This window comes from Peromyscus californicus, unplaced genomic scaffold (assembly GCF_007827085.1).
Source record: "Peromyscus californicus insignis strain IS unplaced genomic scaffold, ASM782708v3 Scaffold_6__1_contigs__length_162567912, whole genome shotgun sequence".
In the NCBI taxonomy this organism is placed as follows: Eukaryota; Metazoa; Chordata; class Mammalia; order Rodentia; family Cricetidae; genus Peromyscus; species Peromyscus californicus.
In genome coordinates, this window is record NW_026294584.1 from 133,268,599 (window position 1) to 133,340,687 (window position 72,089).

At 40.6% G+C, this 72,089-nt stretch overlaps 2 protein-coding genes across 7 annotated transcripts in view; both read right to left on the reverse strand.

Moving 5' to 3' along the window:
- Window positions 1–10,649: 10,649 nt before the first annotated feature.
- Znf248 (zinc finger protein 248) lies at window positions 10,650–45,114 on the reverse strand. Of its 4 annotated transcripts, XM_052719309.1 has the most exons (5): window positions 44,652–45,114; window positions 43,767–43,809; window positions 20,895–21,021; window positions 20,528–20,617; window positions 10,650–14,833 (listed from the first exon to the last, which is right to left on the reverse strand). In XM_052719309.1, exons 2-5 carry the CDS (start codon window positions 43,779–43,781, stop codon window positions 13,332–13,334), a joined length of 1,734 nt encoding a protein of 577 aa, XP_052575269.1. In that variant the 5' UTR covers window positions 43,782–43,809; window positions 44,652–45,114; the 3' UTR covers window positions 10,650–13,331. The 4 variants fall into 4 exon arrangements, with proteins under 4 accessions (XP_052575269.1, XP_052575270.1, XP_052575272.1 ...); XM_052719310.1 differs by lacking the exon at window positions 20,528–20,617; XM_052719312.1 differs by lacking the exons at window positions 20,528–20,617; window positions 20,895–21,021.
- Window positions 45,115–52,875: 7,761 nt separating this feature from the next.
- The window catches only part of Znf25 (zinc finger protein 25), a 22,690-nt gene continuing 3,476 nt past the window's right edge, over window positions 52,876–72,089 (reverse strand). For 2 of the 3 annotated variants that reach the window (XM_052720504.1, XM_052720502.1), the window contains 4 exons: window positions 58,914–59,040; window positions 58,576–58,671; window positions 56,498–56,552; window positions 52,876–56,032 (listed from right to left, as the gene is read on the reverse strand). In XM_052720504.1, the coding sequence (XP_052576464.1) occupies window positions 54,970–56,032; window positions 56,498–56,552; window positions 58,576–58,671; window positions 58,914–58,947 (1,248 nt within the window). In that variant the 5' untranslated portion in view covers window positions 58,948–59,040 and the 3' untranslated portion in view covers window positions 52,876–54,969. Of the gene's footprint in view, window positions 56,033–56,497; window positions 56,553–58,575; window positions 58,672–58,913; window positions 59,041–69,776; window positions 69,853–72,089 lie in introns of all 3 variants that reach the window. The other variant, XM_052720503.1, reaches the window with a different exon arrangement.

Below are 72,089 nucleotides of genomic sequence, written 5' to 3' on the forward strand. Positions count from 1 at the left end.
TGCCTTCTCCCAGGAATGCTGCTCCTAAGCTTACCCAGGAAAGTCCTGAACATACTATTCCCCCCCCCCCCCCCCCCCCCCCCCCCCCCCGCTTTTAGGGAGATATCCTTATCTACTTGAAGGTCTTCCTTATGCCTTAGAGGTTATGACACATAAAGCCAGAGGTCTCTTCATGAGGCTATTAGATATTCTTGAAACATCTGTACTTGTACTTACATAGGAACAAGAGAATCAAAACAAAGTAAAATTAAAAAGGTCAACAAGATCCAGTGGGCTAGAGGAGTTGGCCACAGTTCAGATTACAAGGCTCTTCCCACTGTACACTCAGACAATTACGTAGCATACAACTCTGCCCTACATAGAGACATACTGATTAGCAAAGTGTGGAGTGGAAAGATGATGAAAGTACAAGATGTTAGAACCTACCTCCCTCAGAAGTTAGCTCAATGTGGAGCCACTACAATGTCACATGGCCAAGGAACAACAGAATGCCAGGATTAGACATATAGACAAATTCTATAAGGATATAAATGTGAACATTGATTGTATTATGTCAGAATTTGAATAATAACTGCAGTGGCTTTGGCCTGAGGATTTTTCCTGGGCACTCTGACCACTAAGAGTTAATAATACACTGTTTGGGACATGGCAAAATGCCCAGGGTGGTTGAAGATTTTTGTTTTGGTCTAGTGTCCTTGAAGCAACCAAAGCAACCAGCCTGAGCACAGGCTGTCATATGCCTCTAGATTCTCAAAAATTGGGTTATGGGGTTAATGAGTAAGAATGATAACTCTGTTTATTAATGATGTTAAAACTTGAGGGAAAATGATTGGAAATGATAACTCTGTTCTGTCATAGTTTATTAATGATGACTAAAAGATGAGCAAAAGAACGTGAAACACATGTCCAAAACCAAAAATTATATGATCTATGTTTTGGAACATCATGAATGTATCCCTGGTAACTAAATTATGTATAAATAAACACTCTGGCTGCTAGTCAGTCAGGCTGCAAGATTCTCCCGACCACCATGGCCTGGCTCACTTTCTTCCCTGCTGACTCCTTACAGCCTCTATAGGACCCATCCACGGCCAGGGATAGCTCCCTGCAATATAGTTATCAATGTACATCTAAAAAGATTGTCAGTGTAAACAGTTGTTTGTATGACAACAGCCTAATGAAGCACTTTAAGCTTTAAATTTTAGAAGGCATACTCTGAAAGATTATAGACACATAAAGCAACCATCCCCATAGCTACTGAAGTGGTTATTTTTGAAACAATTTAGAATCTTTAAAGATTTTAGGCTTCTTAGGACACTTTAAAGTTAATATCAATGGCCATAATTGGACTTATCTGGTGTCATATATGTGACTTGTCTATTTAACCAGAGATAACTGTTAATTGTTGTGGGATAATCTTTTTGTACACTGTGAAGATTTGTTATTTGGATAAAAAAGCTGAACAGCCAATAGCTAAGCAGGATTTTCAGAGCAGAGAGGATGCTGGGAAGAAGAAGGGTAGGGCTACAAGAGTCACCAGGAGATGCAGAGGGAGCAAGACGTGATAGAGGACAGGTAAGACTACAAGCCACATGGCACACATAGATTGATAGAAATGGCTTAACATTAGTTGTAAGAGCTAGTAAGTAACAAGCTTAAGCTATTTCCTGAGCTTTCATAATTAATAAGAAGTCTCCCTGTGGTTATTTGGGAGCTAGCTGGTGAGACAGAAAAATCTGCCTACAGTTAACTGAAAAAAATTTTATTGAGGATTACCTGGAACACAATCCCCAAGTCAGAGGCCACATCTTTCATCCTCTAGCACCCTAACTCCTAGCACCTTTGGGCATCTGCCTTGTAAAAAATAAAGTTCTGGAGTTCCATGTCTTATCCATTGGGCTCTGTAGAGCCATTTGTGATAAAGAAATAATCATGCTAAAATGTCTTTAGTGTGTCTAACTGTGAAAAAATGTGCTTACTATTTTAGTGCCTTTAGGGGAAGTCCTAACTGACCAGTCATCCTAGTTACCTTTCACTGTCAACCTGACACAGCCTAGAGTCATATGATCACCCAAGACATGAGTCTCAATCAGGGACTTGCCCAGATCTGATTGGCCTGTAGGCATGATTATGAGGTGTGGGGAGAGTATTGCTTGTTAACTGATTTAGGATAGCCAGGACCACTATGGGCAGCACCATTCCCTGGGCAAGTGGTCCTGTGTTATATAAGAAAACAAGGTAAGCATAAGTGTAGTGAGTGAGCCAGCAAGTACCATATCTCCGTGGTGTCTACTTCAAGTTCCTGCTTGAGTCCCTGCCCCGACTTCCTCTCATGATGGACTGTGGTCTGAAGTGTAAGCCAAAAAAAAATTCTATACTCCCCTAAATTGGTTATGGTCAGTGTTTCGTCACAGCAGAATGAAATGTGAACACTGGTCTTTTGCAAATTTATAATAGTTTTAAAGACATCAATAATGCGAAATCAATCTGCCCATGATACTCCTGAAAATAACTAATTAAAACCTCTATCCAGACAGTGATTCATGCCTTTAATCCCAGCACTGGGGAGGTAGAGGCAGACAGATCTCTGAGTTCAAGACCAGGCTGGTCTACATAGTGAGTTCCAGGACAGCCAGAGCTACACAAAGAAATCCTCAAAATGTCTCAAAAAACCCAAAACAAAAACAAAAACGAATGAAAGAAAGAAAGAAAGAAAGAAAAGAAAAGAAAAAGGAAACCAAACAACACCAAAACCCTCTGGACACTTTATCTATTTTTCCATTTTGCAGATCCCTTTAAAAGTCATTGTGCACTAAAACTGTGACTTATCCATATTCTTTCCAGGGCTTTTTATCATGAATGGGCTTTGGATGTTGTCAAAGGCTGTTTTGGTATCCATTGAGATGATCATGTTATTTCTGTCTTTGGGACCATTTATATGAGGAATTACATTCATCAATTTCTGTATACTGAACCATCTCAGCATCTCTGAAATTGTTCCTAGTGAATGATCTGGCTTTGGGAGGTAGTTTCGTGTTTGTATAACTTTTGGCGATTTCATATTTGTATACAATGTACTCTGATTGTGTGCACCATCCATGATCTTCTGTTGTCCCCCTCCCACTCCTGCTGACTCCCTTCTTCTTCACAACTCCTCCTCTTCCCTTTATGGTGTTTTTGTGAAGGACTTACAAAAGTGGTCACAGCTCCCATGCATTTATCCTTCTCTTTGGTCCATAGTACTCCTTCTGTATCGTCTATAGTAATAGCTGCTGATTATATGACTAGAGCAGTGGAGGGAGGTTCATCCCAAGCTGGCAGCCAAACTTGGCAGTTTCCTCCTCATGTACTCTGGCTTTGGAAGTATGCAGAGTGCAGCACTGACATGGTTGTGGATTTTTCCTCTAGAGAGCCACTCGGGCAAGGCAATGTACGGCAGGCAGAGTTAAGAGTCCCTGCAGGGGGCACCGAGAGACCACCACATGAAGGAGGTAAAGCTGGATCATGGTGGAGACTCCAAGATATTGGGCATGTCAAAGCCATGAGACATCTGCCAAGAAGAACTGTATACAGGGAAGGCAGCCAGCCCAAGAGAGAGATATCATGTTGAAAGCAACAAGGCAAGAGTAGTGAGCTGTCCAAATCCTTTAAAACTGAAGTCACAGATGTTGGGTTTTTTTGTGGCACTCTTACCCTTCGAGGAAACGACACGAAACATGACAGAATCCACTAACAAGAGTTTTATTAAGATAAGGGAGAGGGACAGATGTGCACAGGCCTGTGGAAAGACACGTGAGTGAAGTTGGGCCAGGAATCATGGCCCCGGCTTATAAAGGCTGGGTGGCACCTGCACACACAGGCCCATGTGGCTATTCCACGCATGTGCGCAGATCACATGGTTGCACTGCGCGCTTTACGCAACCATGCAAAGCCACGGGGTCCTGGTCATGCGAGACGTTTTGACCCAGAAATGACTAGGCAAAAGTTACTAGGTCCCGCCGGGCATGCGTGACCATGCCCAACCATGGGGGCGTGTTGTGAATCCATACCAGCAGATACTGGACACACAGAGCTATAGATAGGATTTGGGGTTTGCCCTACTTGTTTCGGTTTTGCTTTGGTCCAGTATTTCCTCCCGATGCTCCCCATTCCTCACTTCTGGAAGGGAATGTACATTCTGTGTTATTATGGGGTGGAAGATGTTTCCATCACTTGGCAACAAACCAAGAAAATTATGAGGAAATGTCCTACTTGTCTTTTGTATAACCAAACTCCACTACCTGCAGAAAGTAACCCAAAGGGTACTGGAAGAAACGAAATTTGACAAATGGTTGTGTTTCATTTTGCAGAGTTTGGAAAATTTAAATATGTACACCATCCCATACATACATATTCAGGATTTCAATGGGCAACTGCTTTGAGTTCTGAAAAGGCTGATTCTATAATTACACATTTATTAGAAGTTATGGCCATCATGGGGATACCTGTACAAATTAAGACTGACAATGCTCCAGCCTATGTGTCCAGTAAAATGAAACATTTTTTGCATATTACATCATAAAAATATATTACAGGTATACCACACAATCCTACAGGGCAAGTAAGTATAGAAAGATCTAATCACACTTTAAAAGATATGCTAAATAAACAGAAAGGGGTAATAAAGACCCCCAGAGATAAATTGCACAATGCTTTATTAATTTGAAAAATTTTAAATGCTAATGAGAAAGAAATGACAGCTGCGAAGAGATAATGGATAATAGAAAAAACTGCTGAATTAAATCAACCTATATACTTTAAAGATGTGCTGACCTCAGAATGGAAACCAGGATATGTGTTACATTGTGGAATAGGTTTTGCTTTTGTTTCCACAGAAGAAAAAATATATACCACCAAAACTGATAAAAATTAGATTTGAACACGAGAGACCTCTTGATTAGATAGTTCATCAAACAGTGTGACCATTCAATCTAAACTGCCTTATAAGACTAACAAATGCTTTTCATTTGATCAGATATAACCTGTCAGAAAGGAAACTCCCCAAAGTTAGGGTTGGGGCCAGGTTTTGTTTTTGTCTTTCCAGGAGAATAAAGGCATCCAACTAAGGAATCTAAAGAGCACTGGACAAATGAGACATCTGAAGAAAAAGGACAAATCATCAACACAAAAAAAGTCCCAAGAAAAAGAGTTAATTGGCCTAATGGTATAGCACATTTCCAACAAGATAAAATTCATAAATCTTCCCAAGTGTTTGTTTCTGTTGTGCTGTACAGAGAAGCCAAATGGTCTTTTTGTAGTCCCAGTTCAGTTAAAAATTAAAGCTGGCTTTGGAGTTGGAGTGTGGCTCTCTCCTTCCCTGATCCAAGCATGCTTGTTATAGGAAAATCCAAAATCTCTGTCTCATGTCAGAGGAACCACTTGATATGGGACAGAAGAAAAACCAAAATTAAGGGACTATTCTCTTACCACCAATCTCATAATTCTTTGGTTTTATTTTGACTCTAAAAATTTTCTTAAGATTTTATTCCAGAATGCAGAGTTGGTCAGCATACATGTCAATAAATATAATAAATCAAATAAATAGACTTACAGAATCACATGATCATCTCAGTAGATGCAAAAAAAAAGCCTTTGATAAAATCCAACATGCCTCATGATAAAAGTCATAGACAATAGGACTAGAGTGAACATACTTCAACCTAATAAAGGACATATATGAGAAATCCACAGCCAAAATCATCGTAAGTGGAGGGATGTAAAACAATCTCATTAGAATCAGGAGTGAGGCAGGGCTGTCCTCTGTCCCTTCTTTTTAATATTAGGCTTGAAGCACTAACTGGGTGAAAAAGAAAAGAAAAGGAAACTAAGGGAATACAAACAGGAAAAAGGAAATAAATTTCTCCCTATTTACAGATGATATGATTTACAGAAGAGTTTCCAAAAATCCAACCAGGAAACTTCTAGAAATGGTCAACAATAATAGCCTCTCCCCAAAAAGAAAGAAAAAGAAAAGAAATAAATTCACTCCTCCATCTTTCCTGGCTCCCCATCATATATTGTTTTGTCATAGTGGCCTTGGGAGCTGCTGTGTGTCAAGCTGTAGACCCTTTTGTCCAAACAGCTTTCTTTGCAAAGTTCATTGCAATGATTTGTTGACCTGGTTCAAGGCCTCTGGCTTCTGCTACACCACCAGTACTGGGCCCTCACTGAAACTTCTCTCAGGTATCCTGCTGTTGCCCCAGTCACAACGCTCCTGTGGCTATGGTTCCTCAGGACTCCTCCCTTCAGGTGATCCACCAGGTCATAGATGGGGTAGATGCTGGGGTGGGCCAATTCAAAGCCCTGGACAAGGGCCTGGGTGGTAGCTGAGTTGGTCAGTTAGGGCCTCCACCAGGACTGCCCCCCCTCAGGCAATGGTCAGGGCCAGCTCTCCTTTGTCCATGCTACAGGAGCCAACTTTCTCTTTTCGGTGGCCTGTGGCAGGGAGGGGGCAGTTCTCCCAGGGTTGTCAAAGGTTGGGGCCAGCTTTCCTGTGCCCATGAAACTGGGACCAGTTCTGGAAGAGGGGTTGCTCTCCTGATGAGGCGGCCAGTGAGGGGCAGGACAAGTTCTTTAGTGCCCAGGTCACCAGGGCCAGCTCTCCCATGGCCCCCAGTGGTAACACAGTCATGGGCATCAACACAGAGCAGGTTATGGTAGGACCACAGACCCAGACATCACCATGGCCCTGGGTGGCTGCACAGGTCACTCAGATCGGTATGGACCCGGGCAACTGTGTGGACCTCAGACACCAACATGGCCTCAGGTGGCAGCCTAGACCTCAGGCATCTGCATGGCCTTTGGAAGTAACATGGGTCAGGGACATCAACACAGACCCCAGCTTGAGTAGGGCCATGGAACCAGACATGATCCTGGGTGGCATTACAGACCCAGACATCATATGCCCAGGTGGCAGAGTAATCCACTGCCTTCAGTTCCCCTTCTCTCCACAGTGCACAAACCACTAAGCTTCTCCTTCTCTCCAACTTCTCTACCACACATCTGTTCATCGTGGTGGCACCTGACCACCCAGGTGGGCACGTAGCTGTCTTCCTGCCCACCTGGGGCCAAGGGGCACCGGGAAGGCCTCTCTGTTTGCAAATATTTTATTGAAGATTTTTGAATTCATATTCTTCAGGGATATTGGCCTTAGGTTGTTTTTTTTTATTATTATTATTATTATTATTATTATTATTATTATTATTATTATTATTTGGTTTTATCTTTTCCTAGAATGGGTATTAGAGTAATACTGGCTTCATAAAAGGAATTTTTGGATGCTCCTTCTATTTCTGCTTTTTTGGATAATATAGTTATGTATTAGCTATGGATCTTCCAAGAAAGTCTGGTAGCGTTCTACTGTAAAGACATGTAGGCCTGGGATTCTTTTAGTCATAGACCTTCCATTACTGTTTCGGTCTCCTTGTGTTACAGGTCTGTTGAGATTGTTGATCATTTCTTGGTTTACCTTTGATGGTTTATCCATTTCTTTTAGATGTTACAACTTAATGGAGAACAAGTTTTTCTAGTATTTTCTTTTTCTTTTTGCATTTTCTTATAATACAATGAATTTCTCTGGAGTCTGTTGTAATGTTTCCCTATTTGTTTCTGATTGTCAATTTGGGTCTTTCTTTCTTTTTTTTCTTTTTGGTTTTTTGAGACAGGGTTTCTCTGTGTAGCTTTGTGCTTTTCCTGGATCTCGATCTGTAGACCAGACTGGCCTCGAACTCACAAAGATCTGTAGCATGAATCTTAAAGAGTCTTATTAATAAAATCAAACCTGGAGCAAGGTATTGGGGTGAATGCTGGAAGGTCAGAGAAGCACAACAAGCCACAGCTACCTCACCTTGCCAATTCCTCAGCCAATTCTGTTTCCTCAGACTGGAAACCTCTGAGTCCTCATCCAGAATGAACTGCTGCTCAAAAGCCTAGAAGCTTAACCAGCCAAAAGCTTCTAGTTTCTGGTCCTCATACCTTATATATCTTTCTGCTTTCTGCCATCACTCCCTGGGATTAAAGGCGTGTGTCATCATGCCTGGCTGTTTCCAATGTGGCCTTGAACTCACAGAGATCCAGAGGGATTTCTGCCTCTGGAATGCTAGGATTAAAGGCGTGTCCTACCACTGCCTATCCTCTATGTTTAATATTGTGGCTGTTCTCTTCTCTGACCCCAGATAAGTTTATTAGCATGCACAATATTTTGGGGAACACAATACCACTACAAAGATCTGCCTGGCTCTGCCTCCTGAGTGCTGGGATTAAAGGCGTGTGCCACCACCGCCCTAATATTAATTTATTTAATTTGTATGGATGTTTTGTCTGCATCTGTGTTAGTGCAGCAAGTGTTTGCCTGGTACCCTCACAGGCCAGGAGAGGGACGTTAAGTCCCCTGAGACTGGAGTTACAGATGGTTGCGAGCTGCCATGTGGGTGCTGGGAATCAAACCAGGTCCCCTGGAAGAGCAGCCCGTGCTCTTAACCACTGAGCCACACCTCCAGCACCCTATCTCTTTCTTTTTGTTAGGGCCAAAGTTCTATTGACTCTGTTTATTTTACTTAAGAACTAGCTCTTAGAATTGTTAATTCTTTATATTGGGGGGCAGGTTGAGACAGGGTTTCTCTATGTAGAATTGGCTGTCCTGGAACTTACTCTGTAGACCAAGCTGGCCTCGAACTCACAGAGATCTGCCTGCCTCTGCCTCCTGAGTGCTGGAATTAAAGGTGTGTGCCACCACCACCCAGCAATTCTTTGTATTTTTTGTTTCTATTTCATTAATTTCTGCATTAAAAAAACATAAGGTCTCACTATGTAACTCTAACTGGCCTAGAATCCTCAATGTGTACCAGGCTTTCCTCGAACTCACAGAGATCCGCCTGCCTCTGCCTTCCAAGTGCTAGGGTTATAGGTGTGTGCCACCATGCCTGCCTCTGCGCTGATTTCATTATTGGTCTTGCTGTCTACTAAATTTGGGTTTGATTTGTTCTTGTTTTTCAATTTTTTTGAGTGCATCATTAAGTCATTTATATTTGTTCTTTTTCTGGCTTATTTTTCTTTTCTTTTTTTTTATTTTTCTAGACAAGGTTTCTCTGTGTAGCCTTGACTGTTCTTGAACTTGTTCTGTAGACCAGGATGGCCTTGAACTCACAGAGATTCACTTGCCTCTGCCTCCCAAATACTGGGATTAAAGGCGTGCACCACCACCTCCTGGCTTTCTGTTTCTTAATCTAGGCACTTGGAGCTATGAATTTCCCTTGCAGGAGGTTTTCAATGTGTCCCAGAGGTTTTGTTGCATTTTGTTCCTATTTTCATTTAGTCCCAGGAATTGTTATTTCTTCATTTCTTTTTCAGCCCATTCACCGTTCAATAAAGAGTTGTTTAATCTCCATTGGGGTTTTTTACTTACTAGAGATTTGTCTGCTGTCTATTTTAAGTGTTACTGCATTATGGACATATAGGATGCATAGTTATTTCAAATTTTCTGAATTTGTTAACCTGTTTTGTCTTATAGCAGGTGTGCCTATCTTTTGATGTGTTTGAAGCAGACATTATGTTAAAATGCTTTATTTACAATGTATCTCTGTGACGTTCCTTGTCATATGTTGTGTGAAGTAAGCCTCTTTGCATTTTCCCCTAAAAAATCGGTGATGTGTCTGCACTGTTTAGCTGATTGACCCTTTGTCTTGTTGGTTAGCTATGGATGGTATTATCATCATGTCCTCAGATACAATGTGGTGTTGCTATTGTCTTGCTGTGTTCCATGCAACTTTTCAACATTTTGGTCCTTGTTTTTCTATTGCTGTGATAAAAAACTATGACAAGAAGCAACTTGGGAAGGAAAGGATTTATTTGGCTGACATATCCCAATTATAGTCTAAGGGAAGTCAGATCAGGAAGTTGAGGCAGGAACTAAAGCAGAGGCCATGGAGGAGTGTTGCTTACTGGCTTGCTCCCCATGGCTTGCTCAGCGTGCTTTCTTATATACCCCAGGGCCACACCAGGGTTGGCATCACTCACAATGAGCTGGGCCTCCCACATCAATCATTAACCAAGAAAGCGTCAGTTTGATGGAGGCATTTTCTCAGTTAAAGTTCCCTCTTCCCAGATGACTCTTGCTTTTATCAAGTTGAACAACCCCCTCCCCGACCCAAATAATTAGCACATTAGTTATAGACTTTATCCCTGTGATCACAGAGTAGGCCTTTATCCCAACTGGAAGTATTAGAGTATTCATTTGTTCCAAAGTAAGCCAGTTAGATCTCATCATAGAGGGCTTTGAGTGGTTTTAATAGATCAAGTTTATGTTGTTTCTTCCCAGAGTTGTGTCAAGAAAATCCCTTTGTACTTCAGTCTATTCAAAGTCAGCTCTTCACACACACAGTACATTTGCAAAGGATATGGTGATTTTAAATGCCACAAAGAAAAATGAAAATAGGAAAAGTTATCAGAAGGATGGTTTGATCTTGGGGGAAAGAAATGGACCTCAGTGAAAATGGCTTCACTGAAGGATGAGGAAAAGTGGGTAACCTCAACCCATTAGTAGTAGGTGATTTCAAAAGGAATTTATTCATATCAAATTTTACTCATATGAAAGCACAACACAAAGAAAAATAATTGTTTCAATTAGTACAATAGCTTTATTTCCAATGCTGAGAGTTTAGGAATTTACAGAAATGAAAACCAATAAGCTGCTCATTCTACATTTTTGCTACCTAGACTCTCCCTCCACTCTTCTCTGGGCTCACCTGCAGTTGCATCTGGCTGAGTTCTTCAAAATAAGGTACTAGCAATTTGGTGCCATAATTTTTGTAGTAACAGTATCTCCTCAATGACATTAGCTTGAACCGGGATATGCTAATTCAGTTTACATTCTTGTCAGAATGAAAATGGCTACCTGTAGGCACTAGTCTAGGTGTGTTTCAATATCCCTTGTTCCTGGACCACATTACTAGAGTTAGTCTACCATTAATATCTTTTTTATTTGAGGCATTCTATTTTCCACCAAAAAGACCTGTGGCTTTAAAAAGCATCCATCCGTGCATCAAATGATGAAAAGAGATTTTCCCAAAAACCACTGTACGGAATGTTAGCACTTGGAAAAGTGACCTCAGTTATTAGCTGGAATGCCTTCAACTCTAAGTATCAGACAGACCTAATAATAAACAAGTAACAGGTACTGTTGAAAATCATACAAAGTCCCAGAAGAAAGTAGTGTAGAGGGCTAAACAGCTCAGCGACATCATATCGGGTCAGCTTTTTACGGTGTGTGCACTGCCATCCTTGGGTCACTGCCCTTCCAGACCAGACTATATGCCAGCGTCATATACAGCTGTAAATAAATGCATCCAAAAGGTATGATCTCTTTTCATGTCTCTTATACCGTCTCATTTTATGACTTCATCACCGAGATCTATTCCAGTATTACATAGCATTCTCTAACTTCAACAAAATTGTCAAAATGGAGTTGTCATGATTAGCTCTGACTAATCTGGATTTATTCCCCAAACCATCTGGGGAGGAGGAAAAAGAAATAAAACTCAGCTCAGCAAAGAAGGTGAGTAGCAGCTCTTAAACTACTGATCAATGTGTTTCCAGGAGGTATTGGGAATAGAACAAAGGAGGTAGAGACACTATACAGAAGTCTATAGTTCTAAATACAAGTATATAGTTACTGAATTACACAGAACTATGGGTACATGCCTCAATAGTTACACACTGAATATATCAAGGGTATAAAATGAGCATTTTATTATACACTATCATATTTTTTAGAGTGCAGCATTACCATTGACAACTCATGTTAAGTCATGTAAATACCATTTTTAATTAACAGCATTTATACAATCGACACAGAGGTAGCTAAGAAAAACCCTTAGAAATATGTATGATTTCTTCACCAATTGGGTAGTTTGGTAATAATGGCCATACTTATTTATGGTCCAGAATAGTGAAAAGTATGTGATAATGTTTTTTTTTGTGTGTGTGTGTATGTGTGTGTGTGTGTGTGTGTGTGTGTGTGTGTGTGTGAGAGAGAGAGAGAGAGAGAGAGAGAGAGACAGAGACAGAGAGAGAGAGAGAGAGAGAGAGAGAGAGAGAGAGAGAGAGAGAGAATGACATTTGAAATACATACTGACCAATCTATCAAGAAAATGGAAATATTTAGAACTGGACAATTCTGAGGTAATTAAAAGGCTCAATAAACCATCTTGTGGTTTCTTTACTATAGAGGCAGTTTGGTAATGATGGACATAGCCACTTATTTGTTTTAGGAAATGGAAAGATGGCTGGCTTATACTTTAAATCTGCCTTAGAGTTTATATACACACAGCTTCTCTGAGAAGGTCAATGCCCTGACACACGCTCTGCCAGTTTCCCCAGTGTAAATGTTCTAAGGCCAAGCTACCACCATGAGAGTGGGATGGATGTGGTGGAGTCCGGGAGAGATGAGCAGTGGTACCCATTCTACAGCGCTCTCAGCATGAAGGCCAATGGTAGCAGCAAAGATAACAGTGAAAGACAGCAAATTACTAGGAAAGGTGAGTGCTATTTATTTCCTTTGCTCTCAATACAATTTACCTGTAACTTCACTAATTTTAAACAATGTATTCACAAAATTCCTGAAATTTTAACAATTATCAGCACTTTTAAGTTGGTGTGAGCTGCCCTTATGACATCACCATTCGTGTATAGGTACATGCATATAAACATATTTACATATGCAAACATATAGACCCACATTCACACATATGTCCATAAACATACATAATCTTATCAACCTACAAAGACACTGGTGGTACTTAGTATATGGAAAGTATACTATTATAGTTATTACACTAAGGGTTCATATTTTTTCCTCACATCCTTACTGGGTTCCAATACATAAATCAAGCACTTCCTAATTTACATAAATGTTACATTAGCATACTCACACAAGGTCTATAAACATCAGATGTTCTTTACATATATGTTTAATGTTATTGTCACTCACTTTTAAGTTTCATACACTCTTATGAATACAAGTAAAATTAATATTACCCATTATATTTAAAATACATTTTGAAACACATTTGGAAGACACTACACAATTTAAACTCTATAGATTTTTTAACCATATTGTTTATATGAATGATTTCCCTTCAATACAATCTTTCTAATGAAAGTTTTTATTTTCTTAAAAGCTTTCATATATTTCAACAAAATGGCATTTTCTGGTACTCTGTGGCATTCTTTGGCAGTCTCGAAGCTCATTTTAAAAACTATACAACCGACTTGACAGGCATAAGCAAGGTGGACATTCAGGATGCTGAAAGAGCCTTCATCCTCGTGTGAATTCTCTGATGCTTGGTGAGCACTGACCTCTGACTGAAGGTCTTCCCACACACATTACACTCATAGGGCTTCTCCCCTGTGTGAGTCCTCTGGTGTTTGGTAAGAGCTGATTTTTCACAGAACATTTTCCCACATTCATTACATTTGTAGGGTTTCTCCCCTGTGTGCGTTCTTTGATGTACAATCAGGTTTGACTTCACACAAAATGACTTCCCACACTCATTGCATATAAATGGTTTCTCCCCTGTATGTGTTCTCTGATGGACAGTGAGGGCTGACCTGTGGCAGAAGGATTTCCGACACGCATTACACTCATAGGGCCTCTCCCCTGTGTGTGTTCTTTGATGCTCAGTAAGGTTTGACTTGACGCAGAATGTTTTCCCACACTGCTTACATTCATAGGGTTTTTCTCCCGTATGTGTTCGCTGGTGGTTGGTAAGGTGTGGTTTTTGGCAAAAGGCTTTCCCACATTCAGTACATTCATATGGTTTCTCTCCTGTGTGTGTTCTCTGGTGTTGGGTAAGGTTTGATTTCTCCCAAAACATTTTACCACACTCACCACATTCAAAGGTTTTTTCTCCCAAGTGAGCTCTTCGAGACTGGGTGGGATGTGATTTCTTGCTGAAAATTTTCCCATTTTCATGGTATTCATAGGGTTTTCCCCCCATCTGTACTATCTGATGTCTAAAGAGAGCTGACTTTCCCCAAGTTTTGCTACTCACTTTGTACTCTGGGGCAATCTTTCTTGGGTAAGCTTCCTGATGAACAATGTGAGCTGAACCATCACGGAAGATTTCCTCATATTCATTACGCTCACAAGGATTGTTTCTCGGAAGAAGAGCTCTCTGATGTCCAAACTGTAGATCCACATAAAAGGACTTTCTACAAATACTGCATTCATGTGGCTCCATATGCAAATGAGGTTTCGGAGACACACTGAGCTTCAGACCATCAACGAAAGTTCTTCCACATTCAGTGTGTTTATAAAGCATCTCCCCTAGCTGAGAGTGCTGATTCGTACAAAGGGCCACTTCCTCACTGAAGCCTTGTCCATCTTCATTGTACTCAAAAGGCTGATCAGAAACCGACTGAGTGAGAGCCTGGCAAAGGCTGAGGCCATTTGGTTTCTCATTATATTTATAGGATTTTGCTCCTACAGGAATTTTCTCATGCCTATTATTAGGGAGTGATTTCTCCCCTACATTAAACTCATTCAGCTTCTTTCTGGAATAGTTCTTTTTACTAATAATTACACCTGAAATATTCTTTAAATTCATTTCACATGAGTCACATATTTTGAGCAGAAAACTTTTTGAAGAAACAGGGTCCATTTCTAGACTGGAAGTTTTTCTTGTGGTACCACCACCTTCTACGTGTATGATCTTGTTGGTGAGCATGAACGGCCAAAAATGTTCATCTTGATTTTCCTGGCTGCTCTCTAATAGGTCATCCACTTTCCATTTCCTTTCTACAAATGAGAAAAAAATCACCACACCTTATGAATCTTAATACTTGTCTTTCTTTTTTAAGCAAGGTTTTTGCTAGGGGTGAGAAAACACACAGAGGAAAAGTCCCTCCACAAAGCAGAGGAGGGACTTGGGAAGCTGAAATATCTTAACACATTTCTGATGGATGTGTGGACTTTAACAGAAATTTTCTACTCTATGGTTAAGTGCTTTGTTTTAGATTCAGTTTCCTGGGACTGGAGAGATGACTCAGTGGTTAAGAACACTGGCTGCTCTTCTAGAGAACCTGGGTTCAATTCCCAGCATCCGCATGGCAGCTCACACCTGTCTATAACTCCAAGATCTGATACTCTCACACAACTATACATGCAGGCAAAATAACAATGCACATAAAATAAAAATAAATTATTTTTTAAAAAAGTAGATTATTTCCTGGTAAAAATTGAATCCAACATATTTTCTTTAGCATCCAGGTTTGAGGATAAAAAACAAATATGCTGCTGTGGAAGCAGGGATGGGGAACTGGTTATAATATTTAAAACACTATAAATATAAACTTCAAAACCAGACACAAAAAGGTTGGAGTAAAATGCAATTCATAGGAAACTAGAGTGGCTGATTCAGAAGTCACACTATTGAAAAGGTGAGCCCAACAAACAATGAAAACAAGCAAAGTGGCAGCAAAGACCAGCAGCCAAGGGCTTTTAGAGGGTGAACTGCACTGGGTGGGAACGAGACACAGTGAGCCTGATGCCTCACACAGCGCTGGAGGAGGTCCCCATTAGACGCCAAACAAATGAGAGTTCTAGAAACACCCACTACTTCAGGTCCGAAAGGACAGTCTGAAAGTCCAGGTTCTAGAGGTTCTGTTCTTCCCCTCTATTTACAGGAACAGTTTTCTGAAATGCTGTGGGAAAGCATGCTGGAAAAGGTGAAATAAACTCCAAACATGCTGTAATACTAGCAGGTGGAAGTTATCTGAGCTGTTATCCAAGGAACAGAAAATTCACCCAGGAGCAGTTGAACAGTTTTTAAATACGCAGACTATCTGAGAACTGTAACAAAGGAAGAAGCAGGTTTGGCAGAGTCCAACCGTGGTTGACCCCAAGCTCTTCCTATATTCTGCCTCATATGCCATCTGTTCACATCCTGGTTACTGTGAAGCCCTCAGTGTACGTATTTTTCTATACTGTGTGTTTAAGCCTGTCTTTATTTCTAGGTGTTTCATTTACACATAGGTTTTCTGCTTTAACATCTAACATCACTTGTGTTTTATATTTATATGTGGGACCCCTAACAATCATATTTCTGTATCTTTCACTGAGACTTTCAGTACACTTTATCACAAAAATCTTGGCTATCCTTAACTGTTGGTACTCAATGCAAGAATGTTAATCATATGCTTAATTAAAAAAAAAAAAAACTATGGCAGTCTACTGTCCTAAAGACCAACAATTAAAGTTGTGATCCTAGCAAAATAATCCAAAACAAAATAAGCAAACAAATAAAACCTTATATCAATTGATCCACACTTAATGTTTAAATCTATATTAAATATACCCATTAAAAATCTGTATATAGAGGGATGAAAAAAACCTCTCTGCAATGTTCCTTCCTCAACCAGGCACATTTCAGCCGTGGTTCTCTTGAGAACCTACACATCCTTCAATAAAATGCTACCTTAATTGAAAAATGATGAAAAACAATTAAGAGAATGAAAACCAAACTCTCCTACAACATCCACACCACCTTCAGACTCCACTTGCTCTATCCATTACACGTAGTGTCCACATGACTCACTGTAACATGAAATAAGTCCTCTGCTTGATGCTGCATCTCTTGCCAGAACCTGAGCCTGGCTCTTGGCAGCCATTACTAGTCTGTTTCCTTTGCATCCTCTGAGGAAATGTCAAGAAGTGATTCTAGACAGCAATGTAAGCATGGATTATCCTTGACTTCTCCCTGATGAGTTAGAATATACAGGAGACTGTGGGAATGTATACTAAGCACAGGTAGGAAACTTGCTGCAGAACACTTCCTAACTGTACCAAGAGGATGACTCCTCTGAAGCCTGGATCCATAGCTAATCTGACCAGCAGCATCCAATAGACCAGAAGAGGACAACTAAGAGATCCTTCTTTTTGGAAGAAAATCTCAGTGGGAAAGAAATCCTATGCAACCTGGATGATCAGATCTGAGTTCTGGGCCTATAGCCACTGGACGGCTGTAGAAATAAAATATATGCTAGTAACAGCAAAAATGTGCTCCGACGTAATGGATATAGTAAGCACACAATGTCTAAACACCTCACAGATACAGTATTACTTATTTGAAAAAATATTAAAAGGAAATGAAAATTTAGACAAAGGAGAGACGACAGACATACTTCAGGTACAGAAAAGTGTGCTGGCTGGTTTTCTGTCAACTTGACAGAGCAATAGTCATCTGAGGGGAGGGAAACTCAATTGAGAAATTGCCTCCATAAGGTCCCACTGTAGGCAAGCCTGTAGGGCATTTGCTAATTACTGATGGGGGAGGGCCCAGCCCATTGCGGCTGGTGCCACCCCTGGGCTGGTGGTCCTGGGTGCTGTAAGAAAGCAGGATGAGCAAGCCAGTAAGCAGCATTCCTCCATGGTCTCTACATCGGCTCCTGCCTCCAGGTTCCCACCTGTTCTGAGTTCCCACCTTGGCTTCCCTTAGTGGACTACAGCAGGAATTACACCAGGGTAAGAAAGAAACTGACATAAGGGCTTTTTGTGTGTGCTCAGTGAAAAGAATCATGATTCAAGATACATACGCCAAATAAACCCTTTCCTCCCCAAGTTGCTTTTGGTCATGATGTTTTATCACAGCAACAGAAACCCTAACTAAGATAGAAATTATGAGGCTTAGTATAAATTTTAGAGAACAAAAAGAAATATAAGGCAGGTAGAACAGAATCATGTAATAGTTGGAATACGTTATTTCTATGGTCTACCATCAGGCTAGTGAAGAAAAAAAAAACAACGAACCGGATGCTTCATGTGAAAAGGGGTGGGGCAACAACAGCCGAGCATGGTGGCACACACCTTTGATCCCAGCACTCATGAGCACTGTGAGTTCAACACCAGCCTGGTCTACAGAGTGAGTTCCAGGACAGCTAGGGCTGTAACACAGAGGAACCCTGTCTTGAAAATACAAAAAGAAATAAAAGGAGAGGAAGAGGGAGGAGGAGGAGGAGGAGGAGGAGGAGGAGGAGGAGGAGGAGGAGAAGGAGGAGAAGGAGAAGAAGAATGGGGCTGGAAACTATGGCATGAGGCACTTCCTTACAACTGAAGTATCTTTTATGTTTTAAAGGGGAAACAGAGGAAGCACTATGGATGGGGGCGGAGGCAAGAGGGGCATAAAGACCAAACAGAAAGAGAGAAGAGCAGTAGCAGCAGCCGCAGCCAGGATGCACCGAAGATGTTCACTGGTCTTTTAAAAGGACATCTACCTATCTCGGCTCCACATTTCATCTAACCACACACCATAATACCAATTAAAACTGATGCCTTCAAATAGATACATCTAGTTCCAGCCTCAGGAAGGCATTCCACCCTTGGATATCTCCAACCTTAAAGTGAACTCCAGGCCAGATTTGAACAGTTACCTCCAACTTTTTCCATTTAAAACTGAATCTGTAACAATCCTTTCTCAATCATGTTTGTTCTGTGTTTTCTCTATCTCAGTAAGTGGCTTCCTAACTTGTCCAGTTGCTTGAGATAAAAAATTCAAGTCATGTTTGACTCTCTTGTACTCTTTCTCCAACAGCAATCTCGTGGCTCTATCTTCAAGATACCCATACAAACCCAGCACTTCTCAGCGCCTCTGAGATGGTCTTGGCCACGACCCTTTCTTCTGGAGTACACAGGAGTTTCTTAGCTGGTGTCCCTTCCTAGCTCATGTCCACCCACTAAACACATCCCCACAACTACTGCACAAGCTAGACAAATCCTCTGAAGCCGAAAATAAGTCTGATGATTCAGTCTGATCTAGATTAACTCAAAACAGCATTTCTTGCATCCCTCAGGATAAAATTACTGTATCTTCCATGAGCCATGGGGATACTACTCACAACACCATTCCACCTGTCTTTCCCATATACCTTACTTTCCAGCCACGATGGTCTGTCCACTACTGTTCAAACAGAACAAACCTGTCCTAGAGGCCTGGAACCTCAATTCTCTCTGTCTACAATACTTTTAGTCCAGATGGTTCATTCTTTTTTTTTTTTTTTTTTTTTTTTTTTTTTTTTTTTTTTTTTGGTTTTCAAGACAGGGTTTCTCTGTGTAGTTTTGCGCCTTTCCTGGAACTCACTTTGTAGACCAGGCTGGCCTCGAACTCACAGAGATCCGCCTGCCTCTGCCTCCCGAGTGCTTACCGCCCGGCAAGTCAGATGGTTCATTCTTACTCCCTAAAAGTATTAGATGTAACACAGGCCTCATTTAAGTTTTCTCTGACCTCTGTGCCAAATAGCATAACATCGTCATACTTTAGTCTCCCTTCCGGTGTGTGGGCTCTCCTTATCATACTTACCACCAACCGATACCTGTGTGTGCATACACAAATATGTGTAAGTACTCAAGTGTGTATGAAAATAAATAATTGTATCTACATGATTTTGCTCTTCACTGTAGTATATATTCTATAATATCTGCTACATTATTTTCTCAGTTACCTAGAACATGACTGTACCACAGTGAATGTTCACCATTATATATCTGTTAAGTGGAATATATGGAAGTACATGGGTATCTGCTAATGAAAGGCATCCAAAGAAAATAGAGAGAAGGTGCATAATTTGTAAAGATAAAGAGAAATTAACCAAGAAAAAAAATCCAAGATGAAGTCAACTGACTTTGGATTTATGGTAAAAATAAAACACACTAAAATGTCCAAGCAAAAGAAAAAGTATTGGGCTGGAGAGATAGCTCAGAGGTTAAGAGCACTGGCTGCTCTTCCAGAGGTCCTGAGTTCAAGTCCCAGCAACCACATGGTGGCTCACAACCATCTGTAATGAGATCTGGTGCCCTCTTCTGGCTTGAGACATACATGCAGACAGAACACTGTATACATAATAAATAAAATAAAAAAAAAAGAAAGAAAGAAAAGAAAAAGTGTTTATGAACAAGAGACAGACGGAGGAATCATTAAGGCAACAGGATGTGGGAAGCTGTCCTTGGTCATTTCCAGAGGTCTGGAGTAAAATAGAACATTTCTGAAAAAACATTCCAGAGGTAATTGTGGTAGTTTGAACAGGATGGCCCCCATAGGCTCATAGAGTTTCATGTCTGGTCACCAGAGAGTGGCACTACTTGAGAGGAATTAGGAGGTGTGTCCTTGTTGGAGGAAGTGTTGTCACTGGGGAGTGGGCTTTGAGGTTTCAGAATCTCAAGCCAGGCCTAATGGCTCACTGTCTCTTCCTGCTACCTGTGAATCCAGATGCATACTCTCAGCTACCTCTCCAGCACCATGTCTGCCTGTATGCCACTATACTTCCCACCATGATGACGATGAACTAAACCTCTGAACTGTAAGCCAGCCTCAATCTTTTCCTTTGTAAGAGTTGCTGTGGTCATGGTGTCTCTTCACAGCAATAGAAACCCTAAGGCAGTAACCTACCTTACCCAATGATACAAGGCTACTTTCTCTTGCCAGTGAACTCACTACTGTACCTGGGTGGCATTGGAATCTGTTTTCTGGTATCCAGGGATCTTCGCCTTGCTCTATCTTGAAGATCACATCTGGCTTAGTCACACAATGCCCTGTTAAGACAAAATAACCCAGGCTGGGTGCTCAATAGCTTAGCTTTGTGAACTGAAAAAAATGAAGGAAAATAAAGGTACAGCTTCAGCTAGGGTTCAGGAAGGCCCTCAATATCCTGCAGAGAGGTGAGAATACGCCATTGTCACAGCAAAGAGAGATAGATCATCTCAGACCCTAAAGCCTTAAGACTCCTAAGCTTCAAATTGGACATTACAAACATTCCCTCCCAATCTTGGAAATGTGTGTGACTGGTAGCCACTGAGGAAAAACCCTTACCTACTGAGACAAAGTTGCTATAGTTCTCCAGGATCACATCTCTGTAAAGCACTTTCTGAGCAGGGTCCAGCAAATACCACTCTTCCTTGGTGAAATCCACACACACATCCTTGAATGACACGTTTTCCTGTAACAAAAGACTCTTTTCTTGTATGAGGTCATCAGGACTGGGCAACATAGAGAAGATTTAGCAGACCGAGTTTCTTTAGAGTTTACTGAAAAATAATGAACAGCATTACCCCCCCCTTTATTGCTACACTATGCAGAATAAAAGAAAATAGCTTATACAAACTGAGATTCTGCTAAAGTCTAGGAGTGTTTTAGTTGCTATGAATATGCTGAGGCAAGCAAAAAACACAGTTCCTATTTTCAAAGTGCCTATATGACCTGGTAAGAACACATAAATGTACATTTATTAAATGGACATTGCAAACCTGGGAGTAGGTTTCACTTTTTATTAGAAAGTAAAACTTGAAATGGTCAAATAAACAATGATAGTGATAAACAAGGGACAGGCTCCCACTAAAAAAAGTCCATGGCGATTAAAGTGCTTGCCCTGCAGTCTAACCCCACAGGACAGGATCAATCCTCTCTGCCTCCTGAGGACATCATTTTCTAGAGTCTCATGGACATTTTTTAAAGCACAGTAGTTTTATTAAATATAGTATACAGTTTCATGGTATTTGAACCAATAGTGAACAAGGAGTAAAATAAGCAATATAAGCAGACCCATGGTGACTCAGTTACTGAAACGATTAAATATAAACTTCAAAATAAATTGTGGCTAATATGTTCAATAAAACAGGAAATTCAGAAAAAAATAATGAAAGGATGGGAGAACTCAACAGATACATGAAGGGTGTGATATGTGTGTGTTGTTGGAAAAGGTTAAGATAGCAGACCAAAGGCTATTGTCCTCTGAATAGTTTTCTACTCCTTTTCCTGGTTCTTTACCCACTCACACAAGTGATTATAGATTAGTACACAAAACACTATTATTATATTCTCTAAAGCTGCTACTCAGAGGTGATGATTACAAAGATGGTGGTTAGCTCTGTTTCCACAGTGTAATCACCCCTGAATGGTGACTGGACTGTGAACAATCCCCTGGGGATGGCTAGGAACAGATCCCGCAGGCTGCAACTTCACTTGAATGACGATGTCTTCTGCTGTACAGTTTCACGAGGTCCCATTTATCAGCTTTTGGTTGACTATGCTATCAGAACACTATTCAGAAAGCCTCACCTGTGCCTGTTAGTTGAAAAGTACTACCTTTTTCCTCTAATAGGTTCTGGGTATCAATTCTTAGGTTGAGGTCCTGTAACCATTTTTTTATTTTGGACTTTTATTAGAAGTGAGAGGGAAGGATGTTGTTTCATTCTTTGACATGCAGCTATTCAATGAGACCACTACTTGTTGAGAGGCTGTCTTCTCCAATATGTATTTTGGGCCTCTTTTTCAAAATTCACATGGATGTAAGTTTATGAGGTTTATCTGGGTCCTCAATTCCATTCCATTAATCAATGTGTTTATTTTAAAGACACCATTATATGACTTTTACTACTACAGCTCTATAGTATAACTTAAAACTGGTGATTCCTCTGGCAGTGTATTTTATTGTTTGGGGGAATGTGGGTTGTCCTGGGTCTTCTGTTTTTGATATGAATTTTGAAAGTTTTTTTTTCAATTTCTGTGAAGAATTGTGTTGAGATTTTTCATGGGGACTGTACTGGATCTGTAGATTGCTTTGAGTAGGGTGGCCAGTTCACAATATTAATACTATCAGTATACGAAAATGGGAGGTCTTCCCACCTTCCTGAATTGTGGTGATATATTGTGTACCCCAATAAAACTTATGTGGGGATCAGAGGGCAGAGCTAGCCACTAGATTAGACAAAGAGACCGGACAGTGATGGCACACACCCTTAATCCTATCACTCAGGAGACAGAGATCTCTGGGAGTTCAAGACCATAATGGAACAGAGCCAGGCGTGGTGGCACACACCTTTAATCTCAGCATTTGAGATCTCATGCCTTTGCTTGGGACGCATACACACCTTTAATCCCAGGAAATAGAATGGCAGGGCAGAAAAGGGTATAAAAGGTGTGAGGAAACAGGAACTCACTCTCTTGAGGCTGAGGATTTCGTAGAGGTAAGAGCATGGCTGGCTTATTCTGTTTCTCTGATCTTTCAGCTTTCACCCCAATAATTGGCTCCAGGTTTTTTGTTATAAAACCTTTTACGATTCATGTTACACTGCATCTGCACTAATTTCTTTCTTCAATATCTTAAAGTTTTCATTGTACAGGTCTTTCAATTCCTTAGATCTTTTTAAAAAGGTGGCATGTAAGAAGGCTCCTGACTTTTTGTGTGTTACATTGTATCCTGATACTCTGCTGGGTTTATCAGCTTTAGGAGACTTCTGGCAGAGTCTTTACCTTCTCTTATGTATAGAATTGTATCATCTGCAAATATTGGTACTTTTGAGTTTGTCCTTTCCTATTTGTATACTCTTGTCTCCTCCTGGTGTCTTGCTGCTCTTGGTGAGACTTCAAGTGCTATGTTGGACAGGAGTGGATAATCTTAACCTTAAGTAGATATGCTTCAAAGTTTTCTCCATTCAGTATGATAGCTCTGGGCTTACTGCACTGTCTTTACATTAGCATATGTCCCCTGTATCCTTAGATTCTCCAGGACTTTTATCATGAAAGGATGTTGGATTTTATCATAGGCTTTTTCTGCACCTAATGAGATGACCATGTGGTTTCTGCCCTTGAAACTATTTATGTGGTAGATTATACTTATTGATTTACACATGTTGAACTATCCCTCTATCATTGAGATGAAGCCTACTTGATCACGGTAGATGATCTTTTTAAAATGTTCTTGAATTTGATTTGTAAGTTCTTTATTGAAAGCTCTTTTATGTCTGCGTTCATCAGATTGGTCCTATAATTCTCTTTGTTGGGTCTTTGCATGGTTTTGGTATCACAACAATGCTGGCTTCACAAAAAGAATTTGGGCAAAGCATGGTGGTGCACAACTTTAATCACAGATTAAAGAATAGAGGCAGGTGGGTCTCTGTGAGTTTGAGTTCAGCCTGGTCTACATAGTGAATTTCATGACAGCAAGGATAACACAGTGAGACCTTACCTTAAAATAATAATAATAATAATAATAGAAGGATTCCATCCTTTTTATTTTGTGGAATAATTTGACATTAATTTTCTTCTTTGAAAATCTGTCAGAACTCTGTTCTGAACCTATCTGATCCTGTTTTCAGTTGGAGATTTTAAATTAATACTTCTACCTTATTGGTTCTTAGGGTCTATTATTATTTATCTCATTCTGATTGAACTTTAGTGGATTATACACATTTAGAAATTCATCTGTTCCTTTTGGATTTTCAAGTTTAGTGGAATATAAGTTTTTAAAGTATATTCTTAATGAATCTCTTAATTTCCTCAGTATTTCTTTTAATGTCTCCCCTTTCATCTGTAATTTTATTAATGAATCTTTTCTTGTGGAGGGGGAATTTAATTTGTTTAATGGCTTATCTGTGGGAGGCAGCTCCCACAATTTAAAAGGGTTCCTATGAGGAGGAGAGAAGGATAAGAAACTTTTAGATAGAAAGATAGAGAAGAGGAGACAGAAACACAGGATAGCTTTGGGAAGATCTGGATCAAAACCCAACAGCCCTTCTGCCTCTTCAAAAGGGCTTTTTATAACAATGCCAACGGCTGGGGCAAAAGACCTCCCCCTTGCTAGATCAAAGCACACTGCACAGCCAAGTGTAGACCCTTCCAAACACCTGGTAACCATGCCCATGCTCATCCCTTTATGCAGCCCTACTAGGTAAAGCAAGCTCAGATTCTCGGACCCTGAGTAAGTTCTCACTAGGAAACCTCTGTGGGTATCTACCCTTGTCAATCATCAATTCTTTTTCAAAGAATCAACTCTTTATTTTCTGTTTATTTGTAATTTTGTTTCTATTTTATTAATTTCAGCCCTGGTTATGATTACCTCTTTCCTTCTAGTGTTTTGGGATGTTGTCTATTCTTATTTTTTCCAAGGTTTGTAGGTGTATCATCAAGTTATTTAGATCTCTCAAATGTAATGATGTAGTCACAAAGAGCTAAAGACTTTCTTCTTAGGATTACCTCCACTGTGTTCCATAGATTTTAGTATGTTATTTTCATTTTCACTCAATTTTAAGATTTTTAAATTTTCCTTGTAGCTAGAGTTTTCCTGCCTGGCCCACAGTCAGGACAAATCTCTGTCACTCGCCAGTCCCACAGCTGCTCAGACCCAACCAAGTAAACACAGAGTCTTATATTGCTTACAAACTGTATGGCCGTGCCAGGCTTCTTGCTAACTGTTCTTATATCTTAAATTAATCCATTTCTATAAACCTATACCTTGCCACGTGGCTCGTGGCTTACCTGCATCTTCACATGCTGCTTGTCATGGCAGCGGCAGCGGCTGGCAGTGTCTCCCCACACCTTCCTGTTCTCTCAATTCTCCTCTCTGTTAGTCCCGCCTATACTTCCTGTCTGGCTACTGGCCAATCAGTGTTTTATTTATTGACCAATCAGCAACACATTTGACATACAGACCATCCCACAGCATTTCCTTGTTTCTTCCTTGATTCTATTACCATAAAATTCTGTGTTTAGTCTCTGTGAGTTTGTATATTTCCCTTACTTTCTGTCCTAGTTAGAAATCTTATTGCTATGATGAAACAACATGACCAAAAGCAAGCCGGCTTACACTTCCACAACATAGTCTATCACTGAAGGAAGTCATTAAAGTCAAACAGGGTTGAAACCTGGAGGCAGGAGTTGATGCAGAGGCCATGGAAGGATGCTGCTTACTGGCTTGCTCCCCATGGCTTGCTCAGCTTGCTTTCTTATAAAACCCAGGACCACCAGCCCAGAACCTCCCCTATCAATCACTAATTAGGAAAACTGCCCACAGCCAGATTTTTGTGGAAGCATTTTCTCAATTTGAGGTTCCCTCCTTTCAGATGACTTTAGTTTGTGTCAAGCTGACATAAAACTAGTCAGCACTTTCTTTTGCTATCTAGCCCATTCCATTGTGGCCAGATAGAATACAGATGTCCTTTTCAATTTTAATATATTCGTTAAATCCTGCTTTGTGTTTGTTTATTTATTTAGTTAGTTAGTTAGTTAGTTAGTTAGTTAGTTAGTTAGTTAGTTAGTTAGTTAGTTTTTCTATTATCAGCTTGATACAGTATAAATTCTTATCCTAATAGTGAAATGTTTCATTGAGGCTTGCCCAGTAATTGAGTAAAACCAAAACTTATTATAAGCCACAGTCTTATAATAGGGTCCCCCCTGCTATATAGCCTCCCAGGTTCTGTGGGTGGCAGTCTGATTGTTCTTTGCTTTATTTCTAGTATTCACTTATGAGTGAGTACATACCATGTTTGTCCTTCTGGGTTTGGGTTACCTCACTCAGGATGGTATTTTCTAGTTCCATCCTTTTGCCTGCAAATTTCATGCTGTCATTGTTTTTCTCTGCTGAGTAGTACTCCATTGTGTATATGTACCACATTTTCTTCATCCATTCTTCAGTTGACGGGCATCTAAGTTGTTTCCAGGTTCTGGCTATTACAAACAGTGCTGCTATGAACATAGTTGAGCATGTACCTTTGTGGTATGATTGAGCATTCCTTGGGTATATGTCCAAGAGTGGCATGGCTGGGTCTTGAGGTAGATCAATTCCCAATTTTCTGAGAAACTGCCATACTGATTTGCACAGTGGTTGTACAAGTTTGCATTCCCACCAACAGTGGAGGAGTGTTCCCTTAGTTCTGCATCCTCTCCAACATAGACTGTCATTAGTGTTTTTGATCATAGCCATTCTGACAGGTGTAAGGTGGTATCTCAGAGTCGTTTTGATTTGCATTTCTCTGATGATTAAGGATGTTGAACATTTCTTTAAATGTCTTTCAGACATTTGTGATTCTTCTTTTGAGAATTCTCTGTTTAGCTCTTTAGCCCATTTTTTAAATTGGATTGTTCAGTATTTTGATGTCTAGTTTCTTGAGTTATTTATATGCTATGGAGATCAGTCCTCTGTCAGATGTGGGGTTGGTGAAGGTCTTTTCCCATTCTGTAGGCTGTCTTTTTGTCTTATTGACCGTGTCTTTTGCCCTACAAAAGCTTCTCAGTTTCAAGAGGTCCCATTTATTAATTGTTGTGCTCATTGTCTGTGCTGCTAGTATTATATTTAGGAAGTGTTCTCCTGTGCCAATGCGTTCAAGAGTACTTCCTACTTTCTCTTCTATTAAATTTAGTGTAATGAATTTATGTTGAGGTCTTTGATCCACTTGGACTTGAATTTTGTGCATGGTGACAGATATGGATCTACTTGTAATCTTTTACATAATGACATCCACTTATGCCAGCACCATTTGTTGAAGATACTTTCTTTTTTCCATTGTATAGTTTTGGCTTCTTTGTGAAAAATCATGTGTTCATATGTGCATGGATTAATGTCAGGGTCTTCAATTCGATTCCATTGGTCTGTATGTCAGTTTTTATGCCAGTACCAACCTGTTTTTATTACTATAGCTCTATAGTAGAGCTTGAAGTCAGGGATGATGATGCCTCCAGAGGCTGCTTTATTATACAGGATTCTTTCAGCTATCCTGGGTCTTTTGTTTTTCCATATGAAGTTGAGTATTTTTCTTTCCAAGTCTGTACAGAATTGTTGGTTTTTTTTTTTTTTTTTTTTTTTTTTTTTTTTTTTTGGTTTTTCGAGACAGGGTTTCTCTGTGTAGCTTTGCGCCTCTCCTGGAACTCACTTGGTAGCCCAGGCTGGCCTCGAACTCACAGAGATCTGCCTGGCTCTGCCTCCCGAGTGCTGGGATTAAAGGCATTCGCCACCACCGCCTGGCTTGAATTGTTGGGATTTTGATGTGGATTGCATTGAATCTGTAGATTGCTTTTGGTAAGATGGCCATTTTTATTATGTTAATCCTACCTATCCATGAGCATGGGAGATCCTTCCATTTTCTGATATCGTCTTCAATTTTTTTCTTTAGAGATTTAAAGTTCTTATCAAAAAGGTCCTTCACTTGTTTAATTTGTGTTATCCTAAGGTATTTTATATTATTTGTGGCTATAATAAAGAGTGATGTTTCTCTGACTTCTTTCTCAGCCCTTTTATCATTTGTGTATAGGAGAGCTACTGATTTTTTTGAGTTGATCTTGTATCCTGCCACTTTACTGAAGGGGTTTATCAGCTGTAGGACTTCCCTGGTAGATTTTTTGGGGTCACTTATGTATACTATCATATCATCTGCAAATAGTGAAAGTTTGACTTCTTCCTTTCCAATATGTATCCCTTTCATCTCCTTTTGTTGTCTTATTGCTCTAGCTAGAACTTCAAGTACTATATTGAATAAGTATGAGGAGGGTGGATAGCCTTGTTTTGTTCCTGATTTTAGTGGAATGGCTTTGAGTTTCTCTCCGTTTAATTTGATGGTGGCTGCTGGTTTGCTATAAATTGCCTTTATTACGTTTAGGAATGTTCCTTGTATTCCTGATCTAAGACCTTTATCAAGAAGGGGTGTTGGATTTCGTCAAAGGCTTTTTCAGCATCTAATGAGATGGTCATGTGTTTTTTTTTTCTTTCAGTTTGTTTATATGGTGTATTACATTGACAGATTTTCGTATGTTGAACCATCCTTGCATCCTTGGGATGAAACCTACTTGGTCATGGTGGATAATTTTTTTGATGTGTTCTTGGATTCAGTTTACCAATATTTTGTTGAATATTTTTGTATCAATGTTCATGAGGGAGATTGGTCTGTAATTCTCTTTCTTTGTTGCATCTTTGTGTGGTTTGGGTATCAGGGTAATTGTAGCCTCATAAAAAGTGTGTGGTAATGTTCCTTCTGTTTCTATTGTGTGAAACAATTTGAAGAGTACTGGAATTAGTTCTTCTTTGAAAATCTGGTAGAATTCTGCACTGAAACCATCTGGTCCTGGGCTTTTTTTTGGTTGGGAGACTTTTGATGACTGTTTCTATTTCTTTAGGTGTTATTGGTCTATTTAAATAGTTTATCTGGTCTTGATTTAACTTTGGTATGTGGTATCTATCCAGAAAATTGTTCATGTCTTCCAGATTTTCCAATTTTGTGGAGTACAGGTTTTTGAAGTATGACCTGATGATTCTCTGGATTTCTTCATTGTTGGTTGTTATGTCTCCCTTTTCATTTCTGATTTTGTTAATTTGGGTGCTCTCTCTTTGCCTTTTGGTTAATTTGGCTAGGGGTTTGTCTATCTTGTTGATTTTTTTCAAAGAACCAACTCTTTGTTTCATTGATTCTTTGTATTGTTCTCTTGGCTTCTATTTCATTGATTTCAATTTGATTATTTCCTGGCATCTATTTCTCCTGGGTGAGTTTATTTCTTTTTGTTCTAGAGCTTTCAGTTGTGCTGTTAAGTCATTGGTATGAGATTTCTCCATCTTCTTTATGTGTGCATTTAGAGCTATGAATTTTCCTCTTAGCACTGATTTCATAGTGCCCCATAAGTTTGAGTATGTTGTACTTTCATTTTCATTGAATTCTAGGAAATCTTTAATTTCTTTCTTTATTTCTTCCTTGACCCATTTGTGTTTCAGGTGGGTATTCAGTTTCCATGAGATTGTAGGTTTTCCATAATTTTTGTTTTTGTTGAAGTCTAACTTTAAGGCATGGTGGTCCGATAAGATACAGGAGGTTATTCCAATGTTTTTGTAGCTGTTGAGGTTTGTTTTGTGACCAAGCATGTGGTCAGTTTTAGAGAAGGTTCCATAGGGTGCTGAGAAGAAGGTATATTCTTTTGTGTTAGGATGGAATGTTCTGTAGATATCTATCAAGTCCATTTGAGTCATAACATCTGTTAGGTCCTTTATTTCTTTGTTAAGTTTCAGTCTGGTAGATCTGTCTTTTGGTGAGAGTGGTGTATTGAAATCTCCTACTACTAATGTGTGGGGTTTGATGTGTGACTCAAGCTTTAGTAATGTTTCTTTTATAAATGTGGGTGCCTTTGTATTTGGGGCATAAATGTTCAGAATCGAGACTTCATCTTGGTGGATTTTTCCTGTGATAAATATGTAATGTCCATCCTGATCTCTTTCGATTGATTTTAGTTTGAAGTCTATTTTATTAGATATTAGGATAGCTACACCAGCTTGCTTCTTAGGTCCATTTGATTGGAAAGTCTTTTCCCAACCCTTTATTCTGAGGTAATGTCTGTCTTTGAAGTTAAGTTGTGTTTCTTGTATGCAGCAGAAGGATGGATCCTGTTTTCTTATCCATTCTGTTAGTCTGTGTCTTTTTATAGGTGAGTTGAGACTATTGATATTGATGAATGTTAATGACCAGTGATTGTTAATTCCTGTTATTTTTTTGTGGTAGTGTTACATTTTCCTTCTTTGATATTTGTTGGTGTGGGATTATCTATTGCCTGAGTTTTCATGGGTGTGTTTAGCTTCTTTAGGTTGGATTTTTCCTTCTAGTGCTTTCTGTAGGGCTGTATTGTTTAAATCTGGTTTGCTGGATATAATAGTCTGGGTTGGCATCTATGGTCTCTTAGTGTCTGCATAACATTTGTCCAGGACCTTCTAGCTTTCATAGTCTCCATTGAGAATGCTGGTGTTATTCTGATGGGTTTGCCTTTATGTTACTTGATCTTTTTCCTTTGCAGCTCTTAATATTTTCTCTTTGTTCTGTATGTTTAGTGTTTTGATTATTATGTGGCGAGGGGACTTTTTTTTTTTTGATTCAGCCTATTTGGTGTTCTGTAAGCTTCTTGTATTTTCATAGGTATTTCTTTCTTTAGGTTAGGAAAGTTTTCCTCTATGATTTTGTTGAATATATTTTCTGTGCCTTTGAGTTGGTATTCTTCTCCTTCTTCTATCCCTATTATTCTTAGGTTTGGTCTTTTCATGGTGTCCCAAATTTCTTGGACGTTTTGTGTTACGACTTTTTTGTCTTTAGTGTTTTGTTTGACTGATGAATCTATTTTCTCTATTGTGTCTTCAATGTCAGAGATTCTCTGTTCCATCTCTTGCATTTGGTTAGTTATGCTTGCTTCTGTAGTTCCTGTTCGTTTAGTCAGGATTTCTATTTCCAGCATTCCCTCAGTTTGTGTTTTCTTTATTGTCTCAATTTCAATTTTCAAATCTTGAACTGTTTCCTTCATCTGTTTAATTACTTTTTCTTGGCTTTCTTTGATTTCTTCTAATTTTTGGTTTGTTTTTTCTTCCGTTTCTTTAAGGGAATTTTTTATTTCCTCTTTAAGGGAGTTTTTCATTTTCTCTTTAAGGGCCTCTATCATCTTCTTAAGGTCATTTTTAGGATTGATTTTTTTTTCTGCTTCTACCTTGGTATGTTCAGGTCTTGCAGGTGTAGAATCGCTAGGTTCTGATGTTGTCATATAGGTCTTTATGTTGTTGCCTGTATTTTTGCACTGGCATCTACTCATCTTTTCCTCTGCTCAGTGTAGGTGGTGTCTGTGTCTGAAGGTGCCTCTCTTGTTCTAATTGTTAGTCTTGGTCCACTAGGAGTTCTTGGTCAAATCGGTGCTGTTGGGCTCTGTTTTTTCAGGAACAGCTTAGTCCAATCAGTGTTAGTGGGTTCTGTCTCAGGGAGCAGTTGTTCCCAATTGGTGCAGAGTATGCTTATGGTTCCAGTGGTTGTTAGGTTCGTAGGGGTTGGTTTTATTTGGCAGGGGGCAGGGAAAGGTAGCTGTCTGGTCCCTGGGAGTCCGAAGGGTAGGGCCTAGGTGCTAGAGACCTGATCTGCCTGTCCAGATATGGGGCCTTACCTGTTCCGAGTCGGTGTAGGGTAGGCTTATGATTCTGGTGATCTGGTTCATTGGCTGGGCGGCGCCTTCTTTTGTGTTCTCAGGTCATGTTTTGCTCATTCATCAACTCCTCAGCTGATCTTGTTTCCTCAGACTGCAGACTGTAGGATTCTGAATCCTCTCCTGAATAGATCTCAGTTGAGCAGGTTGTTCAGTAGGGCAATCTCACCAATACCTCCGAGTTGTTGGGTTTTACAGGATTGGCAGCTTGGCCCTGGGTTGGCCTCAGGCAGAGTGTTCAGATCTGTTCTGGTCCCATGGAGATGGCTCCTTCCCAGTGTGCTGGGATTAAATGCGTTCCTGTTCCAATCTCCTTGTTTTCACTGACTCCTCAGCGGGTAAAAGCTCAGTTTCTGGCATCTCTGCTGCCGCTCTGCCAAGGGGGTTTGTCTCTTTGTCTTCAGTTGGAGGTGTTTTCCTAGCCTCCTCTTCAGTTTTCACCAACTCCTCAGCCTGAAAGAGCTCCAGCCCAAAAGGTTTCAGCCAAAACAGCTTCCTCAGCCTAATAGGCCCCTGCTTTGTGTTTTAATTTGTGGAGAGAATTACAAGTGCTGCTGAAAAGAAAGTATATTTAGTGTTTTTGTAGAATGTTCTATAGAACCCCGAGAGACCCATTTGTTATGTTATTTAACTCTAATGTCTGTTTAATTTTTGTCCAGCTCACCCATCCACTGGTGAGAGTGGAGTATTAAAGTCACGCATTATTACTGTATTGGGGTTAATCTGTGGTATTAAATCTAATAGTATTTCTTTTATGAAATTGGGTTCAATGCATTTGGTATATATGTGTTCAGAATTATAAAGTCTTCTTAGTGAATTGTTCCTCTGATGAGTATGGAGCCTCACTAACTCTTGTAACCAGTTTTGGCTTGAAGTCTATTTTGTTGGCTATTAGAACACCTGTGCTGCCTGTTTCCTGGTTCTGGTTACTAGGAACAGCTTTGTCATCCTTTTACCCTAAGGTAGGGTCTCTTGGTGGTGGTGAGGCATGTTTCTTGAAGGTATCAAAAAGATGAATACTGTTTTCTAATCCAAACTGTGTCTCTTCATTGGAGAATTGAGACCATTAAGAGTTATTATTGAACAATGTGTATGAATGTCTGCCATATTGTTGGGGTGTTTTTAGGCCTCATTTCTTCTTTTTAATTAACTGTTCTGAAACAAAGGTGAACTCTTTGGTGTGTTTACCCTTGTCTTCAGACTGAAGTATTCCTTCCTTAGAGTACTCTCTGTAGATTTAGCTTAGCAGACATAAATTCTTTTAATCTGTTTTTATCATGGGAAGTTATTTCTTCTTCACTTTGAATAGTTTTGCTGGGTGTAAGAGTATGGTGGACAGTTATGGACTTTCAGAACTCTGAATACATCTTTCCAGACCCTTCTTACTTTAAAAGTCTCTTCTGAATAATCAAGTGTTATTTTGATGGGTCTGATTTCTAGGTGACTTAACTTTTATCTCTTGTAGCTTTTGATATCCTTTCTTTATTCTGTCATTCTAATATGTCATAGGGAGTTTCTTTTCTGGCCCTATTTGGGAGTTCTGTAGGTCTCTTATGTCTAGGTGAGCATCTTTTTCTCTAGTTTCAGGAATTTTCCTATAATTATATTGAAAATATTCCTATTTCCTATCTATAGTGCTTTTATCTTTTTATGCTCATAATCTGAATGTTAGATCTTTTCATGGTGTCCCAATACTCTCCCACTTTCTGTTTAAATTTATTACTGTCTATGACTGAATGATCCAGTTCCTTTACCTTGTTGTCCCATCCTTGATTCTCTGTTTCCCATAGGAGTCATTCTGCTGGTGAGACTTTCCATTTGTGTTTTTATATGGCTTATTGATTTTGTCATTTCCAGCATTCAAGTTTGGGTTTTCTTCAGCAATCTTATTTTCATAACTGAGACTGACTTCCTTTTCATCCATCTTTTTGATTTTGTACTCCTGGAGTGTACCCATGTACTCTTTAAATTGTTTGGGATTACAATTGTTGTTTGAACATACTTATTCTTTTTAATTGTCTGAAAATTCTCCCAAGTCATTGTCCCAATGCTTCCCCTGTGCTTGTTAGTTTTTATGTCAACTTGACACAAGGTGGAGTCACTTGAGAAGAGAAAACTTTCTGAGAAAATGCCTCCATAAGATCAGGCCATAGACAAGCTGGTACTCTATATCATGGGTGGTGCCACCCCTTGGCTGGTGGTCCTGGGTGTTATGAGAAAGCAGGCTGAACAAGTCATAAGGAGCAAGCCAGTAAGCAGCACCCCTCCATGGCCTTTGCTTCAATGCCCGCCTCTGGGTTCCTGCCTTGAGTTCCTACCTGACTTCCTTTGATGACGATGGACTGTGGTGGAGAAGTGTAAGGGAAACAAACCTTTCTTCCTCAAGTTGTTTTTAGTCATGGCTTTTCATCACAGCTATAGAAACCCAAACTAAGACAGTACCAACTTAGGGTTGGTTATTTGTTAAGGAAATATGTTGTCTTGGTATTTTATGTTGTTTTGGTTTCTGTGCTGGGAATTGTGCATCTGGAGTTTGATTGTTGGTCCAGCTTCTTTTTTTTTTTTTCATTTTTAGTCTTTAAACTTAAGTCACCTTCTTTCTCTCAGCAGTGATTGTCTCCAGTGTTCAGGAGAGGAGTAAGTCCTAGCAGGATTGAGCTGTCATTCTCCTTGTAATACTGGCATTGAGGACTGGAAGTTAATCTCAAATATTCCTCCAAGGGTCAAGTATTGTTCTGTGTCAAATAGGGCCTCCTGCATGGATCTGCAGCTTCAGCTGGGAGTTGTGTAACTCTCCGTGTTTGTGGGTCTTACCCAGAGTCAAATCTGGTCCCTCCCTGGGTCTGAAGTTTCACCTCAAGCCACTTGGAGGAGTGGAACTTCAGACAAGCTTGTGGGCAGAGTTAAATCCAGTTCCCCATCCTATGACCAAAGTTTCCTCTGAAGCCACTGAGAGATATGGAATCTGATAAGCACCAATAGTCAGTTCAGGATTTTTCCCCACCCTGCGTCCACAGCTTCTATTGGAGCTGCTGGAAGATGCAGAATTTCTTAATCCCTTGCAGTCTAATCCAGAGTCAGATCTGCTCACTACCCCGGGTCTGCACCTTCTCCTGAAGCCTCTGGAAGGTGTGGACCTCCCTGAACACCAACAGGCCTAACCCTGGTTCAGGACCAGTCCATACCCTGCATCTGCTGGGAGAAAACCTTTTCTTATACATCTGACAGAGAATTAGCATCTAGAATATACAAGGAACTAAAAAAACTAAATATCAAGCAAAGAAATTACACAATAAAAAGATGTATGTAGGACTAAACAGAGTTCACAAAAGAATCAAATGGCTAGTAAACATTTTTTTTTTTTTTTAAACACCAAAATCCTTCGCCAGCAGGGAAAAGAGGATTCTACCTTACCCTGGTCAGAATCATCAAGAATGCAAATGCTAACAAATGCTGTCATGGGTTTAGAAAAAGGGGAACCCTTGTACACTGTGAGCAGATTGTAAACTAAGGCAGCCACTTTGGATATAAGTCTGGTGATTAAAAAAAAAAAGCTTAAAAGTAGAACTCCACTGACCCCGATATACCACTTGTGAACATGCACCTGAAGGATTCTAAACCCTGCTGTAGAGACATTTACCCAGTCTGCTTCATTGTTCTCTTCACAACAGGTAAGAAATGGAATCTGTTCAAATGACAACCAGCTGAAGAACAGACAATGAAAATGTGGGGCATACACACATTGGAAATTTATTCAGCTGTAAATAAAAATAAAATTATGACATTTGTAGAAAAATTGGTGAAACTGAAAAATATTACACCGTGTGAGGGAATCCAAGGTCCACAATGTCAAAAGCCAAACGTTCTCTCTTATTTGCGGATCACAGCTTCAAATTCTTCCATGTGTATCTTTAACTTGATATGTTTATAGAGACTTGGAAGTGAGAAAGGGGCCTTGGTGGAGGCAGAAGGGAAGAGGGATGGAAGAACACATACCGTGTGAAATGGAGGACAGGAATACTGGAGAGGAAAGATACGAACAGGAACAGGGCACTGTAGAGACGGAGTGCTGGGGGAGGAGTGACCCAAACCAAATACGGATGGAAAAGCCACACTGAAAACTACTACTTTACACGCTAATTTATAACCTTTGTCTTCTATTTTTATGCATTGTTAATATGGGGTGTGTGGTGTTGAAAGAAAATGGCCCCCAAAGGGAGTGGCACTATTAGGAGGTGCGGCTTTGTTGGAGTGGGTGTGGCCTTGTTGGAGGAAGTGTGGCACTGTGGAGGCAGACTTTGAGGTCTCATATATGCTTAAGCCACACTCAATGTCTCAGTTCACTTCCTACTGCCTGTGAGTCAAGATGTTCAGTACCTCTTATTCTATGAAAATCAATTCAAAATGGACCAAAGATCTTAATTTAAGACTGACATAAGACCTGCAGTGTAAGAGAAAGCACTTCAAACTAGACACACTAGTCAGAATTTCTTAGAGGACTCTGATGGCTTAGGAAATAATACCAAGATTTGAAATATAGCATTTTACCAAATTACAAAGTTTAGCCACAGCAAATCAGGGGTGTGTGGGGGGGGAGACAAGAAAAGGGACACCATACAGAATGAGGAAAAAATAAACTTTGCTAGCAATACACAGAATACATAAAGAACTCAAAATAACCCAACCAATAAATGAGCTAATGAAATGAATACACTGCTTTCAAAAGCTGAAATACAAATGGCCAATAAACATGAAAAGTTTTCAAAATCTCTAGACATCAGGGACATGAAAATCAAACTGCTTTATGACTTAGAATGTTATGTGAGTTCATCTGATTGGTTAACACCAATAAAATAAAGAACAACAAATGGTAGGCAGAATGCCCTTACTCACAGATAGCAGCAATATAAATTGGACCAGTCTTGATGGGAATCAGGACAGAAGCTCCTCAAAAGACTAAATCAAGAGACTGGAAAAGTGACTCAATGGATTAAATGCCTTCTCACAAGCACGAGGACTTGAGTTCAAATCCCAAGAAAACATATAAAGGCCAGGCATGCTAGTATATGTTTGTAACCCTAGTACTCCTTCAGTGAGATGGGTGGCAGAGACAGAATTTCTGAAAGCTCGAGGGCCAGCTAGAAAAGAGACTCTATTTCAAACAAGGTGGAAGATGAGGGCTGGCACTCAAGGTTGTCCTCTACCTCCACACTTCCACTGTAGCACATGAGCAGCTGTACACACACCTTACACACACACACACACACACACACACACACACACACACACACACACAGGATAATAAATTGCTTTTTTTAAAGTACAACTAAAAATAGATCTAATACTGACCCAGATATACCATTTCTGAATATATACCCAAAGAGCTCTATGTTGGTTAGGTTTTTTTCAACTTAATCTAGGGTAATCTAGATAAAGGAAACCTCAATTGAGAAATTGAGAAATTTATCTCGATTACCCTGGATTAAGTTTTTTTCAACTTAATCCAGGGTAATCTAGATAAAGGAAACCTCAATTGAGAAAATGCCCCCATCAGACTGGCCTGTGGACAAACATGTTCTTAATTAGTGATTGATGAAGAAGGGCATGGTCCACTGTGGGCTGTACCACCCCTGGGCAAGTAGTTCTGGGGTGTAGAAGATGTTGCTTCGAGTTCCTACTTTGGCTTACTTCAATGATGGACTATGATTGGGACATATAAACAAATAAACCCTCTCCTCCCCAAAATGCTTTTTGTCATGGTCTTTATCACAACAGAGAGAAAACTAATACAGGCTTTAAGTCAAGAGACCACAGAAGTATTTTCACATTCATATTACTGTAGTACTACCAAAAGAGTGAAGTTATAGATCATAATCTAGGTGTCCATCAACAGATGAATACTGAAGAAAATTACATACGCACAATGAAATTTTATACAACCTTAAACGAGGATGAAATTATGCTGTGTGCTGAAAAAAGGATACAATATCAGATCACCCTAACAAACCAGACTCAGAAGACAAATACCACATTTTCTCTCACTAATGGATCTTAGATTTTCTTTAGATAATATCTTTTGTGCCTTTGATAGTAACTTTTATTAGATGTACTCAGCTTAACACCCACAGTCTGCTGGATAATGCCACATTTACACATGTGACGTGAGATGACATGAAAGCAGAAGGGAGATGGGGGTGGGGAGTGTGGAAAGAGATTAGCAGATGAGGCCAGGGATAGAGAGGAAGAAATGGGGGTGAATATGCTCAATGTGCACCATCAACGTAAAAGAAATGACCTATATGAAATCCAGCACAATACACAATAAATCTATAGCAGCAAGCATGTTAAACAATAAAAGAATATATTTGAAAGGGCTGAAACCCTGACTAATATACCACTCTTGGGCATATGCCCAAATGAAATTGCATCCTACCACAAGAAAACTTGCATAACCATATTCACTACGGCTCTATTCATAATATCCAGAAACTGGAAACAACCTAGGTGTCCCTTAACTGAAGAATGGAAAAAGAAAATGCACATTTACACAAAAGAGTAAACTCAGCTGTTAAAAAAACATAACATCATGAAATTTGAATGCAAATGGATGGAACTAGAAAAAAATCATCCTGAGTGAGGTAACTCAGAAAGATAAATATGGTATGTATTCACTTATATGTGGATATTAGCTGTTAAGTAAATGATAAAAAAAGCTGCAATCTGTAGACCCAGAGAGGTTACGTACAGAGAAAGGGGCTGAGATGTATGGAGGATGACACACATGGATCTCCATGGGAGAGAAAATAGATTTTATGGGTGGACTGCAAGTAGGGTAGGGGGACAGGAATGGAGGACCAGGAAGGGAGAGGGAGGGGAGATGGGGTTGAGGGAAAGGATGTAGAGAAAGATTGCTAGAACTGAGGGGCATTGAGGAGTGTTATAGAAACCTAATACAGTAGAAACTTCCTAAAATATGTGAAGTGATCCTAATAATAATCTCCAAATGATAGGGTAGATAGAATCCCACCTGGCCATCTCTTGTCACCAAATGAAGCTTCCAGTAGTGAGACTAGGTTACATCCAATTGAGCTGTTGACCAAAGGGGTCCCATGGAAACCCCCAAACAGCCCAGGCTGTTGCCAAGACAATAGGTTACGCTCCAAAAACTGACAACCAAGCTTTACTACTAAAGACAACACCCACACAACTCACTGAACATTAGGAGGTTGAGCTGGTGCCTCCATAGAACCTTCACCCTTACATTCTAGTGTGTATAGTGCGGGAGGTACTCTGCAGGCTACTGAAAGAGGAACATAAACACCAACCCAGCCACAAACCCTTTGGTCTACAATCTGTCCTGCCTGCAAAATATGCTAGGGCAATGGTGGCACAAAGCTTGTGGGAGTAACCAACCAATGTCTGATTTGACTTAAGGTCCACTCCATGAGATGGAACCCATACCCAACAATGCTTGGGTGGCCAAGAACCAGAGATTAAATAGCCCAGAGACCTAGGGTAAAATCAAATACTACTGGTCTTTAAAAAAAGTAGTGATAAAGTGATTCCAAATGATACTCTGCTATATTCATAGATCAACGCCTTATACAGCTATCATCAGAGAAGCCTCCTCTTGCAGCAGATGGGAACAAATACAGAGACCCACAGCCAGACTTTATGCAGAGAGAGAGAATCATTAGAATACACAGCTCAAAATAGGATGTCTCCCTCAAATCCCTTCCCTCAGAGCTCACGGAACCCCAAGGAAGAGGAGGAAAGAGTGTAAGAGCCAGAGGGGATGGAGGATACCAGGGCAACAAGTCCCTCTAAATCAACTGAGCAAAGCTCATAGGAACTCACAGAGACTGAAGTATCATGCACAAGGTATGCACGGGTCTGCACCAGATCCTCTGCACAAATATTATGATTTCCTGTTTAGTATTTTTTGTAGGCCTCTTTGGTGTGAACAAGTGGGTCTCTGATTCTTGTGTCTTCTCTTGGGCTCCTCTCCTTCTGCTGGTTTGCCATGTCCAGTTGATGTGATGGTCTTTGATTTACCTTATTTTATGTTATTTTGTTACATTTTTGTTGTTATCTCTTAGAAGCCTGTTCTTTTTTCACGAGAGACAGAAATGCAGTGGATCTGGAGGGGTGGGGGAGACGGAAGGAACTGTGATCAAGACATATTGTATAAGGTAAGATATGCAGGGATCTGATGGAGCTAAGAGTGTAATTGGAATCGCACAAGTAAAGAGTATTTGAAGAAAAAGAATGGCTCCCCAGAGTGAGAGGCATTACACTTCAAAATTGAAATCCCCTAGAAATACAAGAAAAAGACCTACACCAAACAAGCTAAGTGGTATCAAGGAGCGGCCACTGAGAGAGCCAGTGTCTGGATGGTTTTACTTTAAAGTTAAGGGACAAAGGCAAAGGGCCACAGCTGAGGCACAAAACTGGTAGAAGGCGAGGCGGCACAGGGAAGAATAAACATTTCATGAACTACAGAGCACGGTGACTCTCTAGGGTCCTAACACCAAAGACGCACTGTAGGGTTGGCCCACAGGAGGGAGAAAACAGGACGATAACACACATAAAGTAGATAGGTGACCAGAAGGATGCTGCTATAATTTAGCTGGGAAGTTTCTACATCTAATGTAAACTCCAAGTCAATCAAACACTTAAACAAAAAATGCATAGAAGGATGAAAAGACATGAGAACGTGTCATGGGCACACAACACTTTGCTGTTTCTCTAAAACAGTGCAGTAGCAGAACAAGATGGCCTACAAGTCACATAATCCACAAGCATTCCTATCCCTCTCGACAGTAGGTAGAGGAAAGCCAGAAGCCTAAGAGGAAAATGGCCAAAAGAGAGCAGAGACAGTTCACACAAAAAGTGAACCGACACCCGTGCTGGCGAATTTTATGTCACCTTGACACAGGCTAGAATCACCTGAAAGGACGGAACCCCAGCTGAGAAAATGCCTCCATAAGATGGGGCTGTAGGCCAGCCTGTAGAGCATTTTCTTAATTAGTGATTGATGGTGAGGGCCCAGCCCCCGGTGGGTGGTGCCATCCCTGGGGTGGTGGTCCTGGGTTCTAAAGAAAGCAGGCTGAGCAAGCCAGTAAGCAGCACCTTCCATGGCCTCTGCATCAGCTCCTGTACCCAGGTTCCTGCCCTGACTTCCATGAGTGATAGACTATGTGGAGGTGTAAGCTGAATAAACCCTCTTTTCTCCTTCTTGCTTTTGGTCCTGGTGTTTTATCACAGCAGTGGTAACCCTCACAAAGATAACGCCATTAGACACATGAAAAGATAATGAACTTCACTCAGAGTAGAGAAAACTGCAGGAGAAACAGTATCACTTTTTACTCACAGTCACCCCAAATCCAAAAACTTAACCACACAGTCTACAGGAAAAGCTGGGGAAAAATAAGGATTCTCATGTGCCTGCCGCCACTGAGATTATAAATGGTCACTCCAAAACAGGTATTCCCATGACGGTGATCAAGTTCTGGGAATTCATGAACATAATTACGCAAATAATATGATACATACTAGTGCACACACACATGTGTTTACACAGTTTAGTCTTTCAACATGGTTTGTAACCAGGAAAGAACAGCAGTAGTTTTTTGTTGTTTTTCAAGATGGTTTCTCTGGGTAGCCTTGGAACTCACTCTGTAGACCAGGCTAGCCTCGAACTCACAGAGATCCACCTGCCTCTGCCTCCCAAGTGATGGAATTAAAGGCATGTACCACTACCGCCCTGCTAGAACAGCAGTAGTTTAATAAACTTGGATATTTACTCTTCAACTGTCATGGGATTGTGATGAAAAGAGAGAGAAAGAAAGAGGGAAGGCAGGAAGGAAGGACAGTCGGACAGACAGATGGACAAATGAATGGCAGCAGCAATATGCGTGGTCAGGGAAACCTGGTGCACACTTGTGAAGTGAAAAAGAATGGCAAATACCGTATACAGGCTTGCCATGCAAAAGGTGGTCCCTGAATGGCAGGGCAGGCTTGCTACGCAAAAGGTGGTCCCTGAACGGCAGGGCAGGCTTTGCTGTGAGCTCATTAGAAATTCAGAATTCAGAGGGCACAGCTCAGTGACGAAGCACTTGACTGCAGAAATTCAGAATCCAGCTGGGCTTGTGGTCTACCTCATCCCAGCATCAGGACCACAGAGGCAGGTCATGAGTTAATGGCCATCCTGGGCCACACAGCAAGACCCTGCCTTCAAAGCTCAGGAGCAGAGGACTTGTTGAGTGTATTCAAGGCCCTGGAGTTCATCTCCAAGGGAAAAAAGAAAAAGATGAGGAAGGGAGGAAGAGGATAAGGGGGAAGAGAGGAAGGGGGAAAGGGAGGGAGGGAGGGGAGAAGAGAGGGAAAGAGGGAGGGAGGCAGGAAGGGAAGAAGGGAGGGAGAGAGGAAGGGGAGAAGGGAGGGAGAGAGGAAGGGGAGAAGGGAGGGAGAGAGGAAGGGGAGAAGGGAGGGAGAGAGGAAGGGTTGAGGGAGAAGAGGAAGGAGGGAAATACAGGGATCCATCTCCATCCATCATCTCAGAACACATGTTCAAATGATGTTACAGACTCACAGGTGCATCTGAGTTTGAGAAGCCCTTAAGATCAGGTTTGTAAATAAAAAGGAAAAGGATATATAAGAACAGTCATGAATATTTTTTAATTGATTAACTGGAAAATACTTAAGTAGCCATTAACTATGGTAGGATGACAATACATTTAGGTCTGGAATTGCCCCCAAATTTGCCAACTGACCTAGCATAATTATCTATAGAATCCATTTCATGCTCAGTGAAAATGTCTCAAGAGGATAAACATCATCCGTCTACAGGGAACAGAAAGTGTGGAGTGGAAAGGAGTACAGACTTTTGTGTCTTTTGTATTAGTCCCCATCCCCACCCGCAGATTTTAAAATTTTATTAGCACACTATTTTAAATGTTAGTATATTACTAATTCAAAAACATTAAGAAAAAAAACAAGACACCTGAAGCCCATCAGCAAAACAAAGAGCAGAGGATGGGGGCTGAAAGTGATGTCTGGGGCAAAAAGAAAGAGATGGCGAGAAATGAGTCACGAAGGAGAGTGTAGAGCATGGTGTTCCATAACAGAAAGCACTTTCAAAATAAGTCTCTCTCCCCTGTGTGTGTGTGTGTGTGTGTGTGTGTGTGTGTGTGTGTGTGTGTGTGTGTGTGTGTGTTTTAGTTTGTCTGTTTTGGTTTTTGTTTTTTGTTGTTTTTCTTAAATTTTTTTTGGGGGGGCAGGGGAGAAAGAACATGAAGTTGGTGGGGAGGATCTGGAAGGGGTTGAGGGAGGGGAAAGAATATAAAAGAAATACATTGTATGAAGAAAATTTTTAAATAAAAAAAATTTTTTTTTAAGCAATCCATTGTCAACACTACCAAACGATGCTGGCAGTCAAGAGAGGCAGAGACAAGACTATTCACTGGCTGGCCTTGAAATGATTTGGTGGCCCTTCGAAGGACTGACTCAGGTGGATGGTGGTGAGGGGATAAGGCCTTATTTTTCAGGCTGATGTAAATGAGAAATGTATACACACAAGCTTCCTGCATGCACATTTACCTAGAAGCACAAATGAGCTGCCTGGACATTTAGAGGGCTGCTGTGAAAATACATGGGATGGCGATTCCTCCACCTACTTTAGCGTTTGTCCCTGGACAAAGTAGGAGCCCCAGAGCAGTCTACTCCAGCCTCAGTGTGGGGACTGACCCCCGACACACACAGGCTCTGCTCTCGCAGGAACAGTTACAGGAAACATATCACATTCACCTCAGTGTGACTACCAGAAAACACAGAAACAAGTTTAAAAATCCTCCATCTAATTCTGTCAACTCTCCTAATTCAAGTGTTTCTGTGGCTGCAAAATTTTGCCTGTTTTTACTGTTTCATTGAAAAAGAAATACAAATTCTTAAAACAAAATGGGAATAAAAAAGCCAAAAACTCACCTGGGATTTGTTCATTTTCTGCTCTGAGTGGAGGAGGGAAGAGCTGAGGGAAAAGGAAGAAGGACGTCAGGAGAGATTTGGCCTGCCCTGCAGTTCCTGGATTCACCTGTGCATTCCATTCCATGCAAGGTGTTTACTTCAAGTGTGGCCCTAACATATGTCGAGTTTAGATCATTTTCACTGAAGGAATACAAACACCTGTTTCTTATTATCGCCCAACTTACAGAAAAATTAAAAAGATGAGAAGATCTTTTTAATTCACCAAATAATAATCTAAAGGAGGAAATGCCATGGCTTTGTCCAGACTGATAATCAAGGGGAGGAGGGAAGAAATCAGGACATACTGTTTATCTGACACCATTAATTCCTTGAAGTCAGATAATTCAAGAAAACTTGAGAAAAGGAATGGGCTTTTTAAGACAAGATAAAAATTTCAAAACGTGTCCCAAGTTGCTTGCTTACAATTCTCTTGATATCTCTTGATAAGAAACTTTGACAGAAAAGTGACAAATGTACAACCATCTGCAGGACTTGGTTGTGTCACTAAAAACTTGCAAGATATTCTTAGATACTCAGGCTTAATGTAAAAAACAAAAAAGCAAGAAACAAAAAACTAAAACTGGTTAACTCAAGGACCCACCTACACTGTCCCATGGACATTGATGGCCAGAAAAGCACATCCCTCAGCATCTCCCTTCATGTCACCTTTGGATGAGTCGGTGTCTAGAGACCACCCCTCCACAGTTAACAAGGTAGGAGGGGTGCGCGGGATGTTTAGGAAGGAGGGTGACAGCAATTCCGGACCTGTGGCTGGTGAGCCTTTCACCCCCAAGCGGCATTCCCTGTGCAACCTGAGTGCACACATCTCTCTCAACTCCAGCTCACCTCTCTCTCCTTAAACTTGTCCCAGACTTTCGGCGGGCACACAGTCCTCCATGGTTTCAGGATATTGTGTCATTACACACAACAATTGAGCGAATATCAAAGTCAGAACGGGGATCCCGAGTGTGTGAGGGGCAGAAGGCTTGGTGGCTAGCTAGGCCGGCTCTTTCCTCTTCCACTCCAAACACTGCGCCCTAGGGACCAGTCCAAAGGTCCGCGGCAAGGGTGGGCTCCCTGCCACCCTCACAGGGTATTCCCTGCACAAGAAGTAGTAGCAGCTTAAAAAAAAAAATAAAGAAAAAGAAAAGAAAGGAAGAAAAAAAAAAAAGCAAGTATTCGTAATAGTCACATTGTGCAGAAAGGAAACCCGAGTTTCGATTGGGTTATTCTGTCCCAGTAATTCATTCACTCGGGATCAGGCTTGCCCGCTCGCCCCCACATCCCAGCATCTGGCCCCAGGAGACAGAGAACGCACGCGTCACAGCGTCACGCTCACGCCACGCATGCGTAATTCCTCAGGTCCCTCCCTGCAACCCCGCACCGTCCCCGCCTAGTGCACAAAACGCGCACGCACAGCACGAGCTAGCGGCCCTAGGGTTGCGCTGCAGAGGTGCAGGACCATCTGGACCCCGGCAACCCGAGCGCCGGCGCCCGATGCACCCCAGCACTTTCCCAGACGGGTCCCCCGCTGGCCCCTGTTCGCTGGCCGGATGGCCCCGAGCTCCCAGAACCCTCCACCCATGCCGCCATCTAGGGCTCACCGGCCGCTCTAGCAGTGCGTGGAGCCGAAGGCCAAGAAATGTTTCCCTGGAGGGACGCGGGACCAAGGAAGGACCAGGAGCAGAAATGCAGCATGCGCATGCGCAGGGGAAGGGGCGGTCCGCCCGTCTGTGCTGAGAGTGGGGTCCCTCTGTCCAGTGTTGGAAGGAATGTTGCCTGGAGAACAGAGTCAGCTCTTGTCTCACCCTCTGTTGTAAAATGATGCTATTGACAGCGTCTAGGAACCAGGGTTTCCGGACCCTGTAACCAGGCGTTTACAGTGCAAACACAACCTTGCCCGACTCATTTCTCAGGACGGGACTTCTCTGGTACATCATGCCAGGTTTTGTACCTTTATTACTCCTATCTAGAGCCAAAGTTCTGTCAGTACCCTGGGGGTAGGGGGGATCAAATCAGTATACTCAAAAAGAAGGAAAGATGTGTTTAAATTTATGTTGGAATGTCAACCGGTGTTGGAATTGTTCAGGTCTTGGACATGTTGAGATTTCATGGGTGTGGCTTCCCTATCACAACTAGAAGGCGCAGTCTCACATCAGGCTTCATGGGTCTCAGGCCTAAAAATCTCTGCCAGGTCTTCTACAGTGTTGCCTGAGCATTAGGTGCAGGTGTCGTGTATCAGCTGGGGCTGGGAACTCCACCTTAAGTTGGTCTCTGTATTTTGACAAGTTGTGGCCCTCAGTAATGGTCTCCTGCTGCTGTAGAAGAAGCTTCTTTGATGAGGGGTGAGCTCTACACTTAACCTGTGGGTATAATGATAAGTTTTGGGAATGCAGTTAGGAATTATACTAATTTAGGAAAGAGGCAGTTGTAGGTTCCATAAGATCCATGCCCTCACCAGCTACATGCTGTCGGCTAGACTTACAGTATCGGACATAGTTACTTTCCTGTCATCCCTAGATGAAGAGTTACAAGCAGTTAACTGCTGAGAGAGGGAAAATTAGTCTTCCCTAGAGATGAGCCTCTGATCGTTTATCCAATACCGGTGGTCAGCCTAAAAGCGTATACATGGAGGCTACACGGAAGGACTCCGCAGGTTGCATCTATGTATCTATTTATGTATACGCATAGGTAAGAACAATAGTTAAAGAAGAGAAGCTGTGGATGAAGGGGGCTAGATATGGAAGAGGTAGAAAGAAGGGGGAGTGGGAATGGGAGAATTAAGTACAATTTTAATTCAACCAAAATTTATTTATGAATCTGAAACAAATTTATCTAAAATCCTGGGAAATAATCTAAACTGAAAGATCATCTAGCATCCACATGATTATTTCTGGAATAAGGAGAGAGACAAGCCACCAACTTAGTGCTAAATAACATTAAAAGGATAGGTTTCCAATCCCCAAGAAGATCAAGAATTAAGTCATTTTCTGCTACATAGCCAAGTCAAGGCCTGCCTGGGCTACGTGAATCTCAAATCTTAAGAAAATAAATAACAGATAATTGTAGATTTCACCCACATTTAACTCATGTTAGCAGATGATGTTTCTGAGAAATATTTAATATGAAAAGAAATAACATGGGAATAATGTTACAAACTAAACTGTAGGATTTATTTAAATTTCACCTCTTTCCACTAATTTTCTTGCTTCAGGAACAAATCCAGACTACCAGAAGTCCCTGAAGTCAGTCATGAAGTCTTCTTGGTCTCTGTCAGTTCATACTAGTTTCTGGGTCTTGTCTTCCATTACCTTGAGATGTTTGAGAGGAAATATTTCATTGCTCCTATTTGCTTACCCAGTGTCATTCACATTAGTACGGACTGAGTATCTGTTCTGTTCTCAGTTATTATTATTATTATTATTATTATTATTATTATTATTATTATTATTATACCTCCCTCCTTACCCTTCCACTCTTTAGGCTGATTTGCTCTATGGGCTGTAATTGTACCTTTCCCAGAATCCCAAAGAAATGCAGTTAGGTACCTTCTGAATTTGGCTTCTATTACATAGCAAAATTCAATTTTAATGTAGCTTCTGAGTTTAGCTTCTTTTATACCAAACATGATTTTGGATCCATTCGTGTTGTTATTTGGTGTTTTAGGTCAGGGCTTTTCCCGCTTACACTTTTTATTTTGTAATATGATCCAACAATAGTGTATTATTCTGACCCTCAATATTCGAATGTTAGACATTGGGAGCTCTTAGATTCTTTAAATATATCCCTATCACTTTTAAAAAGCATCTCCTGACTTTCTGATACCACAAGATGTACAGACTCAATCTGAATTTTCACTACAGAAACCAAGAACCAGCCATTTCTCAAAGACCTATTATTAGAGTCTTTGAGATCTTAGCTCTCTAATTGTGCTCAGTGCTGTGGGGTATAAGTGTATTTAAACTTCTCAGCAGATAGAAGTAAGAAATATGTATTTACTAACCCAAGTTAGAAATCTGTGTGTGGGTTATAACCCAGTATTGGGGAATCGTGAGATATTTGGCAACAGCAAAATGTTTATTGATGTGCAATGACCAAAAGTTCATTCAAGGTCATCTAGAAACACTTGCCCATCCTGTGTCTATAAAACCTCACCCATGCCCTTGGTGGTTGGTTGCAACCACCACAGCCAGCAGAGTAGTGATCCATGGGATTGACAAGAAAGCAGTTCTGTTCAACCTGACTAAGTAGCTGGTGTTGGTTCAAACTGTCTTGGTGGGATGAGCTTAATTTTGACTAGCACACATACTTACATCATTTCACTGTTCATGGTTTAGCCAGAGAAGAGCCCCTCTTTTCTTTTAGGGGACACTCTCTGAAGCATTGTGGAAATTCCCAGTTAAAGATCCATTTCCTTTCTTGTCTCTCAGTTGCACCCTTCTACACACATTGGCCCCTGGCGCAACAAAGCTACTCTGGGAGAGTTGGTTAGAGGTCTGCTCTCTGGTAGCTTCTGTGACCAGATCTTACTAAGATCTCTCTCTTTTTTTTTTTTTTTTGCTATGGCAAGAGCTTAATAGAGTACCATGAAGTAGAACCATAATTATGGGTGGGCTTTATAGAACATCTACATTGCCTGGTCCAAGAAGTATTAAAGGAATTGGAGCTTTTGATGGTTGAAAGAATTGCAGAGCGGTGGTGGTGGTGCACACCTTTAATCCCAACACTCAGGAGGCAGAGCCAAGCAGATCTCTGTAAGTTTGAGGCCAGCCTGGTCTACAGAGGGAGTTCCAGGATAGGTTCCAAAGCTATACAGAGAAACCTTGTCTCGGAAAAAAAAAACCCAACAACAATAACAACAAAGAATTGCAGAGCATCATCTGGAGTTGGAACTGTTGAACACTACAAGAAGTAAACTTGACCTGTAGGTTAAAAATGCAGGAACCAAGTGGAAGAAACAGATGAATGAGTACGAATAGTCCCTGAGAGGAAAGTAACCAGACAAGATGACCAGCCATTTGCTTCAAATTCCGTGAAATAAATCCTCTTTTTGTTTCTTGTTCTCAAAAATCACTGGCATGTTTGATGTTTTAGAGATTTTGTTGTATTTGTGAAGACTTGTTAGTATAAGACAACATGTTTTTCCTTTATCATACCTCTCACTTAAGCAGTGGTCAATAAACCTAGAGTCCAACAGTTCCAGACTATAACTATTGCATGCCAATTTTATGTTCCTGTATTATCAAAAGTCTGTGAGTTGGTGTAGTTAGTTATGAGTTTTATGGGTGGTTTCTGGGCAGTGAAAATAGAATTCATGAAACCCTCTCATTACTCTTATACTCATGATGAGAGTAAGGCCTGGAACCTAACAATTTACTTTGGACCGGAGAGATATATTATGGTAGTGGAATGCACTTCTCATTAAATGTGACTTTTGGAAGGGTATGTAATTCTGATCAGTTGATTGGGAGGCAAAGCTAGGCTTGCCAGGGTTATATAAGCAAAATATGTATGGTCATTAGGATCCAAGTGGTCAGTAAAGGAAATAGTGAACTTTGGAATGGTTCCAATAGTGCACATACAAAATGGAGGTCATGGATGCACTTAATAGTGGGATAAGGCACCCTGTCCAAAAGGAGGATATAGGCAAGGACAGGGGTGAGAGATGAGGTTCTGGGTTGGCCTTTGGGGCTGAGGAAGAGGGATCATGTAGAGTAGAGGTTGAGGGAGAGAAAGAAGGCAATGGCGGGAAGACTGAATAGTCAGGAGTATGAGAGAGGGAAGGCAGAGTTAAGAGATATGGTTCAGAGGGGTGCTTTGAGGCCATGGATGAGCTATTAGGTGGGCTAAAAGAAGAGGGTGTGTAGGCAGAGTTTTCTTGTTCCACAGACACTCTCAAATAATCACTCAGAGGCTTAATATTGATTACGAATGTTGGTAGATAGCTCAGGCTTGTTACTAGCTGGCTCTTTTACTTTAAATTAACACATATTTCTTATCTATGCTTTGCCACATGGCTCATGGCTTGTTAACTCATTTTCTACATTTCCTGCTTCCTCAGGGGCTGGCTGGTGTCTCCTGATTCCACCCTTCTTCCTCCCATCATTCTCAGCTTGGCTTTCCTGTCTAACTTTATCCTGTTCAGCTACTGGCCAGTCAGCTTGTTTATTAAACCAATTGCAGTGACATATATTCACACAGTGTACAGAAGGATTATTCTACATCATTTTCCCCTTTTGTCTAAAAGGAGGTCTTAACTTTAACATAGTAAAATTATATACAACAAAAACAGTTATCAATGTTACCTAATGACAGGGATATCAGGTTGCCTGGGCAGTCACTCACAGTTCCTCTGTAACATTGGGGTATCCAACTATGGCCTACAGGCCTAGCATATCAAAGACTTTCCTGTGAAGCACAGAATTTTGAGGACTGTCCTACCTTGGCTTGGCAAAGTTTGGCAGTTGCCTTTCCTGCATCTTGCTGGTCCAGTTTGGACAGTATATTGTCAGCAATTGAGGCAAAGGCAGTTTCTTTGCCCACATAGCTAGCTTTTGCCATAAAGAAAACAAACTTCATATGGAGTCCCTTTGATGCCCATCATCTTCTCTGAAGTAGATTGGTGTTGCCAGGAGCAGATATGTTTCACTGTCAGGGAAAGCCTTAGGTTATTAAATATATTAAATGCCATATTCTATAGGTCTTTGAAGTATTTGAAGACCATCTATCTATCTAAATGTACCTGTGTATGACCTTGAAAACATACCTAACATGACTACAAGTTTGACTATTATAGATGACTATTAATCTATTAATCTGTATTTCTTTTTTTAAAAAGATTTATTTATTTATTATATACACAGAAGAGGACACTAGATCTCATTATAGATGGTTGTGAGCTGGTGCTGGGAACTGAACTCAGGACCTCTGGAAGAGAAGTCAGTACTCTTAACCTCAGAGACATCTCTCCAGCCCCTAATCTGTATTTTTTAATTATACATTTTTAAATGAGCTGCACAAACACTAACTTAAACAAGAGTAGAAATATACAGTATAACAAAATTAACTTAACTTTAAATTTGTCCCAATAAGCTAAAATCCATAACAGTGTAAAATATTTAAGATTAATAGTTGTTTTTTGGATTAAAATATATTCAATAATCCACCCCTTTATCCTGTCATTTCTATATCCCCATTTTTCTTTTTAAAACAAGATCCCTGAATCTAATCTCCTTTGTTCAGCTTTTTTCCTGACAATTACCAATAACTTGTAACCAACCCTCCTTAAATGATAATAAATATTTATAAACCATCTTTTGGGAATGTGGGCGTAGTTCTCTAGACTGCTTCCTGTTTTTGTGGGCACTGTTATTTTTGGGGGACGCTGAGAAAATTTAGGATTATGATCAAGTCCTGACTGGAGTATCCTGTGAGGCTGTATCATCTCAGCCAGCAGCCTTGAAGCTGTTTTGGGTGCTGAATTTTGAGGAGACTGTAACACAGGCATTTTGAAATGCTGGATCACCTGGGCCATCCATTTTCATTGATGTTTGGTTCTATCACTCTGAAAATACATAAACTGTTAAAAATAACATAAATATCTGCATTAATATAAGTATAGACTATTCATTGTACACAAGTCTGCCAAAGATTGTAGTGGGTAGCTGTTCTGGGTGAGTAAAAGGCCACAGATGACCTACCCATGCCCCACATTGTGTGCCAGATAATGTGAGAAATCCATGGAGTCTATTTAATAAGTAAAGGAATTTATTTGGGAGTTAACTCATTACCATGGGAGATTTATCCTAGGGTCTGAGAAAGCTGAGCTATGTCTCACGCTGATTTGTCTGGTCCAAGATCTCAGCATCCAAGGAGGTGAAAAGAAAGCATATGTTCATCCCAGGTCTTAAGGGTCCAGAGCAGATGCTCTTAAACACTGAGCCATCTCTCCAGCCCCTTGCTTGAAAGTTTTTAGGAGGCAAGTGGTCTTAGTTTTCTATTACTGTGACAAAACACTATGACCATGGCTTTTTCATTTCTTTATAGAAAAAAAGGGTTTAATTAGGTATACAGTTTCAGAGTGTTGAGTCCATAATGGTAGAGCAAAGGCACAGTGGCAGGAACAGTTGATCCACAAACAGGAGGCAGAGAGACACAATCGGAATGGTGCCAGTCTTTTGAAAACTCAAAGCCCACCTCCAATGACACACCTGCCTCCAGCAAGATCTTGCCAATTGTTGAATCTTTTAGATAAAATCTAACTCCAGGTATTATTTTTAATTAAAATTGTTTGAAATTTTGATACATATATACCCCCACTCCCTTCCTCCAACTCTCCCTGCTGCCTTCTAATACATCTCCCTCCAAACTTTTTTAATTATTTTAGACAATAATCTGTTGAATCTAATTAATGCTGTCCATGTGCAGATGGGTGTGGGGACATCCCCTGGGACATGGACAAACTACCAGTGGCCACCCCCTCAAAAGAAAAGTGACTTTTACTTTAAAAATCTGGACATTTGGGGGGTTTATTTTTGCTATATAACTTCAAAACCTAGATATAGGCAGGGGTGATAATATAACTTGAATAATACTGCTCTTCATTCATGAGGTTACACTTGAGGAAACTCTTCTTATAAATCAGAATCAACAGTCAGCATAGATGCTAATAAACTCCTGAGTGCCAGATACCCCAGACCATCCCTGTGAAGCAAGAGACTAGGTCATCCAACAAAAACATGATTCATGGCTTCCTTCATGTTTCAGTTCTACATACTCAAAACCTAACGGGTTAAATTAATATTTTATTTCCTTGTGCATAAACCGAGCTATTTTTTCCATGGGCCCTGGCACTGGCTAGAGTCTGTCACTCAGCTGGCTTCATCCAGCCAGTGGTGGGATAAGGAAATCTCATATACACAAATATATATATATGCTAATAGTAATAAATTATATAGATGGCATGTTACTACAAGATAGTTAGAAAATTATAAATGATATAAGAAAAACTTGTCATTGACTCGGAAGAAAATAGATGAATATCATGGAAAATGATCAATTGAAAATTCAATTCAATTTAATTGAGGCAATGTTTATTTCATATATTTATTACACTCCAAGAAATTTGTTTTAATGTAACAATTCAGTAAGTAAAAAAACACATTTCTTTGGGAAAAATAATTCTAAGCCTAGGCTTTTTCCACATATAAATACAATACACAAAATAAATATACTGCACAGAAATCACCCACCCATATACTGCTGCATCATGTTTGGTAAACAGAACATTTATAAGATTGGGCTCAGGACCGGCTGCAGTGTGTGCAGCTCTGAGTAACGGAGACCTATGTGGTAAAGTGCTGGGTCATCAATGTCTTAGGCTCTCTTAGCCATGTGGTCTGCCTCTATTACTTAGCTCTGCTAGCACAATGTGAGGGCTGCCACAGGCACAATATAAGCAAATGGGTTTGGATTAGTGTTCTCAAAGTGCTTTATGTATAGACACTGGAATTTGGTTTCATACAACCTTCATGTGTCACAAAATATTTAATTTTTGCAATAATTGAGTAATATAAAACTAATCTCACCTAACAGGCTACAAAAATGGGCTGTGAATCTGGCAGATGGACTGTGGTTCACCAACCTCTGGCCTTGCCTACTCAGGATCTGCTCCTGAGCCACCATGGGTAGATACACAACCAAATCAAATCAAGGCACTAACAGCAATAAGGTGGGAGCTAAGCAGTGGCTTGCCAACCTTTTTACTGTATGATTCAGGAAATACAAATTAATGAGAATAATATCTAATGTCAAGTTTTTATGTTTTACAGACACTGTTCTAAGTGCTTTAAAATATTAACCTATTTCGACCTCAAAGCAATTCTAGGATGCTGCTATCATTGCTCTCACAGTAAGGGAAGCTGAGGCACAGTGAAGCTGCATGGCATGCCCATGCTGGGTCTAGAGCAAGGTAGCAGGAGCCTAGAATCTCACTTTTAGCCACTGGCCATGGTGCCTCCGCTACCCAGAAAAGGAAGGAAAAACCATGAGGTATTTTTCATACAAAATACAAACACAGATACCACTGCTACACAACATCTACAGTAAGATAAGTAAATACTGCTGCTTTAGAGGCTGTTCAGACTGCTACAAATGCATCTCCAACCCAAAGTTCAGCTGATTAGAATATAGCTGAAAAAATTACAAAATGATTTAAATTTCTTCTGAAGAGTCCATTTAGTAACAATGTCTGAACCCATTTGTAAGTGCCAGGAAGTAGATGAAAAGATACACTATGTTTTTAAAGTATACACCAACATATGTTATAGTAACAACACTATCAATGGAAATCACTGTTGATGTGCAAGTGTCCTCACACATTACAGCTATTGAGTTTAGGCACAATGACAGATGAGTCCCACGTGCAAATCACACACTTACAAATATTTTGTAGATACCCATGTACATACCTACATCCTACATATCAAAAACACTTCTTTGTTTAATGGTGTTTCCTGATTATTTTTGCTCTTTAAATAGCTTGATATATGTGATATTTGATGGTTTCTGTTTTTGTTGTTTGTTTCTTTAGGAAGTAAAATCAATCTTGGGACTGGCAACATGACTTACAGTGTGACTGCTGCCTTCAGTATAAATTCTTATAATTTTTGTTAAAAATATTTCAAATATTGATAATGCCTCCATAGGCACGATTAAAATAATAATATAGCCAACTTTCAGTGATGGATGTGTTCTTGATAAACTTCCAAATCTGTTGCAATCTGTGTACTAAGTCCCCTCAATCTTTTTAAGATGAGTGCCTCTGTGTGAAGAGACTTGTGAGTGCTGGGATACCCACGGGAGGTCCTCACTGTACTCTGGATGGTAGTGCTAGATGCTACTACAGAAACTTCTGGACATTCACTTGCTGGATTTCTGCCCCATTTTATCTTTCATGTTTTACAGTTTCTGCCACCTGATATTTATAAAAGTTGGCCATATTGTAAAGTTCTTCCTAATAAAATAATATAATTTCCTTCTGTATATGTACTGATAATCCTTAAGAAAAAAATAACTGACAATTTTTTTCTCGATACTTAGAAGGTTCTCCTTCTGTGTGTATTACATCAGAAGGATGAATTATGGCAGGGATTCTGAACTCAAGCTATTTGCTAGCTTTCCCCTTCTTAGCATGTGCCTTCTGATGTGTGGTGAGCTGTGACCTCTGGATGAAGTTTTCCCCACACTCCTGGCACTCATAGGGTTTCTCCCCTGTATGCTTTCTCTGGTGTATGACAAAATGTGACTTCTGAGAGAAGGATTTCCCACATATCTCACAGTCGTAGGGCTTCTCCCCTGTGTGAGTCCTTTCATGTAATCTGAGGACTGAGTTCACAGAGAAAGACTTGCCACACTCGGTACATTCATAGGGCTTCTCCCCTGTATGCTTTCTCTCATGTTTGGTGAGGTCTGATTTATAGTAAAAGTTTTTCCCACACTTACTACATTCAAAAGGTTTCTCCCCGGTGTGAGTTCGCTGGTGCACAGTGAGGGCTGACTTCTGGTAGAAGCAGTTTCCACATTCCTTACATTTATAGGGTTTCTCTCCTGTGTGAGTTCTCTGGTGTGTTTTGAGGTGTGAATTCCTAGAGAAGAGTTTCCCACATTCCTTACATTTATAGGGTTTCTCCCCTGTGTGTGTTCTCTGATGGACCGTGAGGTGTGACTTTTGAGAAAAGAATTTCCCACATTCCTTACACTCAAAAGGTTTCTCCCCTGTGTGTGTCTTCTGATGCACCAGGAGGTATGCCTTCACATAGAAGAACTTCCCACACTCCTTACACTCAAAAGGTTTCTCCCCCGTGTGTGTTTTCTGATGTTCTGTGAGGTGTGGCTTCTGGTAGAATGATTTCTCACACTGGCTACATTCATAGGGTTTCTCCCCTGCGTGGATTCTCAGATGTCTAGTGAGGGATGACAGGTGGTAGAAAATTTTGTTACATTCTTTACATGGGTAGGTTTTATCTCTGGTATGAACTTTCTGATGGATTGTGAGGTCTTCATTTTTATAGAAAGATTGCCCACATTTGTCACACTTATAGGACTTCTTGGTATGTGTTTCCTGGTGCACGATGAGGGAAGACTTCTGGCAGAAGGACTTTCCACACTCACTACAGTCGTAGCTTTCATGTTGGGTAGTTTTCCGACGTCTGCTGAGTTCTCCTTTCCTAGAGAGAAAGTTCCGAATTCATTAATAGGACTTACAAAGCTTTTTGGTGCTGTACATTCTCTGAATAACTTTGATGATGACTTTGATAATCCTGTTTATCAGGTTCATAAGGCTTCTCCACTGTGAGCACTGAGCTACACTGTGACTTAATACTGTACCGAATGAGGCTTCTCCTGAAGTCTTAGAGTTTCTTAGTGGCCAGACTGTACTTTTAGTAATGAAGCCTTCCTTACTGCATAGTTCAGAAGAAGGAAAAGATAACTACAAAGTTTGACTCTCTTGATCCTAAATCATGTCCCTCAGGAAGGCATATTTGTTTGGGTCACATTCTTTGGGATTCACTCCAGTGCTAGTTTAACCACATTTCATATTAATTAACAATTTCTCTCCCACTTCCAGCATTTCAAACAAGACTATTCTTCCTCACAGAGCTTCTATCCTGCACATTAATTCTTGAACTTGCCTTGCATTTCCAGCCTGGTGTTTGGCTCTGGGGTCAGGAACATTCCGTCTTCTGTCTACAAAGGAATTTTAACACCATTATGGTCAAAGGCTGATCTTAGTCTCCAGGCAAGTCTGTCAAGATGAAAGCACTCTCGAGTGAAATTTTCCTCTATACCATTAGTGACTGTTTTCATTGTTATTCTAGAGGGTTTCAAGGGGGGAATCATCTAGATCTGTGGGCATGTGTTGATTATATTAATTGATGTGGGAAGAAGCAGTGTAAAAGAGAGAGACATTGCCCCCGGGGTTCAGGTCTTGAATTGTGTAAGAATAGAGAAATCGAGAAGAGCGAGCCATAGACATGCACACTGCATTCGCTCTCTCCCAACACCGATATTTCCTGGATATAGTTGCCCACTATTATTTCTTATTCAACTTACTGTTCACTGTCTTTAATAAGCTAACAGCATTCTTTGATTCCATGTTCCTAATCAGCAACATATTTTTTTTCTGATCCATGTTCTTTCTTTTTTGTCTCGACTTTCACCTCCAGGTTTTTAGAGTTACACTGTCAGAAACGTCAGAGGTGTCTGGGTTTATAATCAGGTTCCTCCAGCGCCTGCTGAGTGAGTTTCAGTCTTCATTAGACTTTTCTTAAGATTTACTTATTTTGTGTGCATTGGTGTTTTGCCTGCATGTGTGTCTGTACGAGGGTGTCAGATCCCCTGGAACTGGAGCCCACAGGCAGTTGTGAGCTGCCATGTGGGGGCTGAGAATTGAACTCGGGTCCTTTGGAAGAGCAGCCAATGCTCTTAACCACTGAGTCATCTCTCCAGCCCCTAGACTTCTGTTTTTGACCTAAGAATGCCCTAGTTTCACTTATGCTTCAGTCATAAAATGACACGGCAGAAGCACTTGCAGGGGGACAGGGTTTATTCCATTTACAGTTCAGGGTTGGAGTCCATCACCGCAGGGAAGTCAAGGCAGAAACCTGAAGCAGCTAGTGATATCCATAGTCAAGAGCAGAGAGTAAATGAATGGAGGAACTAATGGACGCACATACAGGTCTTCACACCTACAAACATAGATTACTGTTTAATAGTATTCCTAGCAGATGCCTGAAACCACAGGTAGTCCTGCACTATACATCCTATAGCTTTCCTCTAATTTCCTACGATATACTTTCTTCCTCATTAGTAGAAACAAGTACTTTAAGGTTTCATTTTGGCATAGCTGAATTTCCAGGATTGCTACTCTTGTGCTTTGCAACTGTTAATAAGTAAAATAAGAATCATTTGAGCATAAGCAGTATGGTCTTTCCATAATTGGTCTGAAACCTAGATGGCTACCAAGTGACTAATGCAAGCAACACACAGTGTGGCTACAGTGGAGAAAAAGATTTTTCTTGTTAGCGATGAACAGCAAGGCTACCCAAGAATTCACCATGCTGCTCAGAATGGCATGTGATTTAAGTTTTTTTTTTTTTTTTTTTTTTTTTTTTTTTGGTTTTTCCGAGACAGGGTTTCTCTGTGTAGCTTTGCGCCTTTCCTGGAACTCGCTTTGGAGACCAGGCTGGCCTCGAACTCACAGAGATCCGCCTGGCTCTGCCTCCCGAGTGCTGGGATTAAAGGCGTGCGCCACCACCACCACCTGGCGTGATTTAAGTTTTATGAACTATTGATTTCTGGAATTTTCCAATATCTCCAGATTGCAGTTGGCCACAAATGAAATTGCAAGTGGACTAGCATTATTGTAGCTAGCAGATCACAACCTTGTATTATACTTCATCTGTCCAGAGCAATCTGGATATCAACAATAAAGTGAATTTCTCAGAATATCAATCTCCTCATGTGTTGAGGAATATCCCTGTTGTTTGGGTATTTGCTTTCCATATATTGTCTTAATTTTCACCTGAACAAGAGAACCTAGGATTTCCATGGAGAGAAGAAAAATGGATGTGACTTAGGATTCAAACATATGTAGACAGTATCTTTAATCATTTCTAGAACTATAGCAAACTTTAGAGAGACTACCTCAAAGGGCATTCTTGACAAGTATTTCGAAGGGTCACATGCAACATGATTTTTTCAAACGCACCAGCACGGTTCCGATTTGGAAGTTCTTTTTCTAATATCCATGGCTCTTTTCCTTTCTTCAACTTGGAGATCACACTGCGCTTAACCACTCGATAACCTATTAAAGATAAAGGATATGGCATGGATTCCTTCGAAGTGAGCAGGAAAACACCTGTGCTTCACAGATTCATTCTTTAAATGAAGAGATGGGATACATATATTTTTTTAGGAATTCCCAAACAGATTAACTTTGAATCATGAAACAAAGTATCACCTTACTTTACAGAGACCTTACATGTTCCAGCAGACTGGAGAAGAAATGGAAAAGCCTGGAGTTTCAGACGAGGAAAACTGTCTTACCCACAGCGACCAGGTGTCTGTAGTTCTCCAGCATCACATTCTTGTAAAGGGCCTTCTGTGCAGGGGTCAGTAACTTCCATTCTGCCTTGGTGAACTCCACAGTGACATCCCTTAATGTCACGGGTCCCTGAAACAACAATTCCAGTTCAGCCTGAAGTGACTCCAGGAGGAAGGCACAAAGGTGGGGAGGTAGAGCAACAGCAGCTCGCTTGCTTAGCATCCCTAAGGTCCTGAGTTCAACCTCAGGACAAAAAAGAACAGAAGAAAAGGCTAGGAGTGGCCTGTTACAGTCGCTCTGGATAGCTACAATAAAGCAATTACACAATTTTGTCAAAGAATTTCTCTTTTGACAAGAGGCAAAGATACAGATCCTTAATGTCCCTATGTGCAGCAGATGCTATGGCAGAAGTATGTTCAAGACACAAGGTGTTCAGATGATGACAATTATTAGCATTGTGTAATAGCTGTTAGATTTTATAAGGTGGTATAGAAGTAAAGAGTTCATAATTGGCAATGATATAGAAGTATGAGGAACAACAACTTTAGGGAAATGTAAATGACATAGAATGAGAATGGTGTGGAACTGAGTTAATTAACTTATGAAGCCAGGTAAGAGAACACAAAGAATGTTTGGTGCTTTTCCTTTGTCCCAACAAAACATATTTTGCACATACATGTAACAGACCTCATGTCATATATGTATTTACATCTATTGCATGAACTTTTCTAGGGGAGACACTAACAAATATCTCACCACAGATAGGACGCCAATGACAGACCAAAGTACAACTTTAACAAAGTTCAACTTGGTAAATCCAAGAGTTTACAGCTCTTTTCAAATTTAAGTTAAAAAAGAGAAAAAAATGAGTAGATATTCCTCAATTTCACACCATGTGGACTGCCTTAGACATTTTGGTGGTGCTCACCCACTTTGCAGATGCAAATGTAGACAACAGGAGCCACTGATGAGACAGGAGTGTGCCGTGGAGTTACAGGAGTAGATTAGTGATTTACAGAGAAAACTAAAACAGACCGAGCACATGGCACACAACAGTGATAAGGGCAATACACACAGTATCGCAGACACAGTGAAACCAAGAAGTATGATACAGTTTTGTGTTCCCGTATTTGTGTGTAGAGGTACATGTGCACGTGTGTGCACATGTGGAGGCCAGAGGCTGAAACTGCGTCTCTTGCTCTGCTATCCTCCTTGTGGTAGTTTGATAGGTGCTGGCATTTGAATATGTGGTCCCCAGTTGGTGGTGCGGCTTTGGAAGGACTAGGAGGTGTGGCCTTGCAGGAGGAGGTGTGTCACTGGGGGTGGGCTTCAAGGGTCATGTGCACATGTGTCCATCTTGTTTGTGTTTTACTTGGGGTTTTTGTTTTTGTGAGACAGGGTTTCTCACTTGGGCCTGAGGTTCACTGAACATGGCTCCCAGTTGGTGTTGCTGCTTGGGGAGGTTTCAGTGGTGTGGTACTCCTGAAGGATGCACAGCTTCACCTACTTCCATTTCACACTCTGTTTCACGCTTGTGTTTGATGATGGGAACTCTCAGCATCCTGCTCCAGCCACCATGCATGCTGCTTGCTTACATGCCTCCCCACCATCATGGACTCTTATTCCTCTGTAGCTATACGCCCAAATAAACTCTTTCTTCCACAGGTTGTTTTTGGTCATGGTGCTTTATCACAGGAACAGAAAAGTTACTAATATACCCAGCTTTTGATGTGGGTGCTGGGGATAAATTTAACTTCTCATACATGCCTAGCAAGTGCTTTACCAACTAAACTATCTCCCTAGCTTCTAGGAATTTATTTTATTCATGATCAAATCACAATAAAAGTTGATTTTATTATGATGAGGTATGAGAATGTTGCTCAAGTGTTGGTTCAAAATTCTATTCGTCGGTTAGCAAAGTTATACATTCCTAAAAACCCCTCAGAAGGTGGTCCTGGGGTGTATAAGAAAGCCAACTGAGCAAGCCAGGAAGAACAAGCCAGGAAGCTGTGTTCTCCCAGGGCCTCCTCTTCCGGTCCCTGTGCTGACTTCCCTCAATGCTGGACTGTGGCATGGGAGTGTAAGCCAAACAAACCCTTTCCTCCTCAAGTTCGTTTTGGCCAGTGTCTTTACCACAGCGATAGAAAATAAGCGACGCCATTAGCTTACAATGTTTATCCATGTGTATGCAAGTATGAGTGCGGGTGTAGGCCCTGAAGCCAGAAAAGAGACTAAGTGAGGGAGAGAAAGTGTTTAGAAGAGGAGAGACTGGGACACACATCCTGAGAGCAGAAAGGAAGCTGTGGGGGATGGGTGGAGCGGTGCATGCTGGGAGGTCGTAGGGGACGGGGTGGGGTGGGGTGGGGGACGAGTCGTGGGATCAGCTGAACAATTTTTGCTTGAAAATGACAAAACGAAACCTAATACTGCATATACTTTTCAAACATTTAAAAACAAGGAACAGAATTCACTAGAGAAAATCCACATCAGATTTGAGCGGCCAAATACAGAATCTGTAAAGCTGACCGGGTCGGAGCACAGCAACGCTGGCTCAGCACTCTAGTGTCCATGTAATGCATTACCTGTCACTACAGACTCAGAAAGAAAAGTCACACCATCATCTCAACAGATCCCTGCATGCGGCAGGCAGAGCCAGGCGGATCTCCGTGAGTTCGAGGCCAGTCTGGTCTACAGAGCAAGATCCAAGAACCAAAACTACACAGAGAAACCCTGTCTCAAAAAACCAAACCAAACCAAACCAAACCAAAAAAAAAAAAAGAAGAGAAGAGGAAGAGGAGGAGGAGAAGAAGAAGAAGAAGAAGAAGAAGAAGAAGAAGAAGAAGAAATAAATAACCTCAACTCATAATTTAAAACTTTATACAAAAATCAACTCAAGATAGAGCTAAACAAAAAAAAAATGTAAATCTAGGGCCTGGAGAGATGGCTCAGCAGTTAAGGGCACTGGCTCCTCTTCCAGAGGTTCTGGGTTCAATTCCCAGCACACACATGGCAGCTCACAACAATCCAAAACTTTAGTCCCATAGGATCCAATGCCATCTTCTGGTGTGCAGACATAGATGACAGCTAAGACAATTTTGAAAAGGAAAAGATTCATGCTATCTGGTTTCAAGTTTTCAGTTTGTCACATCTACCACAGTCTTTCCTTGATTTTCAGTTGTTCAACTTTTACTTAGTTTTGAAATGTTGAAGAGGAACAAGGAACCTCACAAATTGCTATGGAAGCACCGATTAGTGCCACAGCCCCTTTCTTGACATTGATGACGATTCTGATGAGTACCAGTCAGAACTGCATTAGTTACTTTGCTGTGATTAAAATATCTGAAAAAAGAAACTCAAAGAAGGGAGAGTTTACTGTGACTCAAAGTTCGAGGGTGCATAGTGTGGTGATATATTGTGTACCCCAATAAAGCCTGCCTGGGGATCAGAGGACAGAGCCAGGCACTAAATTAGACATAGAGGTCAGGCAGTGGTGGAACACACCTATCACTCAGGAGGCAGAGATCTGTCTGGATCTCTGTGAGTTCAAGGCCACACTGGGCTACATGAGAGAAACAGAACCAGGCAGTGGTAACACATACCTTTAATCCCAGGAAGTAATATGGCAGGGCAGAGCAAGGTATATAAGGCCTGAGGAAACAGGAACTCAGTCTCTTTAGGCTGAGGATTTCATAGAGGTAAGAACTAGTGGCTGGCTGCTCTGCTTCCCTGATCTTTCAGCTTTCACCCTGACATCTGGCTCTGGGCTTTTTATTATAAGACCTTTTAAGATTCGTGTTACAGCAGGTCTATCATGGCAGCATGGTCACAGCAGCAGGAGCTTGAGCAGCTGCTCTCACTGTCTGATGCCCAGACTCAGAGAATAATGAAAGCTCATCTTCACTCTCTTGTTTGCGTTCTGCCCAAGGCTGCAGCCCATGGGCGGTACCACACACAATTAGGGTTGGTCTTCCCACTGGCATTAGCCTGATCTTAAAGTCCTTCACAGACACGAGGAGAGGCATGTTTCCATGATAGTTATAAATCCCACCAAGTTGACAATATTAAACATCACAACTTCACCCCCTGTGAACTTGACATTCAAACGTATCATTTTAAATGATATAAAACTCATAACCATCCACGCCTCGTGATCTTAGAATGCAAAATGCATCCAGTCCCAACAATATTCAAAAGTTCAAAGTCTCCCTTGAGACTCAAGCTAATCCTGTGAGACCTTCCAACACCAAAAACGAGTACATACTTCCAACATACAGTGGTACAGGGTAAACATTCCTATTCCAGAATGTAGGGAGGAAGGTATAGCAAAGAAAGAGATGGAAGCAAGACAGAAACCTAGCAGGGAAAACACCCAATCCTTCAGCTCCATGTCCAGGACCCAGGATGCATGATGGACCTGATGGGCCCCTGAAGGCTTGGGTAGTCCTGCCCTTCTAGCTCTGCTGCCTGAAGCACACATAAACTCTCTCTTGAGTTGGCGCCAACATTTATTTAGAGTTTTTCTCAGCAGACATCCCACAGTTCTAGCATCTCCAGCTTCCTGGGGTCTCCATTATAACCTGGGCTTCATCTTCATAGCTTCATGGGCTTAGAGATGAACCCCCTTCTTCACATTCTCACAGCAGAGACACGGCAGCACTGGTGATGCTTACTTCACTCACTTGAGAGTGTCTGCCAGTTTTCCCCTTTGTAGCTATTTTTCTTTATCATACACTCTTACTTGAAAGCAAACCAAAGTCTAGTCTAGTCTTCTCAAGAGGGGAGGAAATATGTTCCACCTTCTAGAGGGGACAGTGTCCATACATACTATTTGGACTGTTTTGTGAAGAAGAATGAGCTCTTCTCATTTGCTTATTCAATAATTTATATTAAAATGGCTCTTACACTTATTTTATGCTTTCAATTAAAATCAAACATTATGGTATTTTAAAAAATTTTTATTTATTTTTTTATTTCATGTGCATTGGTGTTTTGCCTATACATATGTCTGTGTAAGGGTGTTGGATCCTCTGGAACTTGTGTTACAGACAGTTGTGAGCTGCCATGTTAGGTGCTGGGAATTGAACCTGGGTCCATCTGGAAGAGCAGCTGGTGCTCTAAACCGCTGAGCCATCTTTCCAGCCCTGCATTATGGTATTTTTAGTGCTTAATACTGTTCCAGCTTTTCCACTGAGGAGCGGTTTCAGGTTTGCCCCCATAGCCATTTACTCCAGTTATTCGGTTACATCATTTCCATACTTCCTGACAGTTTGGAATCACCCGAGCTTATTTAATGTATACCTTGCCTCACTATTAGAATCAATGAAGTCTCCAAAGAGTTTTAGTTACTTTATCCAAAAAATGACTCAGAAGCTGGGTGTGGTGGTGCATGCCTTTAATCCTAGCACTCAAGAGGCAGAGGCAGGTAGATCCTGGTCTATACTATACAGTGAGACTCTGTCTTAAAAATACAAAACAAAACACAAAAACAAAAAAATTCTTACACAACACAAAAACTACTCTGTATGCACTTCTATAACTATTAATTCAGAAATTTCAGAAGAAAATGACAATGATGGTGAGGATATGGAGAACTGGATGCCATGCATTGTTAACTGGGCTGTAAAAGGATACAGCCACCATGGAAAGCTGTTGGGCAGTTCCTCAGAGAATTAATTTAGCAATAAACTCAGTTCACCAACTGGAACTTTGGTAGTATCCTTACTTAAGCTGTCTTTGGTTCCTTTCCTGGGGTGAGTAAACATTTGCCCGCGTGCCCTCATGTCACACAACAAAATGATATGATTCTATACACAAAAGCCCTAAAATACTACCAAAAAACTTTCACAGCTGATAAATGCATTCATCAAAGTATCAGAATGCAAAATTAAGACACAAAAATCTTATATACAAATGACCAGCATACTGAGAAAGAGATCAGGGAAACAATCCCACTCCAAATAGCCTTACAAAGAATATCTCAGAATAAATCTCAATAAGGTAGTAAAGACTTGTATAATAAAAACACTAGCACACTGAAGAAAGGACTTGAAGAAGACACCAGGAGATGGGAAGACATCCCATACTCAGGGACTGACAGGATTAATATGTGAAAATGGCCACCCTGACAAAAGTAATTGACAGATTTGATGGATTTGATGCAATCGCCATCAAAATTCCAACACAATTATTCACAAAAAATTAAAGAATAATCTCAAATTTCACTTGGAAACAAACAAAAAAAAATCCCAGGATGCCAAAACAACCCTGAACAGTAAAAGAACTTTTATAGGTATCATCATTTCTGATTATAAGTTATACTACAGAGTTATAGTCACTAAAACAGTATGGCACTGGCATAAAAACAGACATGCTGATCAGTGGAATAGAACTGAGGACCCAAATATAAGTCTGTACACCTAGCATCACCTAATTTTTGACGAAGAAGCCTAAAATATACACTAGAGAAAAGACAACATCTTCAACAAATGGTGCTGGTCTAATAGGGAAGAGTGAAACCAGATTCCTATTTCTCATCCTGCACAAAACTCAACTCCAAATGGACCAAGGACCCCATTGTAAGACCTAAATCTTATTAAAGAGAAAGTATGGAATATGTTTCACCTTATAGGCACAGGAAAATACTTTCTCCACAGGACTCTGATAGCACAAGCATTAATAATAACAAATGACAAATGGGGCCACAGTAAACTCAAACACTTCTTAAGGCAAAGGACAGTGCCATCCAAGTAAAGAGGCAGCCTAGGGAGTGAGAAAAAGCCCTTACTAGTTATGCATCTGACAGGGGATTAGTGTATACAAAGAACAACAACAAAACACACACACACACACACACACACACACACACACACACACACACACACAAAACAAAAACCTAAATACCAAGGAAACAAAAACCTTGATATTAAAAACAGGGCACAGAATTAAAAAGAATTCTCAAAAGATGAAATACAAATGACTGAGAAATACTTTTTTTAAAAAAATGTTCATCATCCTTAGCCATCAGGGAAATACAAATTAAAATGACTTTGAGATTTCATCTTGTCCCAGTCAGAATGGGTAAGATCAAAGAAACAAATGACAATAAATACTGCATGGATATGTGGAAAGGGGACCACTCATTCACTGCTGGTGGGAGTAAGGACTGATGTATCCATTATGGAAATCAGCGTGGAGGTGCATCAAAAAGCTAGAACTAGATCTACTATGTGCTCCAGCTATGCCATTCCTGGGCATACAACCAAAGGATTCTATGTCTTACTATAGAGATACTTGCTTATTTGTGCTCACTGCTGTTGTATTCACAAAGCCAGCAAGGAAACAGCCTGGATGTCCAGCATATGATGAGTGGAAAATGAAAATGTGGCAATATACACAATGGAATATTATTCAGCTGCAAAAAAAAAAAAAGAAATTTGAAGATAAATAAATTGAGCTGGAAATAATCATTCCAAGTGAGGTAACCTACACCAAAAAGGGCAAATGTCACACATTTTTTTTCTCATAATGTGCAGGTTAGCTTTGACTCCTTAGATACGTACTCAAATCCCAATAGAAAGCAGGAAACTAGTAAGAGGCCACGTGGTGGTTCGAGAGAAGGGGATAGAACACAAGTGGTATGAAGGAAAAAAGAGGAATAATGGAACAGGAAGAGTTAAGTTGGGTGGGGAACAGGAGGGCAGAGTAGAGGAGGGCATATGGAGAGAGAGAACATCCACTAAATGCCTTTGAAAAGCAATATATAACTACTACAGACGCTTCCTAAAATATATACATATAAATCATATATGAAAGGAGTTTAAACGGAGTCATTCTGTATTAGGTCCAATACCTCTCCCAGATACATTAGGCTATTGAATAATAATCCTAGTACCAGGCTTTTTGTGCTGTTGGTCAGTGGAGTCTCACAGACAACCCAAATATTACAGGCTACTGCCATGACTCCTAGTTACCATAGAACTTAATGTTAAGACCTTACTGCTGAAGGTCTCGTATACTTGAGTCATAAGACATAGATAAATCAAGCTGGTACCAACCCAGAGGCTGCATCCCTACTGGCTAGCTTTCATAGAGCTAAATGGTGTTTTCCAGACACATTGAGACATACATGAATTCACAGTAGTTATGACAGCATGCACAAGACCTGTGCAAACTCATGACAAATGAAATTCCAAAATGGGGAGGGGAGGGGAGTGGAGTATGAAGCCACACTCCTAGCTGAGGAGTTACCCACAACTGCTAGCTGCTGGGAGAGGAGGAACAGGTTCTTTTGGCGCGGGGTGTTTTGAGACAGTTTCTTTGTGTATCCCTGACTGTCATGGAACTCGCTCTGTAGACCAGGCTGGCCTTGAACTCACAGAGATCCTCCTGCCTCTGCCTCCCGAGTGCTGGGATTAAAGGTGTGTGCCATCATTGAAGAACATTTTTTTTAAAGATGTGGCTCCTTATAGGGAATCAGCTCCAGCGGAAGGTGACATATATCAAAGTATATTGGACTTAATTTTTTTTTAATGAGGATACAAAATTGGGTGGGCAGGGAAGTGCAGGTGGATCTGGGAGGAGTTAGGGACTAGGAATGAATCTGATCAAAATATGTTGCATCAAATTCTCAAGGAATTTTGAAAAGTATTTTTTAAATGTTAAGATACAACAAATTGAAGGCTCTGACAAGCTCTCTGACACACTCAGACTTCTATCTCAAAGTAACTTTAACTCCATTCACCCCATAAGGAAATCCAGAGACTCAGGGTCACGCCTCATAACCAAATTACACAGTAACAATCAGCACCAAACGGCAGCAACATTCATGATACATACATCCTAAGAGCCTGTGTTTCTTGATTAAATGGGCATTTAAGGTGACCTATAGTATAGCTAGCTGAGATTCAATAATATATTAAATACCCATAGTTTGCTAATGAGTAGATAATATTACAAAACAATTCCCACTGCAATCCCCTTTCCTTTTCTGATGATAAAATAAGACAGTAAGACTTCAATCAAGACATCATGAAGATACTTGCACATCAATGTTTACTGTAGCACTGTTCATAACAGCTACGTTATAAAACCAACGTGTGTCCAACAAGAGAAAACGGATAAAGAAAATGTGGCATATACACACAAAGGAATTTCTGCCCTAAGGCATAAAGAAGTCACGTGCTTTGCAGGTAAATAGATGTAACAGCAGATAATCACATTAACTGAGTCGAGCCATTCTCCGAGTGACAGATGCAGGATGCGTTCGCTCATTTGAGGGTCCTACAGTATATAGATACACAAAGTCACACATGTATGTATGACACAAAAATAAAAGTGACACTGCATAGGGACAGAGGGGACTAAAGTAAGGGAGGGGAAAGGGATGCCAGAGATGTGAATAGAAATACAGAGTCATTCTGTAACCCGGGTTCCATTATATGCTTGTATGAAACCTTAAGACAATGCTTGCAGTGTTTCCCAATATAATTTAAGATGTTTATCATTGTTATTGGCTTTTTTTAATTAAAAATTTTCACACAGTACATTTTGATCATATTGTTGTCTTCTAATTTCTCGATCCTTCTCACTTCCTATCCACCCAACTTCATGTTCGCTTGCTCTCTCTCCTCAAATGAAAATCAAAACAAAGCAAAACAAAACCAATATGACAAAAAACGTACCAAAATAAAACAAAAAATCATACAAAAACCTTGGCTTGGAATCAGTTTTGTGTTGGCCAACCACTCCAGGTCATGGGGCCTGCCCTGGAGTGTGGATAGTGTACCCAGCAGGTATCAAATGCAAATAGCTTCTTGGTTAGGGGTGGGACTTTGAGCCCATTTCCCTTTCTCTGTGCTGGCACTTCGTTTTTCTTCTTCTGGTTTGAACTTATGTAATGCAGTCACAGTTTCTGTGAGTTCATACATCAACTCTATCCCAGAGAGGGAGCTAGAGGTGGCATGGCCTAATTGCTTAGCACAGCTAAGGTGTGTACTGTAATAAGGCCATACTGTGTCCTTGATCATTTTAAGTTTAGGTATAATGTTCCTATTACATGTCACAAGCAAATGGTATGTGAGAAGCAGAGAGGGGGGGAAGAAATCAGGTCCAGGTCATGGTGGCCGATTTGATCCAGCGATTGCTTTGATGACTTTACTAACTACTTCTCTCTCCCGAAGACTGCATCCCCGCCTACTGAGTCTTATCTGTATCAGATCTTAGGAATGAGTCTCTTTGCCATCACGAGACATCAAGCAATAGTTGTCCTCTACAAGCACAGAATGTGATGCTTAACCAATAAGGAGAACTATGATCTAAAGTGCCCAGAAACAGGGCTGCACCCATGTTAAAGATTCTACTGACTGAATGATTACATCTTCTGTAGTTATGGAGCCCTAGGGCATCACTAATCCAAAGCCAAATTACCTTGGTCTATCTTCAGCATTCCTAATAGCCATTCATGTCCCACTTTGTGTTTGACCTAACATCTCTCCTTGTTAAAACTCCCTTTTGGAACTACAAACAGACCCCCAGCTTCCATGAATCAAAAACCAACAATATCATCAGGTAGTGTTTGAGGCCTAGACCAGCCCTGCTTCACTGTAACCTGCCTCCCTGAGACTTTCACTAATGTATTTTTAAGGGACTTGATTTATAACTTTCTTCTGCTTTTACAAAAACTTCATTAAATTGTTACCAACTTGGGACATGGTGTTTGAGATAACCAGAGTCTGTGTTCCTGAGCCACAGTCGGTCATATTTTGCTCTAAAATAAACTATCTCTCATCCCTTCTGACTTGAGTGCTGTGGTTTTGCAATGACATTCTTCCCTCTTAATTAAACTCAGGAGTCTCCTTAATTATTACCTTTGAGAACAGCATTCTTTAATAAACACATGATCTGTTTTTCACTTCTTTGCTTCCAAATTGCTTGACTACACTGCTGAACATAAATCAGAAATGCCAGTCAAATATTGATAAATTTTACATTTATTTTTAAAACCATATTTGTTAATATCATCAGAGACCTAGTCAGAAAATTCCTCAGGTAGTCATGTTCAGTTCATTAGGAAGGTCATACGTTTTCCCAAATCCTAATTCTCATATTAATCAAATTTTAAAATTAGCAAAAAAAGAAACAAAAATACTAACAGTTCTTTTCCTGGAAGTGACAGACTCATTTCATAAAATTAAAAAAAAAAAGTTTGTTTCTGGGCTTGGAGTGGCGCACACCTTTAATCCTGGCACTTCCAGGGCAGAGGCAGGAGGATCTCTGTGAGCTCTAGTCAAGCTAGAGCCACAGAGCGAGACTCTGTCAATTCTGAATAACCAGTTTTTCTGCCAGTTCTTTCAAATATAAAAGATATTCCAAGATATTTGCGTAAAAATCACACAAGTGCTTGTCCTAGGGCACCAATGGCCACAGTTTAGGCTCAGCAGAAGGATCTTACGTGAACATCCCATTCCATCACACAATACATTACAAAGATGTGTACTTAACAGTCACAGGCTAACATAATTAATAATTTCTAGAGTAGCATTAAGGATGAATGTGATGCTCAACTATGTTCATAGCAGCACTATTTGTAATAACCAGAACCTGGAAACAACCTAGATGCCCCTCAACTGAAGAATGGATAAAGAAAATGTGGTACATATATGTAATGGAGTACTACTCAGCAGAGAAAAACAATGACAGCATGAAATTTGCAGGCAAATGGATGGAACTAGAAAATATCACCCTGAGTGAGGTAACCTAGACTCAGAAGGACAAACATGGTATGTACTCACTCATAAGTGAGTTCTAGATGTAAAGCAAAGGATAACCAGACTGCAACCCACAGCTCCAGGGAGGCTAGCTAGTAAGGAAGACCCTAGGAAGGACACATGGATTGCCCAGTGATGGAGAAATAGATGAAATCTACATGAATAAACTGGGAGTGTAGGGGGGTAATGGAGGGCAAGGGTTGGGGGATGAGAACATAGGGGAATGGAGGTTTGAGCTGGAACAGGGACAGATTGGGAGAGCAAGGAAAGAGATACCATGATAAATGAAGACATCATGGGAACAGGGAGAAGCAGAGTGCTAGGGAAGTTCCCAGGAATCCACAAGGATGACCCTACCATAGACTACTGGCAATAGTCGAGAAGGTGCCTGAACTGTTCTACTCTGGTGATCAGATGGCTGAATATCCTAACTGTCATGATAGAGCTCTCATCCAGTGACTGATGGAAGCAGATGCAGAGATCCATGGCCGTGTGCCAGGTTGAGCTCCAGAAGTCCAATCGTTGGGAGAGAGGAAGGATTCTATGAGCAAGGGACATCAAGGTCATGATGGGAAAAAGTATAGAGACAACTAGTCAAACTAGTGGAAACACATGAACTGTGGACCAATAGCTGAGGAGCCCTGATAACTTGGACCTGCCTCAACTGAAAGTTCCTGGCTCTGCTGACTCCTCATGGGAGACCTTGCTTTGGAGGAGGTGGGAATGGGAGGTGGGTTGTGGGGGAAAGGCTGGGGGGCAGGAGGAGGGAGGACAGGGGAATCTGTGGTTGGTATGTAAAATGAATAGAAAATCTCTTAATAAAAAAATAAATAAAAACAAAACAACAATAACAACAAAAAGGATGAATGTGAATGTAAAGTATGACAAGGAATTAGGAAAGGTGAACCACTATTACAAGTGTGTTTTCATTATCTCTTAATCATCAAAAGGTAAGTTTTTGCCGTTCCTTTGAAGACATCCTTCAGGAAACTAGAAGTCTTTTACTTAGCTCTTTGCAAAAATCCAATGATAATAAATTTGGTGTCACTGTCACTATTTTATTTGCAAGCTCTTCACTTTCATGCTACATTGAAAGTTAAATATGAATCAGTCACCTTATATCTTTAAAGCAGTGGTTCTCAACCTGTGGGTTGTGATCCCTTGGGGGGGGGGGTCAAACAACCCTTTCATTGGGGTCGCCTAAGACCACTAGAAAATACAGATATTACATTATGATTCATAACAGTAGCAAAATTACAGCTATAACGTAGCAACGAAAATAATTTTATGGTTTGGGGTCACCATAACATGAGGAACTGTATTAAAGGGTCACAGAGTTAGGAAGGTTGAGAACCAGTGCTTGAAAGAATTGTTCTTAGAGGGGCTGGAGAGATGGCTCAGAGGTTAAGAGGA

What these genes read in the sequence shown, in the direction of transcription:
- Znf248 (XM_052719309.1), bottom strand. An exon ending in TAGCAACTTTGTCTCAGTAG is followed by an intron (nt 20,618 to 20,894) that starts GTAAGGGTTTTT and finishes TTGTCTTAACAG; the next exon opens with GGCATTGTGTGACTAAGCCA. An exon ending in CAGATTCCAATGCCACCCAG is followed by an intron (nt 14,834 to 20,527) that starts GTACAGTAGTGA and finishes TCTCATTTGTAG; the next exon opens with AAAGGAAATGGAAAGTGGAT.